Here is a 72089-nt window from a genome sequence, read left to right as displayed (position 1 = left end):
TGGCCCCCATACCAAATGAAAAGTTAGGCTGCCCACATTTCCAGTTATGGAAAGTTTTACTATTTTATGAAAATATTTATCTACATCTTCGGGAAAAATGATTTTTGTACAATATACTTATAAGAAAATTGTAAAAGTGTTCATATTTTTTTGGTGTGTTTTATATCTATAGAAAAATATGTGATAGCAATAAGATACGTGCATCCACTATGTAAAGAGAGTAATCGTTTATATGGGTTTTTTTATTTATTAATAATTGATAAACAAACATATTATAAGTCTATATTAATAATGATAAACAAACATATTATAAGTCTATAGAATAACAAGATGAGACGTTATTCACCGTTGGTTCGTAAGATCAATGATGCAAGTGGTGTTATGCACCTCTTTATCATTTATAAGAAGATGTGACGTAACTGCATATATTTATGATACATTGTAGAAAAGGGTGGGGCATATGTCAAGTTTTGGTTTAGGATCAAATACAAAGACTCCTAAAATTAAAAAGTATACAAAGGCTTATAAAAATACACCCACTACACAAAAAAAAAAAAAAAAAAAAAAAAAAAAAAAAAACCCTAAAAATCCACCACCACCCAAAAACCTAAACTCCCCTCCCCAAAAAAAAATTGTGATGAAAAGTAGAAAAAAATCTAAATATTAAAAAAATCACGTCCAATGATGTATTGACACGTGTAATAAACCCTAATAAAGTCAAACGTTGAATTTAAGGGACTAATTTTTCGAAAAATCAAAAACTTTGAATGCGAAAGGACTAAAAGTGTCAACGTGCTTAGTATAATCCTTTGAATGACGTTACACGGTGTTCCTATTCACATATGAGCCACTTGTTAATCAAGAGTAGCCATTTGCGTAATTAATTGGAAGTTTGCGCGATGAAGGGTTAAAAGCGTCAACATGTTAATTCTTACCTCTGAGTGACCTTTTAACAAACCGGGAGCTTCAGGATATTTGGTTATACTCTCGGGAATGCCAATTATTGGCCGTCTAAGGTTTTTATGCCTTTAAGTGACGTTACACGCAACTTTGCAAGTTTAAGAGGTTAAAAGCGTCAATATGTTTAATTATACCTCTGAATGACCTTTTTACGAACCCAAAGCATCGTGATGTTTAATAATACTCTCAAGAATGCCTAATATGGATTAGATAAGGCTTCGATGCTATTAAACGATGATATGCGCAAGTTTGCGCATTAGAGGGACTATTTGCGTCAAACTGCAAAAGTCTGTCGATTCGAACCTTCCGGAATATGATCATAAGTTAAACATGCCCTAAATGTCATTTACATAGCTTAGAAATAGGCTTAGAGGTGTTTGGTGCGCAAAAATAAATTTATTTGATCAATAGGGACTAAAAGCGTCAAAAAGTGCATAAGTTTGCATTTTTGCGCATATCTTACGTTCTGAATAAATCCGGACATCCAAAAATTGATGTAACCATTAAAATATTTTATTTTAGTGATTGGCTTGATAAAATTCCATTCATCGCGTAATTTGGATCGTTTTTCGCGTCCGTTCGTGTTTCGTCGTAATTAGCCGAACAACGCAACCGTACGACCAAACGAACCGACATCCGACATATTTTTGAGAATGTTTTATGTTCACTATGTTTAGACATCATTGTAGAGCCTTGAAAATGGCTTGAGGGGCCTTAAATGTGTCAGAAATGGCATTTAACTAGTGCAGGGGACAAAGCTGCATATGCAGCAAACTTAAGAGCTGGGCAGACTCGGTCGCGGGCCATTATGCCCTTTTGATATTAAAACGAGATTTTTGATTCATATGCATGTTTCCGTTAATTGCTTAAAAGTTGACCATTATGCCCTTTTGATATTAAAACGAGATTTTTGAAAATGTGAGAGGACAGAAACCTTTATTACTGATTTATAAACATGTCCTAAAAATTTGACATCAGTTTGAGGTCTAAATTAGGAGATATGCTCGATATCGTAAATTGAAGCCTTTTTATTAATTGAACGGCATTTTTGGCATAAAACCTCTTTAAACCCAAATTTTGACAACAAACCTTTTACCCACTGATGTAATATAATATTTTGGGATTTTTGGAGATTTTTTATTAATTTTTAAACTAATTATAACATGGGGTTCTTGCTGTGATTCGGTAATTGACGGTTATACCATTTTTACTAATAAAATGAGTTTCACATAACATTTTGATACCAAATCTTTTTCTACTGATTTCATATGTTAAATAAAATATTTTAAGCCTACTAGAATGATAAAAATCTTAGCTTTCCTTATATAAGCTGAAAATCGCCTAAAACCGACTTTTTACGCTTTTTAAACACATAGCATGGGTTAAAACTATTTTTGACACATAAGACTTATTACCTACAGATATTATAAGTAAATTTTTATACTTTAACAGTAAGTAAAAGTTTTGAACTCAGATTTCCAAATTTGACCTTTAAAGCTTGTGTGAAATTGTCACACCCCCAAAATCCACACGCGGAGTACCACCGCTTGGAGGCGTGACATGACCAGGATCAAGCCATCAGTCATATCAAACATAGTATTTAATAATAATAAAAGTAGTTAAGGTAGTTCATCATGACATGATTGATGTTTCAAAACCAAACATTGTTTAAGTAGCGGAAGCATAGTAATGTAAACTCAAAATAGTTATAAGTTCAAATATCGTTCATGATCCACATCCCACAACGACCTGCTCCTCCCTGTGCAAGCTCCAAAATGTACCTAAGGTCCTGCAAGGCATGCAGCAAATAATCAACAACTAGTTGAGCGAGTTCACAGAAAGTAAGTTCATAATAGTAGTGCGTAAATCAACTGGTGGGGGCTTCCCATACAAGTATATACTACTGGTGAGGGATTCTCACATTTATCCTTTATAATGGGGGCTTCCCATTATGGTACTTACTAGACTAGTGCAACCATGTGTTCTTCTTAAACCGAGAACAGGAATACGTACTGGGTCACGTAGGCTTTACGTGACGTGCCCTTCCCCGAGGACAGTGGTACGCGTGGGTGGCTACGTAGGCTTTACGCAGCGTGTCCTTCCGACCCGGAAGACAGTAGAAGGTATTAGGTTACGTAGGCTTTACGTAACGTGTCCTCCCGACCCGGGAGACAAATGGCAAATACTGGGTTACGTAGGCTTTACATAACGTGTCCTGACTATCCTGAGGACGATGGTCTATAGTCTAGTGAATGCGTAAGTACGAGTAACTCTTTCAATATCAACATATCCAACCCAATTCCCAACCCGGGAATCCCATGCCTTGGCTGTGTGAACTCACCTTGGTTTGCTCGGCAGATACACAAAGAGTACAGGTAGCAAGTAAATGGTCAACCACGTCCTATCACGGTTATATACAAGTCAGGTTTTGACTTCACGTAATGCACGTATAAAGCATACAAGTTAACACGTTTCGAGCACTTATAGAACATGGTAACACTTAGCAGTCAAGAGCATACTTGTGCGTTCTAATCTTGGCCCAACATAACCCGGCCCAACCTGTTGTGCGAATTCCCATAAAGCCCGGCCCAAATAGTTATAGCAGTCCAATCAGCAGATATGTAAACAAGTCCAATTACTTGGCCCAATCAATTGGGCCCGTGACAAATGTGAGTCCAAAACAGTGTGTGCGAAGTGGCGGGTTTCGAGTCGCAACTAACGATCTCGAGTCGCAACAGGGGGTTACGAGTCGCAACAGTGGTTTCGGTTTGACATGGTCCGGTTATGAGTCGCAACGGGACTCGCAACCTCGGTCTCGACTTGTCATGGTCTGGTTACGAGTCGCAACGGGACTCGCAACCTCGGTTTCGATTTGTGCTGCTGTGGTCTCGAGTCGAGACTGTGGGTTCCCGACTCGCAATCTGGGTCGCAACCAAGTGTGTAACTGATTTCCATAATTCATGCAATGATTTATCCGTGATTCTAGCAAACATCTAAGGCAGTTTCGGAAATCAGATCAAACAACAGTTTCAAACAATTCAAAGTATATTCATATCATCATCATCAAGAACAGCAATCATCCATTAATCATAGAATCGGATCATCATTCAAACCAAATCGACTCCTTTATCTAACATGCAACCTAATTCTTTAATCACAGCCGGTTATCAAGCAATATCCGAACCAATTTAACATGTTACCAACACCAATTCAATTCAATAATCATGCAGCCGGTTCACAATCATTATTAACTATTATCATAAACAACATGTTAACAAGAATCCTCGGGTATCAAGCAAACATATCCGGAAACATCAACACACAAACAATAACAAACATATCAAGTACTAACCAGATTAGAGAAGAAGCAAGGGTGATCCAAGTATGGAATGATCTTGCCGTCGGGTTCAAGCAAAACGAGAGAAAGAGAAGTCGTCTAGGGTTCTTGTGTGTGTTGTGTGTTTGCTAGTTGTGAGAAACAACCCACCACTTGGGTGTTTGTACGAATAAAAGGGGTGGGCCGGCCCTTGCTTGGTCTGCCCTCGGGCCGTGTGCGAGTGAAGTAGCCCAACATGGGCTTGTGCGATTGTTGTGTGTATGTGTTGTGCGGTCCGAGTCAAAAGCATACATACATATAATATACACAATGCACGTAACACATCATATCACCAAATCATATAATTCAGTTCTCATAAGCACGTAACGTTACATCAAAGCAAGTCTAAAGTTCGAGTTGTCACATAAATGACCAAAATGCACCTACGATGCATAGTTTGGTTATAAATGATAAATTTCACATATACGCAATATCTTACTGATATAACCTGTAAAAATAAATATTTTTACTGATCATTTTAGACCAGAACCTCAGATTACTATTTAACCTCTTTTATAATCTTTAAAATGACCAAAATACCCTTACGGGGCTTAAATTGATTTTAAATCCGTTTTGGGCATAATGGAAGGTATCTTACTGATATCACAACATATTAAAAGCATATTAACTTGTGGAACTTGTTCATGACTCATTTGGTTACCCGTTATGCACTTTTCACGTTCGAAACGGTTTATGTAACTAGTTTGCACAAATTAACCGAAACGGGTTAAACCTTATCATTTTATGTAACACCTCGAAATTTTTGCGTCCAATAATGTGCCGACACGTGTCCTAAGTTTACACGTGGCATTGAAGGACTAAAATTGACAAACCTTGAACATATGTAAATTCGAGGATTATAAATGTCAATCAAGGGTAATATACTTTATAGTATCCCTAAATGATGCTCGTACCTTCAAACGGACAAATCATGGATCGTACGGAAACGAAACGCGAAAGAAAGTGAGAGATTACAAGCTATAGGGGTTAAACGTGTCAACATGTTTAATTATACCTCTGAGTGACCATTTAACGAACCCGAGGCTTCGTAACAGTAAAATACGCTCACTAGAATATAATATATAAATTTCGCGAAGTTCCGTTTTAAAACGAGAAAGTTATGATCAAATCCGTATGCGAGGGGTAAAAAGCGTCAATAATAAAGGTTAAAACCTTTCTAATAATATTGAAAATAACCAAGGGGCCGAATAATACATATAAATAACACGAGGCCCTTAGTTGTAAATAACCAAGGGCCAAATCGCAAAGTTGCCCCTTCGGTTCCGAAAGGTCAGGTTATTAATTACAAAGATTCTGATCATGATTATAAAAGATTCAAGTTACCCCTTCAAAACCCGAAAGGTCAAGTTGATGATTACTAAAGATTTCATTATTTATTACCAAAGATTCTATCATTATTACCAAGATTTAGTCATGATTATAAAATATTCAAGTTACCCCTTCAAAACCCGAAAGGTCAGGTTAATGATTACGAAAGATTTCGTTATTAATTACCAGATTCTCGTAATCATTTCAAAAGATTTAAAAGCCTTGAAAAACCACCCTCTCGCGACCCGCGTTGAGATTTGGGGTAAGTGAAGGCGGGCCACGAGCCCCCTAAGATACGCGCATGATTTTAAAAAACCAGGCGACCCGCGTACAAGGTGCATGGTTCCCCCATGCGGGCCGCGTCAGGCGCCCAGATGCAGAAACATGCTTAACTTGGCTGTTCAGCCTTCTAAAAGCCATGACCTGCATTTAAACCTTCAAAGTGAGTCAAAAGATTTGTGCATTGCTTGCCATAGCTCTGACGTGAATCGTGCATCGCGATCCGAAATAATGGACGTGGGCACCCCGTGCCTCGAAACAACTTCTTTTAGATAGACGTCTGCGAGGGTGGAGAACTTATCCGTTTCCTTTATAGCTAGGAAGTGTGCAGACTTGGTGAGTCGATCCACGATCACCCATATAGTATCATTCCCACGCTGGGATCTAGGTAGGCCTGTAACGAAGTCCATGGAAATTTCTTCCCATTTCCATTGAGGTATCTTAGGCTGCTGAAGTAGGCCAGCTGGTTTCTGATATTCAACCTTGACTCTCGCACAGGTCAAGCATTTTCCAACGTACGTAGCGATGTGGGCCTTCATACTAGGCCACCAATAAGTAGTGCTGATGTCGTGGTACATTTTGTCCGACCCTGGATGTACCGAGTAGCGAGACTTGTGAGCTTCATCCATTACAAGTTCGCGTAGACCGCCATAAAGTGGGACCCAAATGCGCCCCGTTACATAGTAGGCGCCGTCTGCCTTCTGTTCCATTTGCTGTCGTGAGCCGCGTAAGGCTTCTGCCTTAACGTTTTCTGGTTTCAATGCTTCTACCTGAGCATCTCGTATCTGTGCGGGAAGGCTAGACTGAATCGTAAGCTGTAGCGCTCGCACGCGCCGTGGTAGAGTGTCTTTCCGACTGAGGGCGTCAGCCACAACATTGGCCTTGCCTGGATGATACTTGATAGCGCATTCGTAATCGTTAAGCAACTCGACCCATCGTCGTTGACGCATATTCAAATCCTTCTGCTTAAGAATATGCTCGAGACTCCTGTGATCGGTGTAAATCGTGCACCTGGTACCGTACAGGTAGTGTCGCCATATCTTAAGCGCGAAAACAACAGCTCCCAGCTCCAAATCGTGCGTCGTGTAGTTCCGTTCATGAATCTTTAGTTGACGAGAGGCGTAGGCAATAACTTTATCCCGCTGCATCAATACGCAACCCGGACCCTGTATTGATGCGTCACAATATACCACGAAGTCATCCGTGCCCTCTGGCAATGAGAGAATAGGTGTGCTGCAAAGCCTATCCTTTAGATACTGAAAAGCAGTTTCCTGCGTGTTGCCCCAACAGTAGGTGACACCCTTCTGTGTCAGTAGTGTAAGTGGTTGCGCGATCTTAGAGAAGTCTTTGATAAACCGTCTGTAGTAACCTGCCAAACCCAAGAATTGGCGTATTTCTGTCGGTGTACGCGGTGCAGGCCAGTTTCTGATCGAATCTACCTTGGATGGATCGGCATGGATCCCATCCCTGTTCACCACATGGCCTAAGAAGTGGACTTCACGAAGCCAGAAGTCGCATTTAGAAAGTTTAGCGTACAGTTGTTCCTTCCGAAGGAGTTCCAAAATAAGGCGTAGATGCTGCTCGTGCTCCTCCTGACTCTTGGAATAGATCAGGATGTCGTCGATGAAGACAATGACAAACTTGTCAAGATAGGGTTTGCACACCCTGTTCATAAGGTCCATAAATACGGCAGGCGCGTTCGTCAACCCGAACGGCATGACAAGAAACTCGTAGTGGCCGTAGCGAGTTCTGAATGCAGTCTTGGAGACGTCCTCACCCCGGACTCTCAGCTGATGATACCCAGACCTCAAGTCTATCTTCGAATAGTAACACGACCCTTGCAACTGGTCGAATAAGTCGTCTATGCGTGGAAGAGGATAACGGTTCTTCACCGTCACCTTGTTGAGTTCACGGTAGTCGATGCACATTCTGAACGTACCGTCTTTATTTTTCACGAAAAGTACTGGAGCTCCCCAAGGCGAAGAGCTTGGACGAATGAAGCCCTTTTCCAAGAGCCCTTGTAGCTGCTTGGACAATTCCTCCAATTCTGATGGAGCTAGACGATATGGTGCGCGAGCTATGGGTGCTGCCCCTGGAGCGAGCTCGATCTGAAATTCGACCTGACGATGAGGCGGTAAGCCAGGTAAGTCTTCAGGAAACACCTGAGGGTAATCGCGTACAATTGGAATATCCTCCAATTTCTTTTCCTTTGCTGAAGCGTCTGTAACGAGTGCCAAGATTGCGGTGTGCCCCTTTCGTAAGCATTTCTGAGCCTTCAAGAAGGAGATGATGCCAACCACAGCACCACTCTTGTCGCCTTGAACTTCGAGAGGTTCCTGACCAGAACGTGGAATACGAATAATTTTCTCGCTGCATAAGATTTCTGCCTGGTGTTGGGATAACCAATCCATCCCAATCACGACGTCGAAGCTACCCAAAACTATGGGAATGAGGTCGATAGAGAAAGCTTGACCAGCTAAGATAAGATCACAACCCTGTACTACGTGCGTGGCTTCTAGACTTTTACCGTTAGCTAACTCTACTACATGTTTGGTGGGTAAAAGTTTTGGTGCACGTTTTAGCAGTTGACACATTTTCACAGACATATAGCTTGTATCCGCACCCGAATCAAATAAAACAGTAACGTAAATATTGTCGAGGAGAAACTTACCCATAACTACGTTGGGATCGTTCACTGCATCACCTCGACCTAGCACAAAAGCGCGTCCCCTAGCCTCGTTGCCATTATTGTTGTTGTTCCCACCGTTGTTGTTCCCACCGTTGTTGTTCCCGTTGCCCTGGTTATTGTTGTTGCAATTCTGGTTCAACTGAGGGCAGTCGCGTTTGAAATGACCTTCAGCCCCACACTGGAAACATCCCCGGTTTCCACGCTGTGGCTGCTGTTGCTGCTGTGGGTTCTGTGGAGCTGGTTGTTGAGGTTGCTGGTTTTGATTCGCAGGCCGTGGACTCCTACAGTCTTTAGCCTCGTGCCCCATCTTGAGGCACCTTTGACAACGACCCTTGTTGCACTGGCCGCTGTGATGCCTGTTGCAGTTGTGACACTTGGGGTGAAATCCCTGATATCTTCCCCGTCTATGACCACCAGAGGATTGCTGACTGGGACTCTGGTAGTGGTCAGTCTTCTGCTGCTGAGCTTGCGACTGAACAGATGCTGAACCTTTACTAGAATCTCCATCCCACTTTCTTTTGCTGTCACCAGTAGTAGCAGGAGTAGTTGACGGAGTGACTGTAGTAGTAGCGCTGACACGCTTAGGCAGTTTATTCTGGTCCACTGCCTGGTCAGTGATGCGATGAGCGAGGCGTTGAATTTCCTGGATGTTGTCAAGATTAGCCGAGGTAACATGGCTCTGGATCTCTGGCGCCAATCCCTTGAGATACATCTCAATGCGCTTGTATGGAGGGTCCACCATAGTTGGGCACAAGACGGCCAGCTCATTCGACCGTTTAGTATACGCTTCGATCTCTGACCCAACCATTTTCAGATTATACAGCTCGTCTTCCAGCTTGTGAATATCTTCACGCGTACAATACTCCCTCTTGATAAGTTCCTTAAAATCATTCCAGGGTGTGGCGTTAGCAGCTGCCAACCCTAAGATCTGAACTTGGGCGTTCCACCAAGTCAGTGCTATTCCTTCCAAGGTGCCGGTGGCATACTTGACCTTGCGAGCCTCAGGGCACTCGCACATTTCGAATACTGATTCTAGCTTTTCAAACCAATGGAGGAGTCCCACTGCCCCCTCTGTGCCGCTGAAGGTACTTGGACGACAGTCCATGAAGTTCTTAAAAGTGCAGACAGGTTGCTGCGCGTGTTGACCTATTGTGTACGAATAGGACGAGATTAAATACGAGAGTTAATGCAGGATCTAAGGATCCTAGTATGAATCTATACTGCAGGGTATACTACCTGCTTGAGCAGCTGCAAGTGCCGCAGCAACTTGAGCTTGAACGAGAGCCTCTAGCTGGGCTTGAGTCATGTTGATTCGTCCAGACATGATCTTCATTGTAAAAGTAGCATATGTAAGAATGGTTCGCGAATAGGGCGATGACAGAAAAGAGTAAGCACGTAGGGATTCTCATGCTATAGTATCATGTGTATCTAAACGTAATGCGAGCAAAGTTCTAAGCAGTTCTAGCAAACAGGCAATAAACATAAACCTTATTACCTAGGATGTCGAATCTTGCACGTGGAGCGAAGCGTCGTTGTGGATCGTTGAGAGCACTGTTCTGGTTATAGTCTGGTTTTAATAAAACGTTTTCCCATATTAAAACCTAGTTCTCTATAACCAATGGCTCTGATACCAATCTGTCACACCCCCAAAATCCACACGCGGAGTACCACCGCTTGGAGGCGTGACATGACCAGGATCAAGCCATCAATCATATCAAACATAGTATTTAATAATAATAAAAGTAGTTAAGGTAGTTCATCATGACATGATTGATGTTTCAAAACCAAACATTGTTTAAGTAGCGGAAGCATAGTAATGTAAACTCAAAATAGTTATAAGTTCAAATATCGTTCATGATCCACATCCCACAACGACCTGCTCCTCCCTGTGCAAGCTCCAAAATGTACCTAAGGTCCTGCAAGGCATGCAGCAAATAATCAACAACTAGTTGAGCGAGTTCACAGAAAGTAAGTTCATAATAGTAGTGCGTAAATCAACTGGTGGGGGCTTCCCATACAAGTATATACTACTGGTGAGGGATTCTCACATTTATCCTTTATAATGGGGGCTTCCCATTATGGTACTTACTAGACTAGTGCAACCATGTGTTCTTCATAAACCGAGAACAGGAATACGTACTGGGTCACGTAGGCTTTACGTGACGTGCCCTTCCCCGAGGACAATGGTACGCGTGGGTGGCTACGTAGGCTTTACGCAGCGTGTCCTTCCGACCCGGAAGACAGTAGAAGGTATTAGGTTACGTAGGCTTTACGTAACGTGTCCTCCCGACCCGGGAGACAAATGGCAAATACTGGGTTACGTAGGCTTTACATAACGTGTCCTGACTATCCTGAGGACGATGGTCTATAGTCTAGTGAATGCGTAAGTACGAGTAACTCTTTCAATATCAACATATCCAACCCAATTCCCAACCCGGGAATCCCATGCCTTGGCTGTGTGAACTCACCTTGGTTTGCTCGGCAGATACACAAAGAGTACAGGTAGCAAGTAAATGGTCAACCACGTCCTATCACGGTTATATACAAGTCAGGTTTTGACTTCACGTAATGCACGTATAAAGCATACAAGTTAACATGTTTCGAGCACTTATAGAACATGGTAACACTTAGCAGTCAAGAGCATACTTGTGCGTTCTAATCTTGGCCCAACATAACCCGGCCCAACCTGTTGTGCGAATTCCCATAAAGCCCGGCCCAAATAGTTATAGCAGTCCAATCAGCAGATATGTAAACAAGTCCAATTACTTGGCCCAATCAATTGGGCCCGTGACAAATGTGAGTCCAAAACAGTGTGTGCGAAGTGGCGGGTTTCGAGTCGCAACTAACGATCTCGAGTCGCAACAGGGGGTTACGAGTCGCAACAGTGGTTTCGGTTTGACATGGTCCGGTTACGAGTCGCAACGGGACTCGCAACCTCGGTCTCGACTTGTCATGGTCTGGTTACGAGTCGCAACGGGACTCGCAACCTCGGTTTCGATTTGTGCTGCTGTGGTCTCGAGTCGAGACTGTGGGTTCCCGACTCGCAATCTGGGTCGCAACCAAGTGTGTAACTGATTTCCATAATTCATGCAATGATTTATCCGTGATTCTAGCAAACATCTAAGGCAGTTTCGGAAATCAGATCAAACAACAGTTTCAAACAATTCAAAGTATATTCATATCATCATCATCAAGAACATCAATCATCCATTAATCATAGAATCGGATCATCATTCAAACCAAATCGACTCCTTTATCTAACATGCAACCTAATTCTTTAATCACAGCCGGTTATCAAGCAATATCCGAACCAATTTAACATGTTACCAACACCAATTCAATTCAATAATCATGCAGCCGGTTCACAATCATTATTAACTATTATCATAAACAACATGTTAACAAGAATCCTCGGGTATCAAGCAAACATATCCGGAAACATCAACACACAAACAATAACAAACATATCAAGTACTAACCGGATTAGAGAAGAAGCAAGGGTGATCCAAGTATGGAATGATCTTGCCGTCGGGTTCAAGCAAAACGAGAGAAAGAGAAGTCGTCTAGGGTTCTTGTGTGTGTTGTGTGTTTGCTAGTTGTGAGAAACAACCCACCACTTGGGTGTTTGTACGAATAAAAGGGGTGGGCCGGCCCTTGCTTGGGCTGCCCTCGGGCCGTGTGCGAGTGAAGTAGCCCAACATGGGCTTGTGCGATTGTTGTGTGTATGTGTTGTGCGGTCCGAGTCAAAAGCATACATACATATAATATACACAATGCACGTAACACATCATATCACCAAATCATATAATTCAGTTCTCATAAGCACGTAACGTTACATCAAAGCAAGTCTAAAGTTCGAGTTGTCACAGAAATGACCAAAATGCACCTACGATGCATAGTTTGGTTATAAATGATAAATTTCACATATACGCAATATCTTACTGATATAACCTGTAAAAATAAATATTTTTACTGATCATTTTAGACCAGAACCTCAGATTACTATTTAACCTCTTTTATAATCTTTAAAATGACCAAAATACCCTTACGGGGCTTAAATTGATTTTAAATCCGTTTTGGGCATAATGGAAGGTATCTTACTGATATCACAACATATTAAAAGCATATTAACTTGTGGAACTTGTTCATGACTCATTTGGTTACCCGTTATGCACTTTTCACGTTCGAAACGGTTTATGTAACTAGTTTGCACAAATTAACCGAAACGGGTTAAACCTTATCATTTTATGTAACACCTCGAAATTTTTGCGTCCAATAATGTGCCGACACGTGTCCTAAGTTTACACATGGCATTGAAGGACTAAAATTGACAAACCTTGAACATATGTAAATTCGAGGATTATAAATGTCAATCAAGGGTAATATACTTTATAGTATCCCTAAATGATGCTCGTACCTTCAAACGGACAAATCATGGATCGTACGGAAACGAAACGCGAAAGAAAGTGAGAGATTACAAGCTATAGGGGTTAAACGTGTCAACATGTTTAATTATACCTCTGAGTGACCATTTAACGAACCCGAGGCTTCGTAACAGTAAAATACGCTCACTAGAATATAATATATAAATTTCGCGAAGTTCCGTTTTAAAACGAGAAAGTTATGATCAAATCCGTATGCGAGGGGTAAAAAGCGTCAATAATAAAGGTTAAAACCTTTCTAATAATATTGAAAATAACCAAGGGGCCGAATAATACATATAAATAACACGAGGCCCTTAGTTGTAAATAACCAAGGGCCAAATCGCAAAGTTGCCCCTTCGGTTCCGAAAGGTCAGGTTATTAATTACAAAGATTCTGATCATGATTATAAAAGATTCAAGTTACCCCTTCAAAACCCGAAAGGTCAAGTTGATGATTACTAAAGATTTCATTATTTATTACCAAAGATTCTATCATTATTACCAAGATTTAGTCATGATTATAAAATATTCAAGTTACCCCTTCAAAACCCGAAAGGTCAGGTTAATGATTACGAAAGATTTCGTTATTAATTACCAGATTCTCGTAATCATTTCAAAAGATTTAAAAGCCTTGAAAAACCACCCTCTCGCGACCCGCGTTGAGATTTGGGGTAAGTGAAGGCGGGCCACGAGCCCCCTAAGATACGCGCATGATTTTAAAAAACCAGGCGACCCGCGTACAAGGTGCATGGTTCCCCCATGCGGGCCGCGTCAGGCGCCCAGATGCAGAAACATGCTTAACTTGGCTGTTCAGCCTTCTAAAAGCCATGGCCTGCATTTAAACCTTCAAAGTGACCCCTAAACAACTCCTAAACACTAGGGACACATGTTGGAAGGTTGGGGTTAGTTGGGGGACTTGTGTGTCAAAATTTGTTGTGAAACCTTACTATAAAAGGGCATGTTTGGTTCATAACCAACACACAACTCAAAACACACTCCTCTGGTCATTCTAAAGGCTCTCAAGCATTTCTCTGTATACTCTAAGCAAGTCCCAACTTCTGTAAGTCGTCTAGATCCTTTGTAGTTTGATTTATGCTTAGATAACTACTAGAAACCAAACCGTCGTAACTACGGTTTGACTTCAAAATAAATCCGTAATGGCTCAGTCTTATTGCGGATCAAAAGTAGTTATGAGTTGGTATTTATGTGGGTAATAAACCCCTAAAAGGGTTTCCCCTGATCACCACTCTAACCATGTCAAATGTCGAGTCAAACGTGCACCTAAAAAAGTCAACAGAATGTCGTTTTGGCGAATCTTGCATAATCTGTAATGTATATGCTATGAAACCTGTTTAGACACTCATAAAACATGATATTAAGTATATAAACTTGTTTGCGCTCGTTTGAATCGACCATTTGCTATATTGAACCGGTTCGGAGCCGAATGTCGCAAAAGTTTGACTTTTGCATTGACTACAGTTCTGACCCGTTTTAGTGAGGTATAGATATGCCTTAGGACTCTCTTAGGACCAGGTTACATGATGGTATAACCCTCTGTGACCGGTTCATTGTGTGTCCGAGTCTTTTACGCATTTCCGCTAATCGCCTAAAAGTTGACCGTAACGCCCTTTATAAATTTAAACAAGGTTTTCGGACATGTGAACGGATCATGACCTTGGTTACTGATTTCTAAGCATGTCCCAAAAATTTCATGTCAATCCGAGGTCCAGAATAGGAGTTATGCCAAATGGCGCAAATTTCGGAACTTTGGTAATTAAATAGCGCATTTAGCATAACGCCTACCTAAACCAAGATTTCGTCCCCAAAACTTTTACCTACTGTTGTAAAATAATATTTGGGGATTTTTAAAGATTTTTAATCATTTTTACCCTGCTCATAACCTACGGTTATGGCTACGGTTCGGTAAATACCGAATATACCCTTTTGGGTCGTAACTTGAGTTCTATAAGGTCTTTTGACCCGATTCCAGTTGCTACTGATTTTAAATAATAAATAAAGTATTTTAGACTTTATAAACTGGTCGGGAAACTCAGATTCCCTGTAGAACTCATAAACCCCTTTAAGAATCTTTAAAATGACCGAAAAACCCCTACGGGGCGTATAAAGGACAAAAAACTCGTTACGGGCATTACGGAAGGTATCCTACTGATACCACAACCTCTTTAAGGCATATTAACTTAGGAAACAAGCGTAAGACTCTTACGGTTACCCGATGCGCCTTTTGCGCGTACGGTTCGGCGTACGTAACTAGTTTACATGAATTAGCCGATGCGGGTCAAACCATATTGTTTTGACCCCAAAATCCAGAGTGTGAATGTAAGACCCATATAAAACAAGTCTTCGAACTTGTTTGGGCGAAATCACCACTTGTTCCCGGTTTTCGCCTTTCACGCGATTAAACCGTATATATTCCTTTGAAACTGACCGGTCTAAGCTACGGCTATTATAAAGACCCGTTAGGATTCTAATAGGTTGATAAAACCTTCGTTCCAGATTAGGAGCCTAGTAAAAGTACTTGCGACTACTGATTAGAATATACGGCTGAGTTATTATTCTTGCTATTTAAGACAGGAGCTAGCTCAGGTAAATACTCTTAACTTATTTCCCTATACGGGCTTGGGATACGGTATAATAATACCGCCTGGTCGGGTATTGAATATTTAATCGGATTGTGATTAAGTTATTGAGGTAACCCGGTTTGATCTGTATTGTTTGAAATAAAAGCCTTTAGGGGTTAATGACCATGTCCCGGATATCCTTGACATCATTGTATTATAAAATGGTCACGTCTTATGCACGGGGTGTAGGCATACACCTGACAGTTGCATAAGGGAAACGGTATCTCACGCTCAGTGGGCCTATACTTGTGATGTGTCTGTTAATCTTGACTCGGTTTCTATATCGGGCCCTGAACGTACAACGAACATGTAAAACTGTATACAAGATCATAACTATGATTGTCCCAAGTTATAAAAAGATTAATCTTGCCTCTGGGTATTTTAATCAAAAGATATTTTGTGCCATGTGCATTCAAATAAATTTTCAATCATTTTCCAAAATGAGTCAGTTGAGTGTATTTACCAGTGTAAACTGACGTATTTTTCCAAAAAGATTAAGTGCAGGTGCTATACTTAATAGGCTGGCTACTCCAGGCATCATTATTCAAGTCTTGCAAGCTTTAGATGTCAAAGTCTGTTGAACAATACTTTTCGATATTATTATTTGATCCCCTGTGGATACCTTTCGACTATTTGTATTACATTTGATATTACGAACAATAGTTGAATATAATTATCTTTATGCTTCCGCTGTGCATTATTATATTGTGTGGTTTGACTATGATGTCTCCAACTACGTCACGGTAATCCCCACCGGGCCCACCGGTGATACACGTGGAAATCGGGGTGTGACAGGTTGGTATCAGAGCCAACATTGAGTGAATTGAACACTAGTCTTTTGTGTTTAATCTCAATGACACAATTGCACATACTTGAGTCTAGACTTAACATAGGAATGTTCTAAATTCTGATCTGGAAATTTGGCTTCCAAATTTTTATACGTCGCCAAGCGAACGAGCTGTAATAGGAAGTCTCCACATCCGGAGTCTTGAACTGTTGAGCTTCGTACCGCGACCAGGATGAAACGTGCAACCAAGGAGAAAGCATTCAGGAAATGAATGAAGAAGAAACTCCTCTTGCTGATGATCGTTTCCTTAAAAGTCTTTATAAGAACATATTTACCTTTCAGTCCCTTCGAGGACAACACTATTATTTTCGAGTCCCACTTAGGGCAACCTTATATTTTTATTTTCATATAGTGGAATGATTAAACTTAAACTTTCATTCTAAACAAGAATATCAAATAAATGGAAAATAATATTTCCTATTGTAGGATCTACCATTATAATAAAATGGCAAAATCTAAAAAGGGACAAGACCTAGCTTGGGAGTCATATTAAGACCGGCCAAGATGGTAGTTCCCCAATTTAGGTTCCGATCCTTATTAACATTTTCGAATTTGAAATTGTTCTGCGATAATTATTAATTAAGAATCGTAAGTGTGAAACCTAGCCTCCGGGTCAATTATAAGACCGGGCCAAGATGGTAAGACCTGATTAAAAGATTCAGAATTCCAGTTAACCTCTGTGATCATGTTAACATCCATGACAGATGTGATTCATTAAAAATCGCACGCGTCACTCCTATAAGAGAATCCTTCTATGGATTCCAAAACCCAAATTAGTGATTTATAAATCATGGGTTAAATCGTCAATAAAGATGATCACTTATTAAAACATCCATTAGTGGTGTAGTGCCTACGGGCCAAACTTATTAAACATCCATTAGTGATGTAGTGCCTACGGGCCAAACTTATTAAACATCCATTAGTGATGTAGTGCCTACGGGCCAAACTTATTAAAACATCCATTAGTGATGTAGTGCCTACGGGCCAAACTTATTAAAACATCCATTAGTGGTGTAGAGCCTACAGGCCATACAAATTGTCATATAAAACAAAAGGGCAGTGGTAGTCTATGACTCCCTGTCAGAAAAAGGTAATGAACTAGGTTCAAACCTCAAGGCTTTGATTCTCTGAAATCCTAGCTTATAAGGTATAAATGTCCTAGTGACTAGGCCTATTGTGCCAGAATACCTTCATGCTGTGATTCTCTGAAATCATAGCTTATAAATTATATATGTCCTTGTGACTAAGCCTTTTGTGCTATTACTAAATGCCTCGATCCCAGACGATCATGGCTTATAAATTAAACTTGTCTACGCGACTAGGCCAATTGTGCTATTATTAACTTATAAATTAGGATTTATGATAAGATCCTAAATAAAATAAATATCCTTCCTTCCCTGCCAGTAGGCATTTTTAAAAAGAAATCTCAAGGGTAAACCTAGCCTATATGACGAGGCCAAGATGGTAGGACCTATTCAAGAGATTCAAATCCTTGTTAACATCCGTAAAATGTTAACACTCCTGGCAAACGTGGTTCGATAAAATCACGTAAGTCATCCCTAGATTGGGTTATTCCAAACCTTCCTTATTAAAAAATAATCATCCCTTACGGAGGAAGTGCCACGGGCTATAATACACTGTCCGATTGCGACATCAACAATTGTGATCTTTTGAAATTCCCCATCCTAAGGAGATGAGCTATGCTCAAAGCCCTCTAGACGATAATCCTGTCGTCATGTCATTATTATGACCACTGAATGACAGTTGATTTAAAGTAAAGTACTAATCCTGTCGTCATGTCATTATTATGACCACTGAACGTCAGTTGATCAAATTAAGTGTTAATCCTGCCGTCATGTCATTATTATGACCAATGAACGACAGTTGATTAAATTAAGTGCTAATCCTGCCGTCATGTCATTATTATGACCAATGAACGACAGTTGATTAAATTAAGTACTAATCCTGCCGTCATGTCATTATTATGACCACTGAACGACAGTTGATCAAATTAAGTGCAAATCCTGTCGTCATGTCATTATTATGACCACTGAACGTCAGTTGATTAAATTAAGTGCTAATCCTGCCGTCATGTCATTATTATGACCACTGAACGACAGTTGATTAAATTAATGGCACTGATCATGTCGTCATGTCATTACTGTGACCGCTGAACGTATCATCAGTGCAATGACTATATGTCTTAACATCTTACGAGATGTTAATTGATAGGCCCCCAGGCCAGAAATTTTAATAAAGACAGTCGTAACTTACAACTCCCTGTCAAGAAAAGGCAAGAACACGTTCAGGCCTAAATACCTTAATTCTACAAAATCAAGGTTGATAATATAAAGTTGTCCCTGTGACTTGGTCTCTTGTGCCATAATTATATATTATTAAATTAGGATTTATGATAAAAATCCTGAATAAAATAAACATCCCTCTTTTCCCTGCCAGTATGCAGTTTAAAAAGAATCTTAAAGGTGAGACCTAGCCTACACGGCCAAGATGGTGAAACCTACTCAAGGGATTCAGATCCTTGTTAACACCTAAGCACGTGTTAACACTATTGACAAATGTGATTCGGGAAAATCACAACAGTCATCCTTATATTGGATTCTTCCAATTTTCTTATCTGGCCTAGTGATTTAGAAATCACGGCTTGTGTCATCCTATAAGATGATCACATTATAAACATCCGATAGTGATGAAGTGCCTACGGGCTAAGCTTGTTGTCCGATAAGACAATGACAGTGGTGGTCTGTGACCTCCTGTCTAAAAGTGTTGGACCAGGTCCAAGCAAAATAATCGGTAGGATCCATACGATCTCGACTAATAGCATCTGAGAAGATGATCATATTATAACCATCCCTCAGAAGGGAAATGCCCACGGGCTATACCTGTTGTCCTAAAAGACAAAAGACAGTTGAAGTCTACAACTCCCTGTCAAGAGAAGGTACTGAATGCAATTCAAACCTTAATACCTTAATTCTCTGAAATCATGACTTATAAATTAAACCGTCCATGTGACTAGGCCTTTCGTGCCACTAGTAAAACAGTTATTGTTTTTATAATTAGGTTAAGTTATAATACAAATCCTAAACAAATGTGATTAATAAATTAACCAAATATGGTCTCCGTTACCATGGTTAATGAATTGCCATAAAAGACAATTCCATAATAAGCTCCCAAGTAAACTATTGTCCTTGTTTTATGTAACAGTTCAATTAAATGGCTGGCTCAGATAAAATTAATAGCCACCCAATGGAGAACAATGATAACGCCCGAATTAATTTAACGGGTGCTGAACTAAAAGCGTTGGTAGACGACGCAGTTAAGAAGGCCTTAGAGCGGCAGTACGAAGAGTATAGTGGGACTCGTAGTAGGACCCTATCTATACCACATTCGAAGCCTCCTTCCAAGAAGGATGAACCCAAGAAGGAAGATGACGAGCGTCACCCTTCTAATAATCACAGCGATCCGTCTCAACAGATCATACTGAATCAAGGACCCCATGATAAGGGTTGCTCCTACAAGTACTTTGTTTCATGTAAACCCCGGGATTTCACTGGGGAGAATGGAGCTGTAGATTGTAAGACATGGTTAGATGAAATGGATACGGTTGTGGACATCAGCGGATGCGCTGAGAGGGATGTGGTCAAGTTCGTGTCGCAATCATTTAAGGGTGAGGCCTTAGCCTGGTGGCGGTCGTTGATTCAAGCCACCGGGAAAATCCCTTTGTACAACATGACTTGGGATCAGTTCGTTACTCTTATCAAAGAGAATTACTGTCCTCAACATGAAATTGAGAAAATTGAAGCTGGCTTTATATCCTTGGTTATGACAAATTTATATTGTCAAGCGTACCTCACCAATTTCAATACACTGTCCAGACTGGTTCCTTACCTAGTAACACCGGAACCAAAGAGGATTGCTCGCTTCATTGGGGGTTTAGCCCCAGAAATCAAGGCCAGTGTTAAGGCCTCAAGGCCTGCTACGTTCAGGTCAGCGGCAGACCTGTCGCTATCTCTTACACTTGATATAGTCAGAGGCATGGCTGCCAAGGCCTCTGAAAATGGAAAGAGAAAAAGGGAGGATGAGAATTCTCGTCGCTCCGATAGGAAGAGTTCCGGGTTAAAAAGAGACAGTCAGCAGTCGGTTGAGAAGACCAAGTGCGAAACCTGTAGGAAATACCACCTCGGGAAATGCAGATTCGAATCTCAGCCCCTACCTTGTGGGATTTGCAAATCACAGGAACATAAAACCCTGGATTGCGAAAAGCTAAAAGATGCAACCTGTTACGGTTGTAACGAGAGGGGGCATGTCAAGACCAACTGCCCTAAGAATCAGAAGAAACCCGAAGAAGCCAAAAGAACAAACGCATGAGTCTTCGGAATGAACGGCCAGAAGATGGTGCAGTATTATAAGGATACAGCGGGTACCTTTCTTATCAAACGGTTATGAAGAAAATAGTTACTACTGGCACATATAATTCCATAAGAGATCATATTTGTTGAGAACTATTGACTCCGCATGTTTAGGATCTCAATCATTTGATATGAGATAGGAATTTGTCATTTGTACCTAAGAAAACGCTCCAACAAATCTTAGATCGATGTTGTATCTATTAAAAAAAAAATCACTCTGTTCTGATATCCTCGTGGCAGACTTTTGAGCTGTCCAAAAAAAAAATTCATCAATATAATAAAGACAGAAGTGACGTTTTGATCCCCTGTCAAGAAAATGATGAATTCGGCCGAACCTTAAATGCCGTTTATGGTCTTTCATGACCTAGACTAAACATAATGAATATATATATATATATATATATATATATATATATATATATATATATATATATATTAAATAACGTTCATTGAGAATGTTAGTACTATATTAACCTATATGGTCTATAAATACCATGGTTAGTATATATTAAGGCCATCTAGATAAAGAGTAACAGTTGTTGGTTTGCAACTAATAAATTGTTTTAATGGCATTAGAAATCTGGAGTACTTTCCCTAACCTTTATCATAAATTTAAATGCCAAAAGTTTTATTTTGAATCAGATACCAATAAATCCTTCATAAACAATAAATATAGCAAGCTTTTTACAAACGTTTCATAAAACCCTATATATTTAGCGTAATGTAAAAACCTACGGATGGAAAATTCATAAGAATCCTTCCGAAAAATCTAAAAGTACTCTTTCTTCGCAATAGAGTACGACAACATATGTTATTATTTCTCATTGTTTTTCTATCACCTACGAATGCCAAACTATGTTTGATAAAAGTACCATATGAGGATTGGCGTATACTGGCGTGTCCCATAGATTATTTCCATGCCTGATCAGTATGGAAGTTAATACATGGAACCCCGGAACTACCCCAATGATCATAGTATACAAATATCGACTAGTAGTATTCGAAGAAGATATCCATAATATTGTCCAAGTAAAGTGTTCCGAAATAAGGAATTCATGGACTTATAACATAAACATATCACGTATTAACACAAATAATAATGAAGGAACAGGAGCCTGAAATATGGAAAGTCTCTGTAGTCTCCCTGTATCTTGATTATCTCTTTCTAAGATTATCCTGTTTATCTCCCGAAAGGTGAGAAGGGTTAAGATGCATATCCCGTTTAGGACTGCATCATTAATATGAGACCTACCACTAATCGAATTCTCCTACAACAATAACTGTCGTACCGGCATAAAGGCTGCGCCTTTCGAGGCATATACGGTAGTAAGTATAGATCGCCTGTTTGTTGGACGGATGTTGTAAAGGTCCAACTATCAGGACCAGAAATAGCCTTCGAAATAACGGACAAGATTGTCCAGACTCGAGGCCAACTCAAGTCTGCCCGAGATAGGCAGAAGAGTGCGTAGACCCAGAATCATTAATTGGAGTGATGCGGTTTGGAAGAAAGGCAAGCTAAGCCCGAGATACATAGGACCTTTCAATGTTACCAAATGTGTCGGGTCCGACGCCTATGAGTCGAACTTACCGGAAGAGCTCAATGGAGTTCACAATGTGCTCCGCATCTGCAATCTAATGAAATGTTTCACCGATGGATCATTGATGATACCTCATACTGATGAACGTATAAATGAGAACTTGAAGTTTGTGGTAAAGCCTTGTCAATTAAAGACCGACAGGTGAAGAAGCTTAGAAGAAAACATGTGCCTATAGTAAAGGTTAAATGGGATGCCCGGAGAGATCCCGAAAATACGTGGGAAGTCGAATCCACGATGAAAGAAAAATACCCCAAATTATTTGAGTAAATCTCGGGTCGAGATTTATTTTAAGGGGGTGAGGATGTAACACCTCGAAATTTTTGCGTCCAATAATGTGCCGACACGTGTCCTAAGTTTAGACGTGGCATTGAAGGACTAAAATTGACAAACCTTGAACATATGTAAATTCGAGGATTATAAATGTCAATCAAGGGTAATATACTTTATAGTATCCCTAAATGATGCTCGTACCTTCAAACGGACAAATCATGGATCGTACGGAAACAAAACGCGAAAGAAAGTGAGAGATTACAAGCTATAGGGGTTAAACGTGTCAACATGTTTAATTATACCTCTGAGTGACCATTTAACGAACCCGAGGCTTCGTAACAGTAAAATACGCTCACTAGAATATAATATATAAATTTCGCGAAGTTCCGTTTTAAAACGAGAAAGTTATGATCAAATCCATATGCGAGGGGTAAAAAGCGTCAATAATAAAGGTTAAAACCTTTCTAATAATATTGAAAATAACCAAGGGGCCGAATAATACATATAAATAACACGAGGCCCTTAGTTGTAAATAACCAAGGGCCAAATCGCAAAGTTGCCCCTTCGGTTCCGAAAGTTCAGGTTATTAATTACAAAGATTCTGATCATGATTATAAAAGATTCAAGTTACCCCTTCAAAACCCGAAAGGTCAAGTTGATGATTACTAAAGATTTCATTATTTATTACCAAAGATTCTATCATTATTACCAAGATTTAGTCATGATTATAAAATATTCAAGTTACCCCTTCAAAACCCGAAAGGTCAGGTTAATGATTACGAAAGATTTCGTTATTAATTACCAGATTCTCGTAATCATTTCAAAAGATTTAAAAGCCTTGAAAAACCACCCTCTCGCGACCCGCGTTGAGATTTGGGGTAAGTGAAGGCGGGCCGCGAGCCCCCTAAGATACGCGCATGATTTTAAAAACCAGGCGACCCGCGTACAAGGTGCATGGTTCCCCCATGCGGGCCGCGTCAGGCGCCCAGATGCAGAAACAAGCTTAACTTGGCTGTTCAGCCTTCTAAAAGCCATGACCTGCACTTAAACCTTCAAAGTGACCCCTAAACAACTCCTAAACACTAGGGACACATGTTGGAAGGTTGGGGTTAGTTGGGGGACTTGTGTGTCAAAATTTGTTGTGAAACCTTACTATAAAAGGGCATGTTTGGTTCATAACCAACACACAACTCAAAACACACTCCTCTGGTCATTCTAAAGGCTCTCAAGCATTACTCTGTATACTCTAAGCAAGACCCAACTTCTGTAAGTCGTCTAGATCCTTTGTAGTTTGATTTATGCTTAGATAACTACTAGAAACCAAACCGTCGTAACTACGGTTTGACTTCAAAATAAATCCGTAATGGCTCAGTCTTATTGCGGATCAAAAGTAGTTATGAGTTGGTATTTATGTGGGTAATAAACCCCTAAAAGGGTTTCCCCTGATCACCACTCTAACCATGTCAAATGTCGAGTCAAACGTGCACCTAAAAAAGTCAACAGAATGTCGTTTTGGCGAATCTTGCATAATCTGTAATGTATATGCTATGAAACCTGTTTAGACACTCATAAAACATGATATTAAGTATATAAACTTGTTTGCGCTCGTTTGAATCGACCATTTGCTATATTGAACCGGTTCGGAGCCGAATGTCGCAAAAGTTTGACTTTTGCATTGACTTCAGTTCTGACCCGTTTTAGTGAGGTATAGATATGCCTTAGGACTCTCTTAGGACCAGGTTACATGATGGTATAACCCTCTGTGACCGGTTCATTGTGTGTCCGAGTCTTTTACGCATTTCCGCTAATCGCCTAAAAGTTGACCGTAACGCCCTTTATAAATTTAAACGAGGTTTTTGGACATGTGAACGGATCATGACCTTGGTTACTGATTTCTAAGCATGTCCCAAAAATTTCATGTCAATCCGAGGTCCAGAATAGGAGTTATGCCAAATGGCGCAAATTTCGGAACTTTGGTAATTAAATAGCGCATTTAGCATAACGCCTACCTAAACCAAGATTTCGTCCCCAAAACTTTTACCTACTGTTGTAAAATAATATTTGGGGATTTTTAAAGATTTTTAATCATTTTTACCCTGCTCATAACCTACGGTTATGGCTACGGTTCGGTAAATACCGAATATGCCCTTTTGGGCCGTAACTTGAGTTCTATAAGGTCTTTTGACCCGATTCCAGTTGCTACTGATTTTAAATAATAAATAAAGTATTTTAGACTTTATAAACTGGTCGGGAAACTCAGATTCCCTGTAGAACTCATAAACCCCTTTAAGAATCTTTAAAATGACCGAAAAACCCCTACGGGGCGTATAAAGGACAAAAAACTCGTTACGGGCATTACGGAAGGTATCCTACTGATACCACAACCTCTTTAAGGCATATTAACTTAGGAAACAAGCGTAAGACTCTTACGGTTACCCGATGCGCCTTTTGCGCGTACGGTTCGGCGTACGTAACTAGTTTACATGAATTAGCCGATGCGGGTCAAACCATATTGTTTTGACCCCAAAATCCAGAGTGTGAATGTAAGACCCATATAAAACAAGTCTTCGAACTTGTTTGGGCGAAATCACCACTTGTTCCCGGTTTTCGCCTTTCACGCGATTAAACCGTATATATTCCTTTGAAACTGACCGGTCTAAGCTACGGCTATTATAAAGACCCGTTAGGATTCTAATAGGTTGATAAAACCTTCGTTCCAGATTAGGAGCCTAGTAAAAGTACTTGCGACTACTGATTAGAATATACGGCTGAGTTATTATTCTTGCTATTTAAGACAGGAGCTAGCTCAGGTAAATACTCTTAACTTATTTCCCTATACGGGCTTGGGATACGGTATAATAATACCGCCTGGTCGGGTATTGAATATTTAATCGGATTGTGATTAAGTTATTGAGGTAACCCGGTTTGATCTGTATTGTTTGAAATAAAAGCCTTTAGGGGTTAATGACCATGTCCCGGATATCCTTGACATCATTGTATTATAAAATGGTCACGTCTTATGCACGGGGTGTAGGCATACACCTGACAGTTGCATAAGGGAAACGGTATCTCACGCTCAGTGGGCCTATACTTGTGATGTGTCTGTTAATCTTGACTCGGTTTCTATATCGGGCCCTGAACGTACAACGAACATGTAAAACTGTATACAAGATCATAACTATGATTGTCCCAAGTTATAAAAAGATTAATCTTGCCTCTGGGTATTTTAATCAAAAGATATTTTGTGCCATGTGCATTCAAATAAATTTTCAATCATTTTCCAAAATGAGTCAGTTGAGTGTATTTACCAGTGTAAACTGACGTATTTTTCCAAAAAGATTAAGTGCAGGTGCTATACGTAATAGGCTGGCTACTCCAGGCATCATTATTCAAGTCTTGCAAGCTTTAGATGTCAAAGTCTGTTGAACAATACTTTTCGATATTATTATTTGATCCCCTGTGGATACCTTTCGACTATTTGTATTACATTTGATATTACGAACAATAGTTGAATATAATTATCTTTATGCTTCCGCTGTGCATTATTATATTGTGTGGTTTGACTATGATGTCTCCAACTACGTCACGGTAATCCCCACCGGGCCCACCGGTGATACACGTGGAAATCGGGGTGTAACATTTTACTTCAAAATCCAGAATATATTTAGTTTACCCATATTATACAAGTCTTCATACTTGTCGGGTCTAAATCACATTCTAATCCGGTCTTCGCTTAATCTTGCGTTTCGGACCGTAAACCTTTCCTTAAAACTAACCGGTCTAAGTTACAACTTAAATAAGACCCGTTAGAAATCTAATAGGTTAATAAAACCTTCGTTCCAGATTGAGAGCCCCAGTAAAGGTACTTGTGCTTGCTGATTTGAATATACGGCTGAGAATAAAATTACATTTTAGCTCAGGTAAATACTTTTAACTTATTTTCCCTATACGGGTTTGGGATACGGTATTATAATAATACCGCTTGGTTGGGTATTGAATGTTTAATCGATTAGTGGTTAAATTATTGAGGTAACCCATTTTAATCTGTCTTGTTTGAAACAAATCCTTTGGGGGTTAATGACCATGTCCCGGATATCCTTGGCATCATTTATTAAGAAATGGCCACGTCTTAAGCACGGGGTGTAGGCATACACCAGACAGTTGCGTAGGAAAAAACAGTATCTCACTCTCTTGTGGGCCTATACTTGTGGTGTGTCTGTTAATCTTGACTCGGTTTCTATATCGGGGCCTGAATGTATAACGAACATATAAATCTGTATACAAGATTATTTTTATATAATTGTCCCAAGTTATAAAAGGATATTTGTGCCTTGTGCATTTAAATCAATTTTCATAAATGTTTTCAAAAGAGTCAGTTAATTGTATTTACTAGTGTAAACTGACGTATTTTTCAAAAAGATTAAGTGACAGGTACTGTACGTAATTTGCTGGGAGCTCAGGGCGTTAATAAGGAATCTTGCAAGTTCTAAAACGTCTAAAGTCTGTTGAACAATGTTTATTTTTCTGTTTTAAAGATCCGCCTGTGGATCCATATACAACCATTGTGTAATACTTTATTATACTTTCGAATCGGTTTGTAATATTATTACTTTAGACTCCCGCTGTGCATTGAACTGTGATTATTTGACTTTGATGATATCAACTACGTCACGATACTCCCCACCGGGCCCACCGGTAATACGTGGAAATATCGGGGTGTGACAGGTTGGTATAAGAGCCAACATTGAGTGAATTAAACACTAGCCTTTTGTGTTTAATCTCAATGACACAGTAGCACATTCCTTGACTTCCGAGTCTAGACATGAACTAGGAATGATCTCATCCCTGTTATATATATACATTGTTTTCGATATTTGTGTACTTCAGGAACATGTCGCCGAGCAAAGCTGCCATTGGTGGAGGCTCTCCAAATCCGAAGTTTAAGAATGTAAAGCTTCGTACTACAACTCGAATTAGCATACGACCAGTATGGAGAAAGGACCTTTTTAACCCATTAACCATATTTCAAATTCTATACCTATGGACCCAAAGGACCCATATTTCTTACCTCCAAGTCTTGGAATCCCAAACTTGGATTATACCTGTCTTGACCTTATTCGTGGTCCGTATTATTCATTAACCATAGAATCCTTGGATTCCACTTTTGCAAAGATTCCTAATATAGAATATTTGGACTACCTACAAAAACCTTCAGTATTCGTACCGCACACAGAGAACTAAGGAGAAAATTTCCAGAAATAAAGTGAAGAAGAAACTTTTTTGTTGCATTTCATTTCTTTATTAGTCCTTATAAGGACATATTTATCTTTTAGTCCCTATGTGGACAAATTCTTGTTTAAAAGTCCCGTTTAGGACATCTATGTATTTTTTTTCCATTTAATGGAATGTTTTAATTTAAAGTTTCATTTGTCCTTATATGTATGAATATAACATATAAAATAAATCAAAATATCATTCCTTTTTGCAATTGATCTGCCATTGAATATTGAAAGAAAATCTTGAAGGTATAACCTAGCCTATATGTCATTTAGACGTGGCCTAGATGGTAAAACCTTTTTAAGATTTAAACCCTTGTTAACATCTGAAAACATGTTAGCACTCCTGGAAAATGTGATTCGATAAAAGCACACAAGTCATCCTTATATTGGGTTCTCCAATTTCTTATCTAGCCTAGTGATTTAGAAATCATGGCTCAAATCATCAGATAAGATGATCGTATCATAAACATCCCTTAGTGATGAAATGCCTACGGGCTATATCTATTGTCCTAAAAGACAAAAGACAGTTGTAGTCTTTGACTCTCTGTCAAGAAAGGTACTGGACTGTGTTCAAATCTTAATGCCTCGATCCTATAAGATCATGGCTTATAAATTCAAAACTGTCCTCGTGACAAGGCCTTTTGTGCCATTTCAATATCCTTAATAGTTTATAACTGGGATAAAATATAATAAAATTTTAAATAAACTAAATTAACCAATATGGCTTAAAATTTCCATGGTTAATGAATTGCCATAAATGACAATTCCATAATAGACTTCTGAATAAATCATTGTCAATATTTATGTAGCAATCAAGCTACATGGCTGGATCAGATGCGGTTAACAGCCACCCGAGGGAGAATAATGATACTACCAGAGTTAATATAGCTGGTGCAGAATTGCAGGCATTAATAGACAATGCCATTACTCGAGCTCTTGACAGACAGTATAATGAATCAAGTGGTACACGCACCAAGACCCAATCTGTACCTCATACAAAACCACCTTCCCAAACGCATGTATCTCATAAGGACGATTCTCATCACTCATCGAATCAGAGGAGTGTTCCGTCTAGACAGGTTATGCTTAATCAAGAGCCACGTGTTAAAACCTGTTCATATAAATATTTTTTCTCCTGCAAGCCCAGAGACTTCATAGGAGAAAAGGGAGCCATCGATTGCATGACGTGGCTCGATGAGATGGACACTGTTGTTGATATTAGTGGATATGCAGAGCAAGACATTTTGAAGTTTCTTTCACAATCTTTTAAAGGAGAAGAAGCTCTAGCTTGGTGGAGGTCACTAATCCAAGCTATAGGGAAGATCCCGTTGTACAACTTGACTTGGGATCAGTTTGTTACTCTTATCAAAGAAAATTTCTGTCCTCAACATGAAGTTGAGAAAATTGAGACTGATTTCTTGACATTAGCCATGAAGAACTTAGATTGTCAGGCATATCTTACAAGTTTCAATACCATGTCTCGATTGGTTCCTTACTTGATCACACCGGAACCAAATCGTATAGCTCGTTTTATTGGGGGTCTAGCCCCATAAATCAAGGCAAGTGTGAAAGCATCGAGACCTACCACGTTCTGGTCAGCGGCAGATCTGTCACTATCTCTCACACTTGATGTGGTTAGAAACAAGGCTGCCAAAGCTTCTAATGATGGAAAGCGTAAAAGGGAGGATGAGAATTCTCATCGCTCTGATAATAAGAAAAAGGGGAACTATGATCATAAGAAGAGTTCCGGGTTTAAGAAGGACAACCAGCAGTCGGGTGAAAAGACCAGGTGCAAAACCTGTAGGAAATACCACCTCGGGAAATGCAGATTTGAATCTCAGCCTCTACCTTGTGGGATCTGCAAGTCTAAGGAACATAAAACCTTGGATTGCAAGAAGGTGAAGGATGCAACCTGTTATGGTTGCAACGAGAAGGGGCATATCAAGACTAACTGCCCTAAGAATCAGAAGAAGCCTGAAGAGGCCAAGAAAGCAAACGCGTGAGTCTTCCAGATGAACACCCAGGAGGTAGTACAGAAAGATAACATCATAAAGGTACCTTTCCTTATCAATGATGTTTATGCGGGAATTTGTTTGATTCTAGCGCAGATAAGTCTATTATGGACAATAAATGTTGTAAATTATTGTATCCGCCTGTTAGGACTTTATACATATGACGCGAGGTAGAATTGGCCGATGATACTTTAGAGACTGCTTCAACAATTTTTAAATGGATGCTTTATATCCATTAGGAATCACTTTTTTCCAATATCCTTATGGCAAGCTTTCAAGCTATCCAAAAGCATCAATATGATCAAGAAAGATGTGACATTTTGATCCCCTGTCAAAAAGGTGATGGACTAGGTCCAAACCTTAAATGCCATTGATGGTCTTTTATGGCCTAGGCTAAATATAATTGATATATATTTAAATAACATTCATTAGGAATGTTTGTATTGTATTAGCCTGTATGGATTAATGATACCATGGTTAGTATATGTTGGACCATCAGGATGATGAATAGTTGTTTCCTGTGGTGTTAGGGACCAAGTCTCGAGTATGACAAACTCGGATAAGACAACCGTCAATCGCGCCATTGATGATGTGATACATGCTAATGATGCTACAATTGTGAACCTCAATATTAACAAATATGTTCTCCAAGCTATGATTGACGCAGCTGTAGGAAAGGCTGTGAAAAAGGTCGTGAAAAAGTTCAAAGAGCCCAATGCTACTTGCTCTAAATCCCATTTAAAACCGCACTTCCTTATTCACGAGAAGGATCTTGTTCATGCCGCCGATACAAATAATGAACTAAAAAGGAAAAGGGAGGAAGATAACTCCCAGACTTCTAAGAAAAAGGGTAAGCTTGAGCTCAATAAGAACCAACAAAAGTCCAAGAAGAAACCTGTATGCAAGACCTGCAAGAAGCGCCATCTGGGGAAGTGCAGGTTCGAATCAAAATCCTAATCGCAGCCTAGGGCTTGTGGGATCTGCAAATCAAGTGAGCATAAAACGTTGGATTGCAAGGACATAAAGAATGCAGTCTGTTTCGGCTGTGGTGAGAAAGGCCACATCAAGACTACAAGCCCAAAATTTGTCAAGGGAGGTACGGCTAAGGATAGAAAGCCTAAGAATGAAAGCGCTTAAACTCTCATGATGGATGCCAGAGGTAGTTCATATCAATAATGACATCAGGTACATTCCTTATCATTTATCAGTAATATAAATGCTAAGTGTTCTATTTTGATTCGGGTACCAATAAATCCTTCATAGATGATAAGTATAGCAAACTTTTAAAATTTTCCATAGGAACCGCAGAGATTAAGTGTAAGGTAAAACTTACAGACGAAAATCATAGGAACTATTTCTTCTGTTCCTGTTAGAAATCTTCAGTCGTAAAATTCTAGAGTACCCTCTCTCGAGATGAAATACGTCAGTGTATGTTAGTTTGATATCTCTTTGATTTCTATCAATTGTGAATATTAGACTGTATGATAAAGCGCCATATGAGGATTGGTGTATCTTAATATGTTCCATAGATTGCTTCCATGCCTGATCAGTATGGAGGTTTAATGCATGGAACCACAAAGATATCCCAATGGTCATGTTGTACTAAAGTCAGCTAATGGTATTCAAAGAAGATATCCAAAATGGAATTGTCCAAGTAAGTGTCTCTGATAAGGAATCTGTGGATTCGTAAAGTAAATGTGTCACTTATCTGACACAGGCAATGATAGATGAACCGGAGCCTGAGATTTGGAAAATCTATGTAATCTCCTTTTGTCTTGACTATCTTCTCCAAAAAAGTACCCTGTTTACCTCCGAAGACTAGTAGAGTTAAGATTAATACCTCGCTTAGAGTTGCATCTATTGAAAAGCCCCATATCGGTTAGTACCAACGAAATGGAATAACTAAGAGTCAATCAGAAAAGCTTTTAGATAGGATTTCATAAAAGCCTAAATCAAAATTCTGGGAGCTCCAGTATTATTAATTAAGAAAGACGGTTCATTATGCTTATGCATTGATTACCGCAACCCTACTTAGGCAACAATTAAGAATCGCCATCAGCTGCCCAGGATCGTCGATTTGTTCGACTAACTGCAAGGATTAGCTATTCCTTAAGATTGGTTTTAGGCAGTACTTGGAATAACCATCTCACCTTAAATAAGCTATTTTATAGCTAATAATCAATATATAAGTATCAAGGCTGCTCCTTTGGAGACCTTGTATAGATGGAACGTCAAGCATTTGTTTGATGGACGAGACTTTGGTAAGTCCAATTATCAGGATTTGAAATTACCTTGGAAACAACGAATAAGATTATACGAATTCATGGTCATCTGAAAGTTGCCAGTAATCGGCGGAAAATCAAGGATTAATGAAAGTCGCAACCCTCTTAAGTTCTTGTTAAGGAATAAGATTCAACAGAAAGTATCACCCTGGAAGGGTGTGGTGAAAATTTAATACAACGGGCTAGTTAAGCTCTGATATATAGAATCATTCGAGGAAATCGAATATATCAAGATTGGCAACCTATAAGCTAAAACTTACCTGAGGAGCTTGATGGAAATCAATGTGTTCCACACTTGTGATTTAAAGATATGGATAGACAATAAGTTAAGAGCATTGTCACATAATGATGTGCGGATTAATAAAAACTTATAGTTGGTGGTGAAATCAACATCGATTGAGGATCGACATGATTAGAAGCTCCAAAAGAATACATGTACCTATTATAAAGGTCATCTTGAGTGCTTGGAAAGGCTCCAGATATGCTGTGGGAGATTAAGTCCATTATAAGACAAAAAGTACTTCCATCTTTTGAGTAAATCTTGAGGTCGAGATTTCTTTTAAGGGGGTGAGGATGTAACACCTCGTAAAAATCACGTCCAATGATGTATTGACATGTGTAATAAACCCTAATAAAGTCAAACGTTGAATTTAAGGGACTAATTTTTTGAAAAATAAAACTTTGAATGAGAAAGGACTAAAAGTGTCAACGTGCTTAGTATAAGCCTTTGAATGACGTTACACGGTGTTCTTATTCACATATGAGCCACTTGTTAATCAAGAGTAGCCGTTTGCTTAATTAATTGAAAGTTTGCGCGATGAAGGGTTAAAAGCGTCAACATGTTAATTCTTACCTCTGAGTGACCTTTTAACAAACCGGGAGCTTCATGATATTTGATTATACTCTCGTGAATGCCAATTATTGGCCGTCTAAGGTTTTTATGCCTTTAAGTGACGTTACGCGCAACTTTGCAAGTTTAAGGGGTTAAAGCGTCAATATGTTTAATTATACCTCTGAATGACCTTTTTACGAACCCAAAGCATCGTGATGTTTAATAATACTCTCAAGAATGCCTAATATGGATTAGATAAGGCTTTGATGCTATTAAACCATGATATGCGCAAGTTTGTGCATTAGAGGGACTATTTGCGTCAAACTGCAAAAGTCTGTCGATTCGAACCTTCTAGAATATGATCATAAGTTAAACATGCCCTAAATATCCTTTCATAGCCTAGAAATAGGCTTAGAGGTGTTTGGTGCGCAAAAATAAACTTATTTGATCAACAGGAACTAAAAGCGTCAAAAAGTGCATAAGTTTGGATTTTAGCGCATATCTTACGTTCTGAATATATCCGGACATCCAAAAATTTATGTAATTGTTAAAATATTTTATTTTAGTGATTGGTTTGATAAAATTCCATTCGTCGCGTAATTTGGATTGTTTTTCGCGTCCGTTCGTGTTTCGTCTTAATTAGCCGAACAACGCAACCGTACGATCAAACGAACCAACATCCGACATATTTTTGAGCATGTTTTATGTTCCCTATGTTTAGGCATCATTGTAGAGCCTTGAAAATGGCTTGACGGGCCTTAAATGTGTCAGAAATGGCATTTAACAAGTGCATGGGCAAAACTGCATATGCAGCAAACTTAAGAGCTGGGCAGACCTCGGTCGCGGGCCGCGTAAGCCGGGCCTGAGGCCTACGCGGGCCGCCAGCGACCAGATCTGCAGATTTTTATTTTTTTTATTGATTTTCTTGGTTGTTCTCCACTTATATCAAACCTATGTGCACATATCTCGACTCTAGGGGCTGCCAACTGATTTTAAAGATGGTATTACACTTGTTTAAATCTAGTTAATCAACTCTAACACTTGGCAAGATCTTGGAGGTCCATGAAATCTATAAATAGGCCTCATCCTTCATTTGTTCAACTCAGTAATATCTTACAAGCTGCTCTTTCTCTCAAATCTAGAGGATCCTGATCAACTTGGGAACCTCATTCAGTCCTTTGGACCCTTTGTAAGTGCCCTCTTATGGCTAGTTTGTTTTATTTGGCGATTAAAGCCGAAAAGTCAAGCGTTTGCGATAAACGCTTTGACTTTTAAGCGATCGAGCAATTGTTCGCAACGAACATGGCTACGTGATCGTAATTAGGTAGGTATTAAACCCTCAAAAGGGCACCTCCTAATTACCACGTTCGCTTAGTTAATTGTCGGGTCAAAGTAATTAAAATAAAAGTCTAACGAGTCGGTTTTTAAATAAAATTCATAACTAATGATGTAAAGGCAATAAAATCAGTTTTGTCACTTTAATAACTTGGTAAATATTAATTGAACATGTCTAGGCATGTTCAACCCGACAATTCTAAGTTTAGGCTCGGTTCACAACCGAAAGTCGCAAAAGTTGACTTTTGCTTTGACTTTCAGTTCTTACCCGATTTAGCTTAGTTTAGATATGCCTTATAATTCCTTTAGGACCATATTTCATGTTAGTATAACCCTCTGAGATTATACTGTATGGTTCCTATTAAATTTGATTCATATGCATGTTTTCGTTAATTACTTAAAAGTTGACCATTATGCCCTTTTGATATTAAGACGAGATTTTTGAAAATGTGAGAGGACAGAAACCTTTATTATTGATTTATAAACATGTCCTAAAAATTTGACATCAGTTTGAGGTCTAAATTAGGAGATATACTCGATATCGTAAATTGAAGCCTTTTTTATTAATTAAACGGCATTTTTGGCATAAAACCTATTTAAACCCAAATTTTGACACCAAACCTTTTACCCGCTGATGTAATATAATATTTTGGGATTTTTGGAGATTTTTATTAATTTTTTAAATTGATCATAACATGGGGTTCTTGCTGTGATTCGGTAATTGACGGTTATACCCTTTTTACTAATAAAATGAGTTTTACATAACATTTTGATACCAAATCATTTTTCACTGATTTCATATGTTAAATAAAATATTTTAAGCCTTCTAGAATGATAAAAATTTTAGCTTTCCTTATATAACCTGAAAATCGCCTAAAACCGACTTTTTACGCTTTTTAAACACATAGTATGGGTTAAAACTATTTTTGACACATAAGACTTATTACCTACTGATGTTATAAGTAAATTTTTATACTTTAACAGTAAGTAAAAGTTTTGAACTCAGATTTCCAAATTTGACCATTAAAGCTTGTGTGAAATGACCAAAATGCCCCTACGATGCATAGTTTGGTTATAAATGATAAATTTCACATATATGCAATATCTTACTGATATAACCTGTAAAAATAAATATTTTTACTAATCATTTTAGACCAGAACCTCAGATTACTATTTAACCTCTTTTATAATCTTTAAAATGACCAAAATACCCCTACGGGGCTTAAATTGATTTTAAATCCGTTTTTGGCATAATGGAAGGTATCCTACTGATATCACAACATATTAAAAGCATATTAACTTGTGGAACTTGTTCATGACTCATTTGGTTACCCGTTATGCACTTTTCGCATTCGGTACGGTTTATGTAACAATTTTGCAAAACTAACCGAAACGGGTCAAACCTTATCATTTTACGTCAAAATCCAGAATGTGTTTAGTTTACCCATATTATACAAGTCTTCATACTTGTCGGGTCTAAATCACATTCTAATCTGGTCTTCGCTTAATCTTGCGTTTCGAACCGTAAACCTTTCCTTAAAACTAACCGGTCTAAGTTACAACTTAAATAAGACTCGTTAGGAATCTAATAGGTTAATAAAACCTTCGTTCCAGATTGAGAGCCCCAGTAGAGGTACTTGTGCTTGCTGATTTGAATATACGGCTGAGAATAATATTACATTTTAGCTCAGGAAAATACTTTTCACTTATTTTCCCTATACGGGCTTGGGATACGGTATTATAATAATACCACTTGGTCGGGTATTGAATGTTTAATTGATTAGTGGTTAAATTATTGAGGTAACCCGTTTTAATCTGTCTTGTTTGAAACAAAGCCTTTGGGGGTTAATGACCATGTCCCGGATATCCTTGGCATCATTTATTAAGAAATGACCACGTCTTAAGCACGGGGTGTAGGCATACACCTGACAGTTGCGTAGGAAAAACGATATCTCACTCTCTTGTGGGCCTATACTTGTAGTGTGTCTGTTAATCTTGACTCGGTTTCTATATCGGGCCCGGAATGTATAACGAACATATAAATCTGTATACAAGATTATTTTTATATAATTGTCCCAAGTTATAAAAGGATATTTGTGCCTTGTGCATTTAAATCAATTTTCATAAATGTTTTCAAAAGAGTCAGTTAATTGTATTTACTAGTGTAAACTGACGTATTTTCCAAAAAAGATTAAGTGACAGGTACTGTACGTAATTGGCTGGGAGCTCAGGGCGCTAATAAGGAATCTTGCAAGTTCTAAAACGTCTAAAGTCTGTTGAACAGTGTTTATTTTTCTGTTTTAAAGATCCGCCTGTGGATTCATATACAACTGTTGTGTAATACTTTATTATACTTTTGAATCGGTTTGTATTATTATTAGTTTAGACTTCCGCTGTGCATTGAACTTTGATTATTAGACTTTGATGATATCAACTACGTCACGATACTCCCTACCGGGCCCACCGGTAATACGTGGAAATATCGGGGTGTGACAATATCGTATCCATATTACGGGGATTATGACTTCAAACTACAAAACATTGACAACAATCTTTAATCATAACTTTTGTAAGTAGTTGTGTTTATAAAACTCGCTTACTAAAAAAATTAGTAACAAAATCTCCTTACAAGTTCTAACACTAATAATAACATTGTTGTTAATATTGATATAACATGATTAAGGTGTTGTTTGTTTTTTCAGAGGTAAAACATCTGCAGTCTGCGGACCACATCTGCAGACATATGTAGCAGAAGAGGTGTACCAAAATTCTGAAGTCTGCAAGAAGAAGACTGTTTGTTTTTTAACTTCTGCAAGGTGCTGAATGGACTAAATAAACTGATTTATTAACATCTAGAACATCTTATCAAAACAATTTATCACAAAAAATGGACTAAATTCAGAATAAAAACACCAAAAATTTCACAACAAACAATGGACTTAAATGGAGTACACTGAAGAACCATTTTTATCATTCAAGATATCTAATTAAGAACTAACATCATAAAAACAATCAAGAACAAACAATGGACTAAATGGAGTACATACCTGTGATTGAAGAAGAATCCGGCGGCTGGGCTGAGGTGGTTGAGAGCGGCCAGCGGCGGAAGTCAGAATTAAATTTTCTTTTTATATTCATTATTGTATGTCAGTTGCATTTTTAAATGATCAATATACAACAAACTTAAAGAATGATTCTCGATTACTTCTTTCACTACTTTAAATGATATCTAAAGGGTTTGACAAATAAATATTTATTTTTATAAACATAATTTATAGAAACCTAATCGTGTTACAGATAACACAAATTAACACAAATTAAAATCAATAAAACAAATCAATAAAATCATACAAACAGATAACATAAACTAAAATCAATAAAACGCCTGAAAATTCAACAATAATTAAACAAAATTAATTATAGAAACCTAATTGTTTTCTAGAAGATTATGATCAAATTTAAACCTGATCGAATAAAAAACACATAGTCGATTACAAAATAATACAAAAAACGAAACACACAACGAGAATAAACAAATTAAACTCAACAAAATGCGTGAAATTAAACAAAATGAGAGATAGAACAAGATATGTTGAATAAACTCACCAAACAAATCTGAGATAAACAAACAGATGTAACTTGTGGTGAGATTTGAGCTTCGTGTTGCTACTCAAGTGGAACACGAAGCTCAAATCTATAACACGAAGCTCAAATCTCACCACAAGTTACACCTGTTTGTTTATCTCAGATCTGTTTGGTGAGTTTATTCAACATTTCTCGTTCTATCTCTCATTTTGTTTAATTTCACGCATTTTGTTGAGTTTAATTTGTTTATTCTCCTTGTGTGTTTCGTTTTTTATATTATTTTGTAATAGATTATGTGTTTTTTGTTCGATTAGGTTTAAATTTGATCATAATCTTCTAGAACACGATTAGGTTTCTGTAACTAATTTTGTTTAATTATTGTTGAATTTTTAGGCGTTTTATTGATTTTAATTTGTGTTATCTGTTTGTGTGATTTTATTGATTTTAATTTGTGTTATTTGTAACATGATTAGGTTTCTGTAAAATATGTTTACAAAAATAAATATTTATTTGTTAAATCCTTTAGATATCAGTTAAAGTAGTGAAAGAAGTAATCGAGAATCATTCTATAAGTTTGTTGTATATTGATCGTTTAAAAATGCAACTGACATACAATAATACAATAATGAATATAAAAAGAAAAATTTAATTCTGACTTTCGCCACTGGCCGCTCTCAACCACCTTAGCCCAGCCGCCGGATTCTTCTTCAATCACAGGTATTACTCCATTTAGTCCATTGTTTGTTCTTGATTGTTTTTATGATGTTAGTTCTTAATTAGATATCTTAAATGATAAAAATGGTTCTTGATTGTACTCCATTTTAGTCCATTGTTTGTTATGAAATTTTTGGTGTTTTTATTCTGATTTTAGTCCATTTTTTTGTGATAAATTGTTTTGATAAGATGTTCTAGATGTTAATAAATCAGTTTATTTAGTCCGTTCAGCAGCTTGCAGAAGCTAAAAAAACAAACAGTCTTCTTCTTGCATGCCGCAGAGGTTTGGTCCACGTCTTCTGCTATAGATGTCTACAGATGTGGTCCGCAAACTATAGACGTTTTACCTCTGAAAAAACAAAGAGCACCTTAAATTAATTGGGTAGTTATGCTCATAATTTAAAAGATAAACGAGAGATAAACATCATTTTTTTTGCTTAAACGTAGTTGATATATAATAATTTGTATTTTTGCCTGCATATTTATATTTTTCAAAGTTTTACTATGAAACAAATAAAATAAAATTTTGAGTTATACGGGTAGCTTTACTTCAACTCAAGAAAACTTGTGTCTTGCTCATTAGATTCTAGCGTTTCTATCAGTTTCTACTTGTTACCTTATATGTTTATAGAAAGCAGTAAGTTACTTTTCAAACAATGACTGAGCCCTTGAAGTAACATGTCTATGAACAAATCTTGTACAAACAGTGCTAACTATAAGAACCGTAAGAATAGATCTGAGCCATTGATAGTTTAAATCAATGATTGGAGTTGATTAAAAAAAAACCTTATAAATAATAATTAGTTTTAACAAGTTTGGGGTAATTTCGTAAAATTGTTAATTTATATTAAATAATAAGATCTATTGTTGTTAGGATCGGAGGCTCTCATGATTGTGTTGTTTGTAATAGATGAACAATGAATGAACATGATTCAATGATTTATGCAGCGGAAATGAACACAAACTTTGTAAACACAATCAAAGAGGAAAATAGTTTTGATAAACACATGTTTCCCATTAGTCGAAAGATCACAAATCAGATCAAAAGACTACAATGCATGCTTACAAACTAAACTCCCCCTCAACCTGATGCTCCCTGGTTGATTGCACAAGATGAAAGGATTGGATATGAGGGGATGAACTCACTCAGTCAAATCAAATGTAACAGTACAGGGTACTGCTCCATTTATAGGCAAATCAAACCACTGAAGCATCTTAGCTGACGTCACCATGAAAGTGACATCTAACAACCTAACAACCTTTAACCACTGATCTTATACAAATACTGCTAACTTAACCACTGATACTATACAATATAAGTGACAAACTAAACTACTGCTTCTTCCTTCCATTGTTGTATGTCAAGCACTGATGTTTGACAATCAATGCTTTCCTCAAAGTTGACCAGTCCTTGAGTGGGCAGTTCTTTAATCAACAGCAGTACTTAGATAGCATCAGTAGATTGAACCAGCAGTGTTTAATCCTTAACAGTCTTCAGAGCTTCATCGGCAGTTTGAAAGACCACAGCTGTTGTATACGAACAGTGGATAGAGGACATCAGATGTTATAAACACTTTCAAGGGGAAAGCCTGGTGTAAACAGCTGCTTATGATGAATCCACTGTTGTGAACCAGTTTTGGCTCTAATTATCTGTTCCTCTGATAGGGTTCAATCCCAACAATCTCCCCTGGAACAGATAATGCCAAAACCCTTCATTATTCTGTATCTTTATTGTCTCATCAGAAGTTCCCTAACTTGTCCTTTGAATTGCAGTTCAAAATCCTTAGAACTTGTATCATCCTCATCCCTACACAGTATAAGCTCAAGGAAATCTTGTAGATCTTCAACACTCAGGCCCAGTGCTTGTTCCCTTGATATGTACTTTACTTCTCCATTGGATCTGATCAGTGTTAATACATGGATCTTTTGATCAGACATCCATTTTAGTATTTTTGAACCCAATGGGTTTCTTGGGAGAGGTTTATTTACTGATGAGTTGGGAGATTGTGGCCTTGTGAAAATTTGTTGACCAGTACTCTGACCTTTTGCTGGTTCAGAATTTTCAGCTGACATTTGTTTGAAAGCCAATTTTATGATGTCATTTGCTGCAGCTATGTCTTCTGCAGTTTCTTTTTCAATCTGCTCTTGTCTCTTTCTTTGGTCTAACTCAATGACTGAGACATCTGCTGATGTGATCAGTGGTTTATGAGTATTGATCTGTTTTGGCTCTTTGTATTCAGACTTCTGTGGTAAACTAGGATCTGTCATCCTTCTTTTCTTTAACCTTTCATAAGCCTCATCTGTGTATTGCCTAGTCCATTTTGCTATGGCTTTGGCAGATCCAACCTTTGCATCCACCGGCTCTTGTTTCTTCCTCTTGTATTCTGAGGTAAGTTTATCAATGGCCTTTTTGTATTTGCTCCAATTTGGAGCTGTCCTTTTCTTATTTGGATCATTCTTGATTCTCTTAATTTTGTTTACCTCATGCTTTAGTGTAATGAGTGGCCATTCACCGAATTGTTCTTCTTTGGCTAGATAAAACTTTTCTTTCATGATGAATGCAAGATAATCCTTTCTCATTTCCTTTTGTAGGGCAGCATCAGGTGGCATATTTGACATATCTTTGCTCAGGTCTCTTGCATAATCTTCCATTTGTTTGACCTTAGTGAGTAAAAATTCCATTCTCTCAGAAATGGCTTTATCACCTTGATCTTTACATTCAATTCTAGCTCTTATATCTGCTTGCCTGGCTTTGAGTTTTAGATACTCATCCATATTTACTGGATTCCTGAAGCCCATGAGAGAAGGAAATCTTCTTTTTGAAGGATCATCCACCGTATAAAATTGTCTCATCTCATCCTTTACAACTTTCAATTCCAGTGGATAACTTTCAGCAATGGATACAATATTTGCAGGGTTTATTGGTTTGGCTAGAGTTGGTGGAGTAGATGGTTGTGGCTTGATAACATTGTAGGGTGTGGAGGATAAAGGAATAGGTGCTGGTATCTCATCATTATTCTTCTGAAATTTCCTTTTCCTTGTGTAAAGCATTTTTAGTGAAAGGGGTTTTGGTTGTGATGGGACACTGGGTTGTATGGTGCTTGTAGAAATGGTGAGAGCAGTTGTAGATGGCTGGCTAACAGCTGTTGAAACAACTGGTGTTTCAACCTCTGTTGTCATTACAACTACTGATGTGTCAGTAGATGTCTTCTGCTTTTCAGCAGGTGGTGATTTGATGGGTGGTGATGTAGTTGAAGTGATTTTAGGTGATGGTGGTAGGGCAGTGGTTGTGGTGTGTGTTGAGATGATGGTTTTTGTTTTAACAGCTGCTGAAGCTACTGATGTACCAACAGTTGTTGATACAACAAGAGTTACAACAGCTGTTTGGGTAGAGGTTTGATGCTTGGAGCCTTTTGGAGGTGGTTTGGAAGCATGCTTTGTAGGTCTGGATGGTGTGGATTTGGGTTGCCTCACTTGTCTAGTGGGCTTCTTCTTTTCTTCCGTAGGATTTTCACCATCCTTTGGCTCAGAAGTACCCTGTGCATTCAGCTCCACATAAGCTCTTTTCTCCTGTTCCCACTTGGCTTTATCCTTAGCCTCTCTATCCCTTTTAACACTTGCTTTTGCTTCTGTAAGTGCATTTGTGGTAACATCAATTTTCTTACTACCATCTGGCAAGGGAATCTTTTTAGTCATGGCATCTTTTTCTGATTCAACATAAAGACCATCATCTATTCCCTTCTTCTTCTTCCACTCCTTAATTTTCTCCCCCTTTTTGGCATTATCTGGGGGTAGTTGATCAATGAAGAGAACAGTGGGAGGAGCAGTGCCAGTGGTATTCAGGATGTGGGCCTTTATAGCCTTGATGTCTGCTTGAGTGTTTCTAAACCTTGACTCCATCATGTTTCTCAGCTCTTGTACATATATTGCATGTTTCTGATCTGTCATTTGTCTTTGTTTTTGGAGCAGGGGTTGAAATAAATTCCATAACTCATTTGCAGCAGGTGCAGGTTGTGCAGGTGCTTGAGCTGGAACAACAGTGGGTTGCACTTTTTAAGTTTTTAACAATTGTTGCACCATATCTTTTATTTCAGCGACAGATGTTTCAAGGTTGTCAATTTTACCCATCAATTCCTGATATTTTAAATCATCACCCAATTTAATGGGATCATCTGATTCCCCACCATCAGTGGTTGTATCAATGTGTGATTTAGGGAAGGAATTCCAAAAGTCATTCATTGATGCCCCTTGTTCTTGGTACTGGGGTCTTCTTCCTTCAACACTTGATAGCCTTTTGAAAGTACCAGTGGTCATAACAAACTCGTTGGTGGTTATCAGAGGTGCTATATAAGGAATTGCCTTCAAGGGAGTCTGATTGTTGAAACAACTGGCCAAATGTAGATCTGTTGATCCAACACTTGTAGTTGGTGCTCCACTTGAACTACTATCAGGAATTACTTGTAACTCCTGCAGTGTAACCTCCTCAATTGTTGCTGGGATAGCAGAGGTATAAGCATCAGACCCAGTCACTTGTGGGAGTGTACTCTCAGTAATAGGTGATTGAGAGGAACTGGTTTGTGTCTGAACTATAGCACACTACAAGAAAACTGGGTTTTTAGTACACGCAAAAGCGTCCTAAAATGCTATTTTATAGGACCTTTCATTTAATAGGAGCAACGGTAAAAGCGTTTCATGTAAAGGGGGGTCGTAATAAGTCCCGAAACTAAAAAAGCATCCTAACATCTCAAATAAGATTATGAAACCAATTTTATGGTCGCGTAATATGTCTTTGAACAACCAAAATAGTGTCCTAATAAAAACATATTAGGACACTTTTATGATGTTCTAACATGTGCTTACATACTTTTAATCTTTAGATACACTTACAAGCGTCCTTAGAAATTAATTGATATGACCCTTATGATGTAACATTATAGCTAATTTAGTACCAAGAAAAGGGTCCTAATATACCAAATAAGATTATGAAACCAATTTTATGGTCGCATAATATGTCTATAGACAACTTAGATAGCGTCCTAAAAAGAACATACTAGGACACTTTTACAATGTTCTAATATGTGATTATCTACTTTTAATCTTTTGATACACATACAAGCGTCCTTAAAAATTAATTTATAGGACCCTTATGATGTAACGTTATAGCTACTTTAATATCAAGAAAATGGTCCTAGTATCCCAAATAAGATTATAAAACCAATTTTATAAACATACCATCAACATATAACATCCTAATAGTTATTGTATAACATCAACTAATAAAAGAAATAAAACTTCATTATATTTCAAATAAGCATGTTCATAACAAAAACATTAACCATAAATAAGTTATAACATTATCTAACATAAAGTCTTAACATTTAACCAAAAATTAAAAGCAATTAAAGAAATAAGAAGCCTAATATCTTTAGTCATCATGCATCCTCAATCCTCATGGACTACCTACAAATAAACCATCCATGTATAAGCATTAAGCTCCATGATATTAAAATTATTTGTATCACAAGTTTAACAAATACATACTGAGATGAATAGATAGGGCCATGCGATGGATGCACCCATACAATCTTGACTTGTACAAAATAAACCATATGGTCTTACCAAGTTTTCAACTTTTTATTGGTACTTGAACGTTTACCTCACACCATTCTGGTCCAATCTCTGTACCACCAACTAGATCATTTGGGTCCAAGCTCTGGACCCTTCCTCTTGTTACAGTCTTGATAGAGTTTAGAATGCTTTTGAGGAAAACTTTATCTGCAACCTAGATTTTAGTTTTCAACAAATATTTATTAAACTCTAGTCATCACTTTACAAAAAAAACTTAATAAAGTTTTACACTAGCAGGCTAACATTTTTATAGAAAAACTAAGGAAAATTGGTTTTTAATAATCCCACGTTTACAATCTCGTACACAATAATCCACCTTTACTCCTGGTACATAATAATCCCACGTTTTTAAAATATTTTCCCAATGGTCCCAGTTAACTTAAAACTAACCATTACTAGTTTTATCCCACATGTCATCCCAGTCAACATCCTAGTCATGTAATAGGATTACTAATAGGATTAAAGATGAAGAAGATTATTATTGTGGTCATGTAATAGGTGGAACACTAAAGATTTATATAGAAAAATACCCGTAAACGTTGTTGTCCGTTGGTTACATTGGGGAAATGTTGTGATGCAAGAGGTTGAACACTGGAACCACCCCTCGACCCTTTCATCTCTGATACTTGGGCTCGTAACTGGACCACGGTACTAGTAAGTTCTTCACATTGAGACTTCAATTGGATGTTTTCTCTATGACATGCCGAACGACTTGGTATTGCAGCCCAAACATCAGCAGCACGAACACCCAGACCATACATAACCGCATCACCATTTCGATCATTACCCATTAGTTTAGAAAAAAACATCATCTGGTCCAGGCTTATCGATCGAGCCCTTGGGAAGATTAGAACTATGTTGTTGCATTTGTGCCTATATTAGACATAGTAACAAAAATAAGGCATGTATTTTTAATAGCATCAAGAACACATAGAAAAAATATTTGTATGAATATATAAGCATATTACTTACAACTGCATTTGAAGCATGGAAATTTTTGGTAGTTCCATCTTTGGAGAAACATGCACGAAACATTTCCAATCGACTTGGATCTTGTCCCTTAGATGCCTTTGAATAAAAAGAAAATAAGTATTAACAATGGATATCGACATGCTACATTAACAATTGCACTGTCTCATACAATCACCTTTAGCTCTTCACGGACTCGAGCATAACTTTTTTTACCCGTTACTTGAACCATCTTCTTCTTTGCCCGATTCGCGTTGTTTTTCTCACTTACCATCTTCAGTAGACAAGTGAAATTTTAGAATGGGCTCAAAGGTCAGCCGGCCCTGAATACAAGTTTCTTATATATTCATCTTTATCACACAATATATGATTTAAATAAAAAAATGAAGCAATCAAGTAGATCAAATAAACCTGCTTCATTTTCTTGTTGTGAAACTTCATGCTGTTCTTCATTTTCTAGAACTTCACGTTCTTCTTCAACCAGTTCATCGTTCTGATTTTCTCAATCATTCACCTTTTCTAAATCTTCCATGTCTTTATCTCCATCATCTTTAAAACTATCTTGTTCTTCATAAGCTTCATTCATATCTGTATCTTCAATATCATCAAATTCAACATCATCTTGTCCTTCATTGATATCTATAGTTACAAAAAAAAGTAAGCATAAAAAACAGTTAATTGAATCTAGACTTAATATTAATTAAATATTATACATAAAATATTTGAAAAACAAATATAGGTACCATGAAATCTCATGTCACGCTCCTCGTGGTCATCATCGTTGTCAACTGCAAATAACTTTCTCTTATCTATAATTGATCTCCCTCTTGTATCAATTACTTTTCCCTTTTGCATATGAGATTCTGAAAATGTTAGCACACGGGAGACAGTCGGAGCAATGAATCGTTTATGTGCTAAATTAGTATATCTTTTCAGGGACTGCGGAGCAATGTATGTTGGATGTTAGCACACGGGAGACAATCCCAAAGCTTGTAATTTTTTGGTTCTCTTGAACCCTTGACATTCTACTCTTTTCATAATCATTCATATGTCTTTTGGAGCTTTGTCCTTGCATACTTTTATCTTCTATTACTGGTGTACACAAAAAAGAAAAATCTCATTAAATCATTCATTAAAAGGCCCAAATAAATAAGAAATAAAGATTTATAAAAAGAAAGATAAAAGAATAAAAACTAAAGGGCAAATACCACAAAAAACCAATATACTTCCTCTTTTTTCTCACAAAAGTCCCCCAACTTAATTTTTGTATATTAAAGTCCCTCTACTTGTTAAATTTAAATACTATTATGAAATGGCCTATAAAAGTTCCACTAAATTTAAATTTAAATAGGCTATTCAATTCAATGTTGATGTGGCACATATGTAAAATATACCATGCTCACATGGAGAATCCATATCTTAAAAATAAATAACAAAGCTTATTCGAAAAAGGGTCATGATGATCATGTCTCCTTTTTAAAGTGATAACAAGATCCCCCTGTTCAAGGTCCATCGACTATGAATCTGAGGATTCCTCACATTGCGTTGTACATGCTTAGAAGTAGAGTAGTGTCACTGAAACCAATCTTTTGAGCATGACTCCATTCTATAAAAAAACATAATCCATAATAAAAAAAAATCCTTGCTGTCAACTGGAAATTTAAGCGACAAATATGTGAAAGCAAAAATCATTTTTAAACCACGTCAAATTAATAGATTTTATTGAGAAAAGCAAATTAATATCATATATTGACAAAACCAACAAATATGTGAAAACTATGATATTACCATCGTATATACCCTTGCCGGAGGACTGGAACCATAACTTTTATTTTCTTTATGTGCAAAACCCAACAATAAAAACAACAAATCAATTTAAACAGTGATATCAAATTGATTTTTCAAACTGTGAAGATAAAAACTGGGATATCAAACGCCGATCCCAAAATATTAAACAGTACGTGATATACTGATATATACATGACTTATTCAGTCACATACCTCAAATCGATTTCGAGTTGCTTCTTCGATTTTACATAAGACGCTTCATTCTTTCCTTATCTCGTTTTCTTTGATCATTTGTGTTCCTGCCGTTTCATCTGCTAGGGTTTAATATATTTTTTATCACATTTTATTCCCACTTGAAAATGTTCTTTTTTTAAAGCAACGTAAGCAGAAAAAACCGGTGCAACCGGTTGCATGTCATTATTTATTTTAATTTACCAATTATATTCAATATTAACAACGGGATGGACTTTAATATGTAAAAATTAAGTTTAGGGACTTTTATGAGAAAAAGAGAAAGTATGTTGGTTTTTTATAGTATTTGCCCAAAACTAAAAATAAAATACATATCTTTTAACAAAGTAGTTAGTGCAAGTCCAGAAGGTAAAAATTAAAACGTTCCATCTGAGTTGGCCATTCAAAAAAAAAATGATTTAGTTTGTGTCCCACTTTCAACCAGAGAAAACCACAACCTAGGGTGGAAATGAATGTAGCAGGATGAATGATGAAACTTTAGTTTCAAAATTATTGTTTGTTTACTACCATCCCGTGCAATCACGAGTCAATAACCTAGTGTTATTATAAAACTCTAGCGAATAAACGTCGTATAAAACTTAAGTTTTACGACTCAAATATCAAGTGTCCTATTACGGTGTATTATAATAACACCATAATGATTAAGCGTCCTATAAAAGGTTAAAGTTATAAAACGCCAGTGTCAAGTGTCCTATTAAGTTATGTTATAATAGAACTCTAGCGAATAAACGTTCTATAAAACTGATGTTTTATGACTCAAATATCAGGTGTCCTATTATAGTGTATTATAATAACACCACAATGATTAAGCGCCCTATAAAGGTTAAATTTATAAGACCCAAGTGTCAAGTGACTTTTTAAGTTATATTATAATAAAACTCTAGCGAATAAGCGTCCTATAAAACTAATGTTTTGTGATCAAGTGTCCTATTACAGTATATTATAATAACACCACAATGATTAAGCGTCCTATAAAGTTTAAAGTTATAAGACCCAAGTGTCAAGTGTCCTATTAAGTTAAGTTCTAATATGACTTCGACTAGAAAGGGTCCTATAACACTGAACATTTATGACTTAACTACAAAAGTTATGTTATAATAGGACCCCAGATGATCAAGGGTCCTAATACAGTGCCACATAATGGGACACTAACAATCAAATGTCTTATAAAGTACTTTATTAGGATCTACATTTTAAGTGTCCTATTAAATTATATGATAATAGGACCCCAAAAAATCATCCATCCTATTAAATAGTTTTTTAGGACACCAGCTTAGTAGAGTATATTATAAAAGGACCCCAAAAGTTAATTAGTCCTATTAAATAGTTTTTTAGGACCCTCTTTTACAAGCGTCCCACAGAAAAGGTCCTAAAAAGCCATTTTTGTTGTAGTGGCAACTGCATGCAACAAGGGTAGTATAGATTGTGGTAATGAGAGGGGTGAAGATAAGGGTGTTGAAAGAGACATGTCCTTGGGATCAGGACTGAGGAAGATGGATCCAATTGGGTCCAGAGCTTCATAATGTGGGGTCCCGGTGTTTACAACCTGATCCTTTTGTGAGGATGCAGGAGGAGTTTGAGGCAAGGGTGGAGATCTTTCTTCCACCTGCTGTGAGGAAGTAGCAGCAGTGGTTGTTGGTGACATTTGTGTTGTCACTGGCAGTGTCTCTGGGACCTCATCTTCCAGAGTTGCCTTTGATTTGGGTTTGGGGGGCTTTTTGGATGATTTCTTTTTGGTCTTTTTGGTAATGGCAGGTGTGGGTTTCATAGCAGTGGTTGTGCTACTATGATCACCTGGAGCAGTGGGCTCAACAGCAGATACCTGAGGAGCAGTGGTTGCTGCTAAAGTCTGCTCAGGCACCTCTGCTTGTGTTTTTGTAGGTGTTAACAATTTAGTGAATGTTTCAGGTGTTAAACCATTTATTTTAAAGAAACACCTTGGATGAGCAAATTTTCATTTTCCTTTCCGAATTTTTGTTTAAAACAGTAGCTTAGAAACCTTGAAAAAATAAAAATGATTTGCTATCAACATTTTTTATCAAGTCATCAAAGATCTTCTAGGAATAGCTAAAATTTTCATTATGTAAAATAGCAAAACCCAGGTATTAGATCTTTAATGGTATTTCATAAAAAGCAGTTGTTTTATTTGAAACACACATCAAAAGGGTATGGAATAAAAACCTAGGTGCAGAAAGGAAGAAGCCTTTTTGTAAGGTATCCCTTTTTGTTTGTTCCGCATACCCTCTTTCCAGAAAATCAGTTTTTAACTCGTTTTTGGGAAAAGAAGTTTTACCTTCCTGATCATCGAGTTCAAAGACTTCCGAGATGGATTGTGGAGTAATTTGAATCTTTTTACCCTGTATGGAAGAGTTGATGGCTATGACGGTGTCACCTTGAGACTCAAGTGTGGCATTTTTCCAGAATTCTCTCTGGGTTTGTTGGTAAATTGGAGCATCAGCAGTTAACAAAGTTTTATACTTTGAAGCTAAAATGACGTCGATGATGGAATCGAAGGTGTGGGTGGTGGTGGGTTTTGTGAGTAGACCCAAGTAATTATGAGGAGATTTGTAAGGAATTTCAATAGGTTCAATGGCCATTTTAGTGCCCTTTTTGGAAGATGAAGATGATTTTGATTTTGTCATTTTGATGAAGAAGAACGAAGAATGATTTGAGACGAAAGGTTGGAAACTGCTTTGAGAAGAGAATTTTGGAATTCAATTCGACAGTGTAAAACCCTGTTTAGGGTTTTGATCAGGGTTTTATTTAGGAAAAAGTGAATGCTGATGTGGCAGCGGTTATAAAGATCTGATGGCTAGAAACTGACCACGTGCCAACCTCTGATGAAAAGATGAATAATGGAGGACAGTTGTTTTGGGAACCACTGATGAAGTAAATATCAGTGGTTGTAACGGTCAAAGTGAAGACAGTGGATGATTTTTACTACCAGTGGATAAAACACTGATTTTGAACAACAGTGATTATAAAAAAAATGAGAGAACAGGGGTTGACTTTCAGCAGTGGACAGTATTTAGGAAACAGATGTTTGAACAAAACAGTAGTTAGGGGTAAGGTAATGGTAAGGATTTGAAAGGCTCTTATGTCAGCAACTATTAGTGCAACAGTAAATAAGCTTTTGACAAATGTTTTGAGCATCTGCTGTTCTGATGAAAGGAATGATTTTATCTTGTGTAACCACAATATCATGTCCAACCTCTGTAGATGGTGATTATGAAATATCTGCAAGATTTCTATCCTCAACAAAATACATTTTAGATGCAAATTGTTAAGTTTAATATGTCAGCAGTTTTCACAGGAAGTTGCATTCAAGGTTTTGCCACACGTCTATTACAAGTTTTGAAGCTTTTATAGATTCCTGACAGTGGTTTAGTACCCTAGATGATGGAAACCTTTTTACTATGGCTACTCATTTTGTGTCATAATATTTGAATTAGAACATGAGTATCCAAGTATTTTAAGGTCTGTTAGCAATCAATCTTTGATCTGTGTTAAAACAAACTTGAGTTTGAAGTGATCTTGACTTTTGCACCATCTCCTTTTGATCTGTTTTTTAAGGAATGTATTACCAAAAAAAATAATGGTTTTACATCCTGCCAGGCAAATGGAACTTTTACTATCAAAAACAAATAAAAGCACAATAATATATCATTCTTAGAAAAATAAAGACTGATATATCCTGTTTTATTTGAAAAAAACCTTTTTAAGAAAAATAATTAAAGTTTTTTTCTAAAAACAGCATAAAAAAGAATCTGGTACATTTTCCAAATAAACTCATAATCACATCACTCACAAGTTTTATGAAAATGGTCAGTGGTTTGAAACACATTGTAATAACCACTGTTTGAGGCCATTTCCTTGTCAGATTATTGCAGACATGAGGAAACTTTGTTCACAGATGTTTTGAAGATCCTTTTATCACCATAAAAAATTTTGTCTAGTCCTCTTGTATGATTATTAACTGGTGATACCTTTGTTACCTGAACTTCCTTTAATCAATGTAACACCTCATAAAATTACGTCCAATGATGTATTGACACGTGTAATAAACCCTATTAAAGTCAAACATTGAATTTAAGGGACTAATTTTTTGAAAAATCGAAAACTTTGATTACAGAAGGACTGGAAATGTTAACATACCTAAAATAAGTTTCTAAATAACCTCGTACGGTATTTATATTCACAGATAAGCCACTTGTTGATCAAGTGTAAGCCGTTTGCGTAAATTATAGAAAGTTTGCGCAATAAAGGGTTAAAAGCGTCAACATGTTAATTCTTACCTCTGAGTGACCTTTTAACAAACCGGGAGCTTTAAGATATTTGATTATACTCTCGGGAATACCAATTAATGGCCGTCTAAGGTTTTTATGCCTTTAAGTGAAGTTACGCACAACTTTGCAAGTTTAAGGGGCTAAAAGTGTCAGTATGTTTAATCATACCTCTGAATGACCTTTATGCGAACCTGAAGCATCGTGATGTTTAATAATACTCTCATGAATGCCTAGTATGGATTAGATAAGGCTTCGATGCTATTAAACGATAAAATGCGCAAGTTTGCACATTAAAGGGACTATTTGCGTCAAACTGCAAAAGTATACCGATTCGTATGGCATCGAACCTTCCGGAATATGATCATAAGTTAAAAATGCCCTAAATATCCTTTACATAGCTTAGATATAGGCTTAGAGGTGTTTGGTGCACAAAAATAAACTTATTTGATCAACAGGGACTAAAAGCGTCAAAGATTGCATAAGTTTGCATTTTCGCGCATATCTTACGTTCTGTATATATCCGGACATCCAAAAATTTATGTAAGCGTTAGAATATTTTATTTTAGTGTGTGGCATGATAAAATTCTATTCGTCGCGTAATTTGGTTCGTTTTTCGCGTCCGTTCGTGTTTCGTCGTAACTAGCCGAACAACGTGACCGTACGACCAACGAACCGACATCCGACATATTTTTGAGCATGTTTTATGTTCCCTATGTTTATAAATCATTGTAGAGCCTTGAGAATGGCTTAACGGGCTTTAAACAGGTCAAATATGGGCTTATACACATACATGGTCCAAAACTGCAACTTCTGAAAGTTGTTTGATCTGTGCAGGCTGTAGGCTACGCCCCCTGTAGCGTAGCCTACGCCCAGGTCTGGGCAGATTCTTATTTTCAGCATTCTGGTCGTTTTTCAAGGGCTTTTATGTAAAATCCTCAATACCATGAGCTGGTTTTCAACCCCCATTGTATTTAGAAACCATGGGCACACATGGAGGGCGAAGATTGAAGCACGGGTTACAAGAAACGATCCTAACGGTTCTTGAAATCCTATATAAACCCACTTATCCTTGCTCTCATTTCACACTTGATCTGAATTGTTCTATGTTGGAGCTTCTATGCTTCATACCTGAGCATTCTAGATCAATTCCATCCTTGCTTGGACCCTTTGTAAGTGTTCATTCGTGCTTAGTTTAATTGTTTAGCGTTTATAGCCGAAAAGTCAAGCGTTTTCGATAAACGCTTTGACTTTTAAACGGTTGAGCCATTGTTCGCAACGAACATGGCTACGTGCCCGTAATTAGGTAGGTGTTAAACCCTCAAAAGGGCACCTCCTAATTACCACGTTTACTCAGTCAATTGTCGGGTCAAACTTCTTAATGAAAAGTCAAACGAGTCAGTTTTTACAAATAAATTCATAACTAATAATATTGAAGTTATGGAACATGTTTTAACACTTAAATAACTTGGTAATTAATATAAGAATATATTTAAGCATGTTCAACCCGACGATTTTGAGTATAGGCTCGTTCGGAACCGAAAGTCGCAAAATTAGACTTTTGCTTTGACTTTCAGTTCGGACCCAATTTAGCTTAGTTTAGATATGCCTTAGGATTCCTTTAGGACCATGTTATAGGTTAGTATAACCCTCTGAGGTTATACAACTTGCATCCTTAGTTATCCTATTCATTTTCATGTTTCCGTTATATGCCTAATTGTTGACCGTTATGCCCTTTTGACCTTAAAACGAGAATTTTGAAAATGTGAAAAGACAATAACCTTGGTTACTGGATTATAAACATGTCCTTAAGTTTTCACATCAGTTTGAGGTCTAGATTAGGAGTTATGCTCAATAGCGTAATTAGAAAGCTTTTTATTAATTAAACGGCGTAATTAGCATAAAGCCTAACTAAACCCAATTTTTGATACCAAACTTTTTACCTACTGATGTAAAGTAATACCTTGGGATTTTTGAAGATTTTTATTTATTTTTAGGCTGAGCATAACATAGGGTTCTAGCTTTGATTCGGTAATTGTCGGTTTTGCCCTTTTGGCCTATAAAATGAGTTTTACAAATCATTTTGATACCAAACTTTTTTCTACTGATCCTATATAATAAATAAAATATTTTAAGCCTTCTGGAATAATAAAAATATCAGCTTTTCTTATAAAACCTGGAAATCGCTTAAAACCGCCTTTTTACGCGTTTTAAACGCATAGTCTGTATTAAAACTATTATTATCATATAAGACTTGATACCTACTGATATAACTTATTAAATTAAGTATTTTTACTGATCAAATCAGACCTGAACCTCAGATTTATATTTAATCTCTTTTAGAGCCTTTAAAATGACTAAAATACCCCTACGGGGCATTATTTGAGTTTAAATCCAAATTGGGCATAATGGAAGGTATCTTACTGATATCACAACATATTTAAGGCATATTAACTTAGGAAACCTGTACATGACTCTTATGGTTACCCGTTACGCATATTTCGCGTTCGGTTCGGTTTATGTAACTAGTTTGCATAAATTGACCGAAACGGGTCAAACCTTATCATTTTTGCCTCAAAATCCAGAATGTGTTTAGTTTACCCATATTATACAAGTCTCCAAACTTGTCGGGTCTAAATCACATTCTATTCCGGTCTTCGCTTAATCATGCGTTTTGAACCGTAAACCTTTCCTTAAAACAAACCGGACTAAGTTACGACTTAAATAAGACCCGTTAGGAATCTAATAGGTTAATAAAACCGTCGTTCCAGATTAAGAGCCCCAATAGAGGTACTTGTGCTTGCTGATTAGGATATACGGCTGAGTATAAATTGCATTTTTAGCTCAGGTAATACTCTTAACTTATTTTCCCTATACGGGCTTGGGATACGGTATTATAATAATACCGCTTGGTTGGGTATTGAATGTTTAATCGGATTGTGATTAAATTATTGAGGTAACCTGTTTTAATCTGTCTTATTTGAAATAAAGGCCTTTAGGGGTTAATGACCATGTCCCGGATATCCTTGACATTATTATAAAATAAAAATGGCCACGTCTTATGCACGGGGTGTAGGCATACACCTGACAGTTGCATAAGGGAAACGGTATCTCACTCTCTTGTGGGCCTATACTTGTGGTGTGTCTGTTAATCTTGACTCGGTTTCTAACATCGAGCCCTAAATGTATAACGAACATGTAAATCTGTATACAAGATTATTTTTATATAATTGTCCCAAGTTATAAAAGATATTTTGTGCCTTGCGCATTCAAATCAATTTTCTAAAAATTTTCAAATGAGTCACTTAATTGTATTTACCAGTGTAAACTAACGTATTTTTCCAAAAAGATTAAGTGACAGGTACTGTACGTAATTGGCTGGGAGCTCAGGGCGTTAATAGGGAATCTTGCTGTTAGTGCACAATGTCTAAAGCCTACGTCTTAGTCTTACTCATGCTTGTATAGGGTCTAGGGGTCTAATATGACAGTTATGTATAGTGCAGGGGTCAAGATGTAAAAGTTATGGTTTAAGGTAGTGATTATGCTTGAAATGACATTTTGTCATTTCAAGCGAAATAAGATGTTAGTGATTCCGCTCGAAATGACAGCATGTCATTTCAAGCGGAATTTGAGTAGTATATATATGTGATGTTGTTTCTCATTTTGGCACGGAATCTGAAAGTTGTAGCCGAACTCTTGCCGGTTTTCCACGTGAATGTTAATGAGAAACAAGTGTTAAAAGTGATATTATTCTGTTTTCTACTCATTTCTCTCTGATTCAAGCTGTTTGTATGTTTCTGCCACTCAAACAGTGGTATTTTGACTCTGATTGACTCACTAGATCGTCAATATCGATCCTACAATTGGTATCAGAGCCAGGTTATGAGCTAAAATACCCGAATCATAGCATTTTTCTTACACTTTTTGGATTTCTGGACGTTTGGACGGACAAAATGGACTGAGTTTTGAATATACTGTGTAAAAGTGACTTTTAACAAACCCTTGAAAGTATCAGCTTAAAATTCAGCTTAAAAGTGGTAAAAAATGGCCTGAAACCTGATTCTGCTTGAACGAGCAAGTTGTGATTCCGCTTGAAATCTCAAGCGAAATCAGTGATTCCGCTTGTAAAGTTGTTATTTCGCTTGAACATTTGAAGCGAAATCAGTGATTCCGCTCGATTTAGGTGATTCCGCTTGAGTGTTCACCTGATTCCGCCTGAGAGTGTGATTCCGCTTGAATCATCACTGTGATTTCGCTTGAAAAATATAACAGCTTATTCCGCTTGAAACTTAAAACTTAGATTTCGCTTGAAAAACCTATTTCAACTTGAATTTAGGGTTTGGTTGTGAAAGTCCATTTCGTTCGTGATATTTTGTTCGAAGTTCAGTTTGTATGGAAAGTATTTTCAGTAAAGTCACCTGTTTTTCAAAAGTTGAAAATTTTTCAGTAAATTGTCATCTAAAATGGAAAACCAATATTTCTACAACTTCTTCACGGGCAGTGGTATGACAGCAGGACAGAGTCCAGCGAGTATTGTTCAGAACGTCAACATGGAAAACGAATTGGGAACGATGCAAAAGCCTCCCAAGTTGATGAACCTAGATGAATATGCAGGATGGTCAGGCAGATTTAAGAACTGGGTTCAGGCTAACCATTTCGAGTGCTGGATGAAGATAGAGAAGAAGTACGTTCCACCAGTTGATGGTTTAGGTATGGAGAAGGGTATTGGAAGTCTGACAGAGACAGAACAGAATGATTTCAAAGCCGAGAAAAAGATGATTAGTATCCTCCAGCAGGCTATCAAAGAGGATATTTTAGTGTTGTTGCAACATGAGGACAATGCTCAATCTATGTGGCAGTCATTGAAGTTAAAGTTTCAAGGTAGTGTGTCCATGATCAAGAGCAAGAAGGCTTTGATCAAGAAGGAGTTTGATATTTTTATCGGCATGAAGGGTGAAACTACAAGGCAACTGATCGAAAGATACTACCATTTAGTACTTGAGATGAAGAGATTAGAAATCACAAAGACCAATGAAGAATGGATTGATAAGTTGTCTGATGCATTACCATATGACGAGTGGGGCACATACCTGATGATGCTAAAGAACAATTCTGATTTTATGAATCTGAATCTCAGCTCGTTCATAGAGAAAATTGAAGCTCATGAGTTAGAGTTGCTGAAGATCAAAAAGATGAACTCAGCGAATGTTCAACATGATGTATCTTTGTACTACAAAGGCAGTACTCCAGCACAAACAAATCTAAGTCCTAAGATACAAACTGGGTTCAGTGCTGATACAACATCAAGTGCTTCATCAAATACTCCACAAACAAACAAGCCTTCAGCATTTGCTAGCTTCGAGCCAAACGTCAAAGCTACTAAACAGACGTCACCACAAAGTTCGTCTAGTTCAAACAATCAGGCGTATGTTTCTGGGATCCAATGCAACATTGCAGTCACTATCAAGAACGGGAATGAGTTCACTGAATCGGCTGCGAAACAACATATTGCATTGTTGGTTTCCCTGTTAGAGTCGTATGAGTCTTTGGTAGCGGGTAAGATCGGGAATCCGGACATGACCAAAGAGGATTACGATCAAATTGACCCGGAGGAGCTTGAGCTGATAGATATTAAATGGGACATGGCTAGTCTTGTGAGGAGGGCACGCGCTTTATGGAGATCACTGGTAGAAATAGTCTTTCTGGACCTGATCAGAAGCTAGGTTTTGACAAGTCTAAAGTAACCTGCTTCAAGTGCAAAGAAATAGGCCACTTCAAAAGAGAATGCCCGAACAGAGAAGTGAATAATCATCAGAATCCGTTCACGAATGATTATTACAGGCAGGTAATCTACCACCGGCCGAATCAACAACCTGTAGTTCAAAGACCACAAATCGAGAACAAACCAGAGAAAGCTCTCATTGTGAACCAGGATGACGAGAAAGTAGCCGAGGGATTCAGCTGGGATAAATACATCCCTGGAAGTGATGGACAAGGTATGATGGCTGAGATAGTAGAAGAGCCAGAGATTGTTATGGAGCCTGGAGTGGTTGTTGAAGATGTTACTGTGGATAGTGTGGCTGACATTGAGGAGTTAGCTGCAGAAGTTTATTACTATCAGTCTGAGCAGGAGGTATTAGCCAGTTCTTTGAGATCTATCATGCCTCCTAAAGTTTTTGAATCTTTTGCAACTTTCTTTGAAGAACCGACAACTGGATTGTGTCCACGATATGAGGAGAAGAAAGAGTCTGTCGAGGAGATGATCGATGTGACAAAAGAGTTGACCGAAGACACTTTGAAAGAAATTGCTGACAAGGCTCTCATTGCGAAACTGAAAGAGGTAGACACAGAACTTGTGAAACCCGAGTCTGTCGGTACCGAGTCAGTTCAAATGGAGTCGGATCAGGAGTCAGGAATTGAGGAGGTCTAATTTGAGAAAGTTTCTGAGTCAGAGTCAAAAGATGTCGGTAAACAGGAAGTGAAAATTGCTCATGAAGCAGAGGTTGTTGAGAAAATGAATCCAATGTCTAAAACCCCATGCCAAAAGTGTTTAAAACCTTGCATGGAGTGTCTTGAAAAAGACGCTAAGTTTCAGGAATTGAAACAACACGCTGACATGTTAAAATTTGATCTAGGTCAAGTCAAAGAGGCATACGATACACTTGCCAGATCCATTAAAATGACTCAAAAAGAAAGTGTCGAAAATGATAAAGCCACAGAACTAGTAAAAGCAACACTTTTTGATAAACAAGTGGATGTTAATTTTCATCTTGACACAATCGCATCATTAAATAAAGAGTTAGAATTAACTAAAATTGAAAATGAGCGAATTGGTAAAAAATTGATGAGCTATGTTGCATCGTCCTATGTCCTTGAGCAGATTGTTCCACAATAGCCCAATGCAACACCGGTCTTTAACAGCGTTCCACCCCCAATGTGGAATCATTATACTCAAATGTATCCAGATGGGGTGGAAGCTGCATTGAACCTCAAGCTGAGGACAAGCGAGGATGATTTTCCAGAGAGCATTGACGTTACATTCTCTCCGTCTGACACAGACAATGAGTCACAGGTCATCAAGACTGTTGTCGACCAGGTGTTAGATGAAGAGAGTGATAACTCTGAGGTTGAAGTCATGAAATCTAATTCTGAGAAGTCTGTAAGTGATTCTGAAGACGAGGGTAACTTTTTAGACCGTTTCATACCAAAATCAGATAAAGGTGCGAATGATGATCCGATCATGGTGGTTTACACTATGATTGGAACTGACAAGCTTTACTCTGATTTTGAGTATCCGCTTCAGAACGCAAAGATAGAAAATGTTGAGAAAGTTTTCAAATTGATTGAAATTGACATTGCTGAAGTTAACAACAAAGAATTCTTTTCGAAACCGAAAAAGTCATTTGTTATATCACGTTCTAACAACTCGGGAAAAAAGGAGTGGGAAGGAAATGGTAACAACAAGAAAAATGGTAACAAATTTAAAAAACAAAGGAATTGGTTTTGAGAAAAAGATGGCTAAGAAGGTTGTAAAGCCAAAAGATAAAATGAATGATGTCTTTGTTGTTGGACCAAGTGTCGATGATGAGAAGGAATACATCTTTAGTCAGAAAGCTGTTGACGATTTCAATGCGGCGAAGAAACTGAAAGAGGAGTCATTCAAATCAACTTTTGTCGAGTATGACAAAAGAGTTTGCTATCGCTACAATGAGATCGGACACATGGCAAAACAATGCAAGAAAGTTTTTGAAAAACCTGTCGTAAAACCTTTTGTTCAAAAACCTCGACCTAAGTCACCAACTGACAAAAAGGGTAAAAAAACCAATGGTTTCACCAATCCGCATCTTGAAGAGGGGTGAATCTTTGGAGTCGGAAGATAAGCCGAAATCGACATTTGAGATTGGCGAATCTTCAAAGTCTCACAAGACTTCAAAGATTTATCCGAAAACAAAAGTTTTTGAAGACCAATCATGGATTGTGAAATCAAAACCATCGGTCGAGGAGAAAAAAATGGAAAAGATTTTGAAAAATGAAACAAAAGGTTTGGAAAACGATGTAATTGAGTTTGAGTCTGAGTTTGACAAGTTTCTTGCAGAGTTTCCACCAATCAAAAATGAAGTCAAACCAAAAGTAAAAACTGATGTTCCGAATGTCATGTTTAACTTTCCAAAGATTGATGTGCCATGTGATTTAGTGTTTGGAAGTGTTTCAACAGTTAAGAAGTCATGGGTATATCATTGTTTGAATGAGTTGTTATAATGATTTCAGGGGCTGCCCAGGTCTATAATTTCAAAATAGATCATGGACAGTGGGGCCTCAAGACATATGACGGGGATGCTTGCACTGCTTTACGACGTAAAATCAATCAACAGAGGTTACGTGGGATTTGCCGGAAACCAGGGTGGCAGGATTGTGGGCCAAGGAACCCTGACGAATGGAGTCATTTCATTTGAGAAAGTGAATTACATCATAGAATTGGAAAACAACTTGCTTAGTATTTCTCAAATCTGTGATAAATCGTTTACTGTACATTTCACGAAAAACGAATGTCTGGTTTTAAAACCTGGGTTTAAAATCCCTGATGATATGGTGCTGTTGCGCGCTCCACGAGAAATTGACTTGTATATTCTTGATATGAGTGTCGCAACACCAACAAATCATCAAAAACAATGTTTTGTATGGAAAACGAAAGCGACAGAAAAAGAGTCTATTATGTGGCATCGAAAGATGGGCCACATTCATGTTAGAAAAATGAATTTTCTGGTGCATAACAATTTAGTAGAAGGTGTAAATTTAAAGAATTTCATTTGTCTGATGATTGTGTAGCTTGTAAAAAGGGAAAGCAAATTCGGAAGTCACACCCACAGAAGTTACTGAATTCAATTACAGTACCGCTTGAGAGACTCCACATGGATCTCTTCGGGCCGGTCAATGTGAAAAGAATCAGTGGTGATTTGTACTGCTTGGTAGTCACTGATGACTACACAAGGTTTTCGTGGGTTGTGTGCTTGGAAAGAAAGGATCAGACGTTTGAGTCGCTGATGGTTCTGTTAAAAAAGATGGAGACACTGTATAAGCTGCCTATCCGAAGAATACAGTGACAATGGAACAGAATTCAAGAATAACAAGATGCTCAAGTTCTGCAATGAAAAGGGGATTCTTCATGAATTCAGCGCGCCATACACACCACAACAGAACGGCGTTGCTGAAAGAAAGAATCAGACCTTAATAGAAACTGCTCGAACGATGTTAGCCGATTCCAAGTTACCGATTTTCTTCTGGAGCGAAGCAGTGGCTACAGCTTGTTACACATTGAACCGTGTGCTCACCGTCAAGAAGTACAAGAAAACAAGTTTTGACTTGCTACACCGTTACAAGCCAAATCTAGAGTTTCTGGAGCCATTTGGGTCTCCATGTACTTTTATTGATGAAAATGGTAAATTCGGTGCTAAGTCGAATGATGGTTTCTTTGTAGGTTACGCGAGCCCGTTGAAGAGGGTATTCGTACCTTGCCTGGGAAAAGTAATACAAGTTCAGCATGTGGATTGTCAGAAGCACACTGCTTCACCACAACTTCCCGGACAAAGATTCCTGTTCGATTATGATAAACTCTGGGAGTCGTTTCATCTTCCGACCGAGCCAACTATTGAAGAACTTGTTTTGCTATACCAACAGCAACAATCTAGTTCACAAGATCAAGTGCCAAGGCCTTTGGTAGTTTCACAACCTGAGGTGGATACAAGCATTCCTACAGGTGGCACAAACGATCACGAAGCCGGTCCAAGTGGAACAGCTCAAGAACCACCAGAGGAACCAGCTCCAATGTTTGACAACTCTGACGACTCAAAAGAGGAACCCGCTTCTACTTTTGACGAGGAACCAAACGTTACTACGACGGAAGCTGAGGATCACACGGGTGATCTTGACATAACGAGCTTGCAATCGGAAGTTGACATGCCTGACACCGTTATGCCTCGAACCTATCTTATCATCCTTCAGAGCAGATTATCGGTGACCTACAAAGTGGTGTTAAAACAAGAGATCAAATCAACATAGCTCTTACATGTTTTTATTCGTCTGTTGCACATTTACAGGAAGAATTCTCATTGAAATGTTATATCTCGCAGATTGAACCCAGAACATATAAAGAAGCGTTGACTGAAGACAGCTGGGTGAATGCTATGCAGGAAGAGCTGCAGCAATTCGAGAAACTGGGTGTTTGGAGATTAGTTGATCTGCCGGAGAATCAAAAGTTGATCAAAACGAAATGGGTTTTCAGGTGTAAAAGAGACGATAGAGGAGCCGTGGTTCGGAACAAAGCGCGATTAGTGGTACAAGGGTTTAGTCAGCAAGAAGGCATCGACTATGATGAAGTTTATGCGCCTGTTGCTAGACTTGAGGCTATTCGGATCTTCCTGGCGTTTGCGTCATGAAAAGACTTTAAAGTGTACCGGCTTGATGTTAAATCTGCCTTCCTGTACGGAAAGATTAAAGAAGAGGTGTACGTGGGACAACCACCGGGGTTCATAGATCCACTACACAAGAACAAGGTCTATCTGCTGGATAAGGCGCTCTATGGACTACACTAGGCCCGGAGAGCCTGGTACGAGACGCTTTCCCAACATCTGCTGACCAACGGGTTCACCAGAGGGACTGTCGATAGCACATTGTTCACGAAGGAAGTTGCAGGCCATCTCCTAATTGTGCAGATCTACGTAGATGACATGATTTTTGGTTCGACCAACGACGAGTTGTGTAAAGAGTTTGAGAAGGTGATGAAGAAGAAATTCGAAATGAGTTCGATGGGGGAGATGAAGTTCTTCCTCAGGCTGCAGGTAGAGCAAATGCCTGACGGAATCTTCATTCACCAAACAAAATATGTGAAGGACGTGCTTGACAAGTTTGATATGGCTCAATGCAGTCCAGCAGCAACCACCCTGGCACAGAACCATGGAATTTGTCCTGACAAGAGTGGAGTAAAGGTGGAGGAGACATTGTACCGGTCAATCATCGGATCCTTAATGTATCTCACTGCTTCCCGACCGGACATCATGTACCTAACATGTCTTTGCGCCAGATATCAGTCGAGTCCGAAGCAGTCACACCTGACGATTGTCATAAGAATATTACGGTATTTGAAAGGCTGCCCAAGCATCGTCTTGTGGTATCCTCACTCAGGTGACTTCTCTCTAACAGGTTTCGCTGATTCTGACTTTGGAAGCTGCAAGCAGAACGCTAAGTCCACCACTGCTGGGTGTCAGTTCTTCGGAACTCGACTTGTTACCTGGCAGTGCAAGAAACAAACCTCTGTGGCGCTTTCTACTTGTGAGGCTGAATACGTTTCAGCCTCCAGCTGTTGCTCACAGATCCTCTGGATCCAACAGCAAATGCGCGATTTTGGTTTGCAATTCTTGGATACACCGATATTCGTGGACAATGAAGCAGCAATCAATATAACTAAAAACCCGGTTCAACATTCTAAAACGAAACATATAGAGATCCGTCATCACTTCATCCGTGATTGTCACGAGAAGAAGTTGATACGGATTGAACACATACACACCGATGATCAGAAGGCTGATTTCTATACAAAACCGTTTGATAAAAAGAGATTTTATTATCTTTTAAAATTGAATGGGGTGAAAAATCTGCGTTCTGGGAGGGTCGAAGAATGTGAAGCCGAGGAAGGCGGCGATCAAATGTGAACTACGTCATGTTGTCAATTGTTTGTACAGTTTATTTTCCTGCTTTTTGATAAAAACAAAAACACAAAAATACGTTTTTATTTTTAGGGGGAGAAAATTTGCAGAAAAATACAAAAACATGATAAAATTTGAAAAATCCAAAAACATTAAAAAATCTAAAAATGAGTTTGTGTATAATAGGGGAAATGATAGTACATCAGCTAGACAGACGCGGTACGCTAAAGAAATGGAATGTTTAATATGCGTTAAGCAGTCTCGCTGATGATGTGCCGATAGGTTTTTACAAAATTAGTAGATTTGTTTGGGATATAAACATAAAAATTACTTGCTCTTACGTGGGGAACATCTCCAGGATATATGGGTAACCCCCGAAATCTTGTTTGAAAGGTCCCTCTTTCTAAGATACTAGGTCTTTATGCTTAGTGATATCTGGGGTATTATCCCGGGACTTCTACTGAATGGAAATTCTGACCTAGTCCCCGTAGAATACTTTACGCAATGCTTTACTTGTAAAGCCTCCCCTCAGCATAAAAAATGATGACACATTGCAAAATGTAAATCATGTGCTGTTGTAAAAAGGATTCTCTAAAGGGAACCCACCGAAAGTCGAGCTGTCATCTCTCTGCTGAACGGAAGTTCTGACCTGAGCTCTCACGGCCTCGCAATTCACCCCATTGCAGATATCATCTAGGTATATTCACCTGTAAGATTGAATATTGGGATCTGGATATGAGAGTATATACTGAGGTGGGACACATGTAGAAGTTTAAGTCTTAAATCACTAAATCCGTATCCTGAACAGATTGAAAGTTTTGTAAAAATTTAAGTGGATCAGTATATCGACAATCTAAGCGAACTGTTTAATGCTGAGTATGAGAAATAAGCTTAACGGTACTCGTGTCTTGTCGAAAGCTGATATGATCCCCTAACACCCTCACAAAAATCTTGTGTGTATAGATTTCTGTTTATCTGTTTCTAAAATCCAAAAAGATTTTATTTTCATCTTATTTTCGACAACGGATGTTGGGGATCAGATGATCAAAGTCTTGTGCAGAGCATGTCTGATTCATGAGGTTTGGGTAAGCAGGAGATTCTAAAAGGTGACTAGTACATGTTTGAAAGTTTAAAAGTTCCAAAGTTCCTTAACTTGAACTAATTTCAGTTTCAAAAAGTCAGCTTATTTCATAATCTGGTCAACCAAGGTCATTAATTTGGACTTGGTAGGCTGAACAGTTGACCAAGGTCATTAACTTGGACTTGGTTAACTGGGTGTGTCGGTAAAAATCAGAAAATGTTAAAAAGTTAAAAATTTGAAGTTTTAAACTGTGATTTCGCTTGAAAACAATATTTTCAACTTTGTTGGGTAATTCCGCTTGAATGCTTCATCAGTGATTCCGCTTGAATAGCATCCATGACCATTTCAAGCGAAATCAGATAGCCTATAAATAGCTATCTGATTCCGCTTGAACATCATTTGTCCTATTCCGCTTCAAAGTGTCTTTGCTCCAGGCGATTTCAAGCGAAACTTCATAACATCTAATTTCCAGCTGAATTACTGCCCGTTTGTTGTTCGACTTAGTGTTATTAGTTGCAAACTCAACTATTAACATGGGAAAGGTAGAATTGAAGCCCGATTTGACCCAGATTTACCTGTTTTGTGTGTGTGTTGGCCATGAACTGAATCGATAACATAGATTGAGGGTTTAAATGTTGTTTAAAATGAATATAGAATATATCATTGTTGTCTGATTGTTTGATAGATCATGTATGTAGCTTTGATTGTACCAGATCTAGGGTTTGTGTATGTATGTTGGTGAACAGATGGATAAAACTCAGATCTAGGTAGTTTTTGAGGGTTAAAATGAAATTAAAACACAACCCCATGGTCGGAATTCATTGGTTAACAAACCCTCATGTTCAAATTGTTCATCAGAAAGATTTTAAGGTTTTGAGAATGATTTCGCTTCAAAGTGGATTATGTAATTCCGCTTCAAAGTGGATTATGTTATTCCGCTTCAAAATACTCATATGATTCCGCTTCAAATTGCAACAGTTGATTTCGCTTCAAACTCACTTGTGATTTCACTTGAAGTGTTATTGCAATTCAAGTAATTTCGCTTGAACATAGTTTGATGCTGAATTTTTCAAAGTTTTTTATTTATGTGCACTGTGTTGTGTTGCAGGGTTCGAATGTGATCTTTGATCCATTGCACAACAACTGTTGTGACTTTGACGAGGATAAGAATACAAAACTGTCGGAATTCAGTAGCATTTTGGAGTTTATGAGGAGAGTACCAATTCAAAAGGCGTTGACGGATCAACATTTGGTGTATAGATCTCATGTGAAACGTTTCTGGAAGCACGCAACTTTTGATGAAAAGAACAAAGTGATTCATTCAGTTGTGAAGCAGCATGATGAGAAGAGGTCAATTATTGTTACAGGGGCGCTTGTTCGTGAAGTGTTGAATTTTCCAGATGATGCAGATTCACCAACAAAGTTCCCTGAAAGGATGGTCAAGGGATGTATGCTAAGGATGGGATATGATGGTGCATTGAACAGTGCGAATTATTTAAAGTCAAAGTTTCGAAAGCCATACAAGTTCATTGTTCATTCAGTATTGCAGGCGTTAAGTCATTACAAGGGTGGATATGATGCTATGCGTGATTATCAGATGAATATGGTTACAGCTTTGGTTCTGAACAAGAAGTACAATTTCTCGCACATCGTTTTTCTTTACATGGCTGAAAATATTACAACAAAGAGTAGGACTTGCATTTATCCAAGATTTGTGCAAATGTTGATTGATCATGCTTATTCTGACATTGAAAGAGATGTAAACAATGATTTGTTGGTATTATCACACATGAGCAATGATTCTCTGAAGCAGCTAGCAAGATATCATCCGAATCATCCTGAGCCAAAGAAAGTAGCTGAATTTTTCGGATTTATCAAGGATGCAAACTATGTTGATCCAGATCCAGTAAATCACCAAAACTGGAGAAATGAAGAAGAGATGAAAGAAGCTGCTTATGCTGATGAGTTAAAGGCTCCTGAAGAATTTAAATGTACTCGTAATGATTGGTTTATGAAAGAACCGAGGAAGAGAGGCAAGAAAGCTACTCCCAAAGCACAAAAGGGAGAGGGTTCGTCTTTACAGCCTAAGAAACGTCAAAAGAAAGTTGCAAAGACTTTACTTGTTGATGAACCTGATGTGGAAGAACCAGTACCAGAAGCTAAGGTTGAAGTAGAACATGATGTTGAAGCTGAAGCTGAAACAAAAGCTGAAGCTAATATTGAAGTTGATGTTCGTCTTTCACCTAATTCTCAGAGTTTGCTAAAGAAACTTAAGGCGTTTAATGCACAGAAAGACAAAGCAGTTGTTGATTCTCAGAAAGGAAAAGCTGCTGATGATATAGAAGGTGATGACGTGAACAAAAGTACAACAAGTTCTTCGAGTTCTTCTGAAGATGAAATTGATGAGGTAGAGCGTGAAAAGAGAATTCAAGAAGAGATTGCAAAAGAAAGGCAGTTAAGATAAAGAAAAAGACAGGAGAAGGATGATAATGATGATGCATATATTCCATCTCCTGAACATGTATCTGAATCTCAATCAACTCCTTCAGGTGGAAGGAAGAAAGCTGGTGCTAGGAAAAGGATTGTTTCTCCGAAGATAAAGAAGGTTACTCCAAAGATCAAGAAGCCAACGAAAATTATTCTAAAGAAGAAACCTTCCCATGAACCGAGTAAACCACCATCACCACCACCTGAACCTATACCACATCAATCACCTATACACTCACCACCTCATCAATTACCTCCAAAACAACCAACACCACCAAGACAACCATCACCATTCCATCTCACACCACCTCATTCACCACAACAAATTCATACCATTACACCACCACAAGAAACAACCTTACTTACATCTCAACCAATCTTTCAAACTCCACCACTTGCACAACCACCCATTCAAACCACACCTGATTCTTCGGGGTACAGAGGTTTTCCACCCGTTCCTCTGAACTTGAGTATGGGTCTTGATGAAATTGGAGACTTTGATTTTGCAAGTAATGTTCAAGTAAAGAATGTAGAGAGTAAAGTTGATGCTGATTGCAGCTGAAAGCAAAAGAGTGGCTGATCGTGAGAAGATTCTTGAAATGCGTGTAAAGAAGTTAGAATCTGAAAACAAGTCTTTATTGAAGAAGATAGATACAGATCAGTTTGAAATTGATGTCTTGAAGGTGAGAGTGGCAGAGTTAGAGGAAGAAAAGACTCGCCGAGATGAACAGAACAAGTACTTTGAACTGAAGAACAAAGAACTTGAAGCTGCGAAGGCGTTAAAGGAACATGAATTTTATATGATGAACAAGGTGATAGAGAGTATGCTCGGAAAGTCGATAGAGCAAAGACTTGAGGAAATTCAAGTAGAGGAAGTCAGGGCTAAACGCCAAGCAGAAATTGAAGCTCAAATGAGAGATAAGGGTAAGAATGCTGCAGACAGTGTTGCAGTAGCTGTAAGATCGATTGTTCCATCATTAGTTGTTGAAAATCCTGTTCCTATATCGGCCGTATCTGCTGTTTTTGATGAAGATGTATTAATTGAAGATCTTGGTAACGATGATGAGGAAGTAGAGGATGATAGTGAAGAGGATGATGATGATGAAGGGGATGATGATGAAGGAGATGATGACGAAGAAGATAACGATGATGAAAAAGTGTTTTCTGCAAGTAGTCATGGTTCTGATGATGACAATGATGACGATGACAATCAGGGTGGTACAGGAGTTACTGTGACTGAAGCTTCAAAAGAATAAAATGTTGATGATTTAATGAGTGATGATGCGAATGAAGTTTCAGGGGGAACTGATGGAGAGGGGGAGCATGTTGATGATCAAAACGTTGATCAATTTGAAAAGTTGATTCTTCGAATACAGCCTCATGTTGAAGAAGGTGAGATCAGGCATACCTACACATTGGATGAAGTCCTGAAGATGTTCAATGTGAATGAAAATGAATTCAAGTTTGATTTCGAAGAAGAACTGAATGCGTTCGATATCAACCATCAACCAGGGTATGAGTACAAATATGTTGAAGATGCAGAAGTGTATGACAGGGTTGAGGTTGAAGACTGTTCTGATGAAGAGGGTGTTTCTGAAGATACTTCTGAACTTCCAACACTGATGGAGTTCTTTACTGAAGAAAATAGAGATGAACTGAGGAGGAAAGTAGCTGAGATCCTAAAAGATAAGAATTTCGATGGTACTCCGAAAGATCTTCAGAAAGAAGAACGTCAAAAGTGGTTCAAAGATAGTCATGAAAGGAAGTTCAAACGACTGTTGAAGTATTACCAAAGAGATAGAAGCATTTCACTGGGTGATATCATTAGCTAGGGTTTTCTACCTCACGTTAATGCATATGCAATTAGAAGAGAGTGTGGCGTGCAGTATTTTGAACGTTTACATGATATTATGTCCCTTCCTTGGTGGGATGTAGATGAATTATCGAAGGTAAGAACTTTGGGGTATCAAGTGAGGAAGAATGATGCTGCTATGTGGGGATTGATAAAGTTTGAAGCTTTGAAAAACTTTAAACACTGGAAGCCGCATTACCCAAAGAAAGTTAGAAGAGTTAATCCAGAAACTGGCAATGTAGAGATTATCTTGAATGTAAAAAAAGCCGAAATCGATGAAAAACATACCAGTGCCAAAGATGGAACAGGAATTTTACAAAGGTTTCATGGGCTGGGTATACAGTTGTATCTCTACTGAGGCTGTGATCACTTACCAAGCTGGGAAGGAGATCAGAGAGATTTTTGTTTACGACCCGATGTGGTTGGTAAACTGTTCAACGAAGGATATAGAATGTTTATTTGTGAACAAGATCCGCTTTCAATCTGAAGATAAAGAGCAAGCGATGCAGTTTCAGAAAGTCGTAACTATTTGCTTTCAGAAAGGCATAAATTCTGAAAGTAAATGGAATTCTAAATGGTGGTCGCTTGAAGAGAAAGAAAAGAAGAAAGCTGAATGAGAAAGAAAGAAACTTGAAGAGAACAAAGGAAAGTGGATGAAGATACAGGCTGAAGAAGAAAAGAAAAAGAAGAAAGAGAACGATAGGCTGAGGAACTTGTTGAGAAAGAATCCTAAGAAAAGAGACGAAAGTTTTAAGTCGCTGTGAAGAGCTGAAGACCCGAAGACCAAGACTGAAGACTCCGGCTGTATCCAAGGGGGGAGTTTGTTAGTGCACGATGTCTAAAGCCTACGTCTTAGTCTTAGTCATGCTTGTATAGGGTCTAGGGGTCTAATATGACAATTATGTATAGTGCAGGGGTAAAAATGTAAAAGTTATGGTTTAAGGTAGTGATTCCGCTTGAAATGACATTTTGTCATTTCAAGCGAAATCAGATGTTAGTGATTCCGCTCGAAATGACAGCATGTCATTTGAAGCGGAATTAGAGTAGTATATATATGTGATGTTGTTTCTCATTTTGGCACGGAATCTGAAAGTTGTAGCCGAACTCTTGCCGGTTTTCCACGTGAATGTTAATGAGAAACAAGTGTTAAAAGTGATATTATTCTGTTTTCTACTCATTGCTCTCTGATTCAAGCTGTTTGTTTGTTTCCGCCACTCAAACAGTGGTATTTTGACTCTGATTGACTCACTAGATCGTCAATATCGATCCTACTCTTTCAAGTTCTAGATGCCTAAAGTCTGTTGAACAATGTTTCTTTTTAAATTTTGATCAGCCTGTGGATCTTTTACAATCGTTCTTGTAATACTTGATATTACTCTTCATCAGTTTGTAATATATTTATCTTTTGCTTCCGTTGTGCATTAAATTGTGTTGTTTGAGTATGACGATATCAACTACGTCACGATACTCCCCACCGGGCCCACCGGTAATACGTGGAAATATCGGGGTGTGACAGGTTGGTATCAGAGCCAACATTGAGTGAATTAAACACTAGCCATTTTGTGTTTAATCTCACACAGTAGAACATTCCTTAACTTCCGAGTCTAGACTTGAACTAGGAATGATCTCATCCCTGTTATATGTATGCATTGTTTTCAATATTTCTGTATCTCCGGAGCGTGTCGCCAAGCAAAGCTGCCATTGGTGGAGGCTCTCCAAATCCGAAGTTTAAGGATGTAAAGCTTCGTACTACAGCTCAAATAAGCGCACAACCTGTATGGAGGAATGACCTTTTGAACCCATTAATCATATTTCAAGTTCTTTACCCAAGACTTTTGAAACTTCAAATGAGAAGCCAACATCGGAGGAGTTCGTACCTGCTGTCCTTGAAGATCCTATTCCAAAGATGATATCTATGAAATCAAAGGACTCGTATTTCTTACCTCCAAGTCTTGGAATCCCAGACTTGAATATACCTATCCTGATCTTATTCATGATCCATATTGTTGATTACCCATAAAATCCTTGGATTCCACTTTTGCAAAGATTCCTAAAATAGAAAATTTGGATTACCCACCAAAACCTTCGGTATTCATACCTCACGCAGAGAACCAAGGAGAAAATTTCCAGAAATAAAGTAAAGAAGAAACTCTTTCGTTGTTTTTCATTTCTTCATTAGTCCTTATAAGGACATATTTATCTTTTAGTCCCTTCATGGACAAATTCTTGTTTAAAAGTCCCGTTTAGGGCATCTATGTACTCCTTTCATTTAATGATTCAAAATTCATTACAGATATATATATATAAATGAATATATTATATAAAATAAATCATAATATCCTTCTTTTATCAGCCTATATAATGAAAAGAATCTTAAAGGGTATAACCTAGCTTGTATGTCATTAAGGACCTAGCTATGATGGTAAAACCTGTTTAAAAGAGATTCAGATCCTTGTTAACATCTAAAAACATGTTAACACTCCTGACAACAGTGATGCGATAAAATCACACTTGTCATCTTTATAATGGGAATTTCCAACCCCTTATCTAGCCTAGTGATTTAGAAATCATGGCTTAAATCATCAAATTAAGATGATCATTTTTACAAACATCCATTAGTGATGAAACGCCTACGGGCTATATCTACTGTCCTAAAAGACAAAAGACAGTTGTAGTCTTTGACTCTCTGTCAAGAAAGGTAATGAACTGCGTTCAAACCTTAATGCCTCGATCCTATAAGATCATGGCTTATAAATTCAAAACTGTCCTCGTGACAATGCCTTTTGTGCCATTTCAATATCCTTAATAGCTTCTAGCTGGATTAATTATAATGAAAATTTAAAATAAACCTGATTATCAAATTAACCAAGTATGGTCTATTAATACCATGGTTAATGAATCATCAAAGATGATGGTTCCAAAATAGACTCCCTGTCAAGGAAAGGTAATGAACTATGTTCAAACCTTAATGCCTCGATTCCCTAAAAATCGTGGCTTATAAAATTAAAATTGTCCTTGTGATTAGGCCTGTTGTGCCACTTTAATATCTTTAATGTTTTATAACTAGGATAAATTATAATGAGAATACTAATATAATTAACTAATTAACCAATATGGTTTATATTACCATGGTTAACGAGTCGTCAGAAATGATGATTCCATAATGACCTCTGA

At 37.9% G+C, this 72089-nt stretch overlaps 1 protein-coding gene and 1 long non-coding RNA gene across 2 annotated transcripts; both read left to right on the top strand.

Moving 5' to 3' along the window:
- Nucleotides 1-19773: 19773 nt before the first annotated feature.
- LOC110900777 lies at nt 19774-20928 on the top strand. The gene is made up of 2 exons (XM_022147643.1): nt 19774-20078; nt 20547-20928. Exons 1-2 carry the CDS (start codon nt 19774-19776, stop codon nt 20926-20928), a joined length of 687 nt encoding a protein of 228 aa, XP_022003335.1.
- Nucleotides 20929-23900: 2972 nt separating this feature from the next.
- Nucleotides 23901-26225, top strand: LOC110902611. Its single transcript, XR_002571266.2, has 3 exons — nt 23901-24103; nt 25558-25647; nt 26176-26225. It is a non-coding gene; the product is annotated as an uncharacterized LOC110902611 (long non-coding RNA).
- Nucleotides 26226-72089: the final 45864 nt, after the last annotated feature.

Source organism: Helianthus annuus, chromosome 13 (assembly GCF_002127325.2).
Source record: "Helianthus annuus cultivar XRQ/B chromosome 13, HanXRQr2.0-SUNRISE, whole genome shotgun sequence".
Lineage (NCBI taxonomy): Eukaryota > Viridiplantae > Streptophyta > Magnoliopsida > Asterales > Asteraceae > Helianthus > Helianthus annuus.
This window is presented reverse-complemented; position numbering and strand designations above follow the sequence as displayed.

Bases quoted from the DNA above. Each gene is read 5' to 3' on its own strand.
- LOC110900777 (XM_022147643.1), top strand. From the start codon at position 19,774: ATGGCTGGCTCAGATAAAATTAATAGCCACCCAATGGAGAACAATGAT. The intron at 20,079-20,546 runs GTACTTTGTTTC...TGCTACGTTCAG, and splicing joins GATAAGGGTTGCTCCTACAA to GTCAGCGGCAGACCTGTCGC.